This window comes from Rhinatrema bivittatum, chromosome 4, assembly GCF_901001135.1.
Source record: "Rhinatrema bivittatum chromosome 4, aRhiBiv1.1, whole genome shotgun sequence".
Taxonomy (NCBI): domain Eukaryota; kingdom Metazoa; phylum Chordata; class Amphibia; order Gymnophiona; family Rhinatrematidae; genus Rhinatrema; species Rhinatrema bivittatum.
Window position 1 is genome coordinate 46,837,996 of NC_042618.1, and position 72,089 is coordinate 46,910,084.

At 43.2% G+C, this 72,089-nt stretch overlaps 1 protein-coding gene across 1 annotated transcript; it reads left to right on the top strand.

The window, feature by feature from the left end:
* Positions 1-4,360: 4,360 nt before the first annotated feature.
* PLD4 (phospholipase D family member 4) lies at positions 4,361-41,204 on the top strand. Its single transcript, XM_029598081.1, has 10 exons — positions 4,361-4,471; positions 21,527-21,741; positions 22,408-22,591; positions 26,998-27,118; positions 28,611-28,738; positions 31,227-31,427; positions 33,363-33,502; positions 35,947-36,112; positions 37,554-37,650; positions 40,730-41,204. Exons 1-10 carry the CDS (start codon positions 4,454-4,456, stop codon positions 40,945-40,947), a joined length of 1,488 nt encoding a protein of 495 aa, XP_029453941.1. The 5' UTR covers positions 4,361-4,453; the 3' UTR covers positions 40,948-41,204.
* Positions 41,205-72,089: the final 30,885 nt, after the last annotated feature.

Here is a 72,089-nt window from a genome sequence, read left to right on the forward strand (position 1 = left end):
TTGTCCACTCTTGCCACATGAGATGCTGCTATCCCTGTCAGATACTGCTCTGCCCAGACATACAGTTCCTGGATTTCCAGAGTCACAAAGCAAATTTTTTGTCCCACTCTGACGATTGCATTATCTGAAAAAACTTGCACTGTCCTTCCATGAACCTGCAGAAGGAAAGAAAGCAATGCCCTACGAATAGCCCTTGCTTCTAAACGATTGATAAATCAGGATGTTTCCATTTCTAACCATAGACCTTGAGGCGTCCGCCCTTAACAAATAGTCCTCCAACCTTTGAGGCTGGTATCCATGGTCACCACCACCCACTCCGGATTTTCCAGATCCAGCCTTTTCTCCAAATTGGAGAAAAGGCTGGATCTGGAACTCCCCTGAAGTGGCCACCCTGAGAGACTGGATCTGGAACTCCCCTGAAGTGGCAAAGGAAGATGAAACTCCTCAGACAGCAGATTCCAATGGGACAAAAGCACCCTCTGGAGAGGTCACATGTGAGCAAATGCCCATGGAACCAATTCTAGCATAGACGTCCTAGGACTTGCAAATAATCCCAGGCCCTGGGCACCAAAAGCTGCAGTAAATGAATCACCTGCACCTGTAACTTCACCACCCTCTCTGAGGTAAGGAACACCTTGCCAATACAGGCATTGAATCGCGCTCCCAGGTACAACAACGACTGGGACAGCAATAGATAGCTCTTTGCTAGGTTCACTACTCAACCCAGAAACTGCAAAGTCTCTATGACCCACCAAATTGACTGACGACACTTCAATTCTGACTTTGCCCGGATGAGCCAGTCGTCCAAGTAAGTGTGGACTAGAATCCCTTTCTTTCTCAGTGCCATAGCCACCACTGCCATCACCTTTGCTAACCCAAAAGGAAGAGCCCGAAACTAGAAATGCTGTCCTAGCACCATGAACCATAGAAATGTCCGATTCTCTGAGCATATGAGAATGTGCAGATAGGCCTCCATTAAATGCAAGTATGCCTGAAACTCCTCTTTGAGGGCTGCTGCTATCACTGTCAGCAACATCTCCATACAAAAATGTGGAACTTGTAGTGCCGCATTGTCTTTCTGGAGATCTAGAATGGGTTGAAAAGTGCCCTCCTTCTTGGTAACTACGAAGTATATTGAAGTGTTCCCTTCATGGGAACTCCAAAGTATATTGAAAACCTTCCTTGGCCCTGTTCATTCGGCAGTACTGGCACAATCGCATCAAGACTTTGCAGCTGTTGCAACGTATCCTGAACCGCCTCTCGTTTGACATGGGATTTGCAATGGGACACCTTGAAGGCTTCTCTGATCAGTCGAGAAAATTCTAAAGTGTAGCTATCTCTTAATCCCTCTAGGACCATTTGATATGATCTTGGTCCATTCTTCATAAAAGAGGGTTAGCCTCCCTCCAACGGCTTCCATGGAAGAGTTGCCCAGCCTGATTTCATTGTGAGGATTTACCTCCTCTGGCCCTCTAACCAGAATTATCCCAAGGGGATCCACGGGTGCTCGAAAGGACTGCTGCCTTCCCAAGCCCTGTTTCTACATGAAGCTGAAGAATTCTTGCCAGTGTGAAATCTCATATCCTGGGAGCAGGTTGGGAAAGTCTTCTTGCCGCTTTTCTTATTCTCTGGCAGCTTATTCCCCTTCAATTCCCCCAAATGCTTCATCACCTGCTCCAGATCTTCCCCAGGCAACAATTTTCCTTTAAAAGGGAGCTTCCACAGCTGCGACTTGGACCGGACATCCACCGACCAATTATGCAACTACAGGAGTCTCCATGCTGCTATTGTTGAGACCATGCTCCTGGTGGACAACCCAACCAAATCATACAGTGCATCCACCACATAGGCCATCCCAACTTCCAAATGAGCTGTCTGCTTGGAATTGCAACAGAGGTAGTATTCCTTCCCCTGTGCCTTCTGCACCCAGTGCAAACAGGTCCTTTGCACAAGGCTACCACAGATTGCTGCCTGAAGGCTCAAGGCTGAGACCTCCAACATTCTTTTCAACTGAATCTCCAGCTTTTGGTCCTGGGCATCCTTCAGTTTGGCTGACCCTGCCATGGGGATGGTTGTCTTCTTGGTCACTGCTGAAACCGAAGTATCCACCTTAAGAGCATCAAAAGCTCCAAGATCGCTTCTGACAAAGGATATAACCTCGCCATTGCCCTGCCTACCTTGAGGCCTGTCTTGTAATATCCCATTCCCGGCTCACCAGCTTCTTCACCTTCTTAGACAATGGAAAAGCCTTTGGCGGTCCACGTAGCCCATACAGGATGGGATCCACCCCTTCATTATTAGTCTCTTCCTGGGTGACTTTAATCCCCAGCTCTTCCAGAACATGAGAAATAAAAGGTTGCAACTCCTCCTTCCAGAATAAATGGACAACCCTAAGGTCATCACCTTCCATGATTGGGACCTCCTCCAATTTAGATAAGTCCTTGTTCACATCTGGATTGACATCCATGGAGCTGTCCCCAGGATCATTGCCAGGATCACCTCCCTGATCCTCCTGCGGTTTGTCAGAACCCTCTGAATCTATAGAGGTCTCCTCCTCATCTCCCGAAGGGCGTCTAAGACCCAGGTGGCGGAGAAGACCCCCTCCAACCCATGTGGAGCTACCTTAGACCTCTTAGAGGGGTGTTGTGACATCTGGGTTGGGGGTTGTTTATCCCCTGCTCCCTTCTTGGCCAGGTAAGCCTTGTGGAGAAGCAGAATGAGTTTTGTTGAGAAGTCATCAAAATTATTGGACCCCTCGTACATTACATCCTTGGCAGGCTCCTCTCCATTTCCTTGGTCCTCCAAAGTGGTTCGGCCCATTGGCGATAGCGGGAAAGGGAAGTCCCTGGACTCCCTGGAAGTCGTCTGCTTTTGTGTCGCGCCCTCAGCCTCCCAGGAAGCCTCTCTAATGGGCCCTGCTGGCCGGGTGACTTGACTGCTGCATGCTGCTTCTGCAGAGCTTCCCTCCCCCCCGGGGGCACAGTCCGAGGACAGTGTGACCTTATTTAGATGTGTCCTGCGCTCCAAGGCTGGTGCCAAGTCTTCAGCTCACGTGCTGTGATCGCTCCCTACTGCGATTGAATTCAAGTCTGCCACAAGTGCAAGCCACATCCTCAGAGCTGACATGGAGCCCTGGTGCTGCTGATGAAACCCCGGAACTTCCTCTCATCCCAGAGCTTCATCCCTCCAGCACACCACCCGATCGCCCCCAGGAACCAGGACCCCTGGTTTTCAATCCCTCTGGATGCTACAAGCCGAGCCAGACTAGGGATCACCAATCCCCCCCCCCCTTCCCCCGCTCACTCGGCTCTACTTGAGGATGGCCCACGAAGGAACCTAACACCTCAGGGAGCACATCTTCTACATTTCCTGACTCTCTCTTTTTTAGACTGCAGGTTTGCACATCTACCATCTGCTGGAGTCAGAGAAATACTGAGGGACTGTAAGTGGCACTCTCAGTTATGTAGCAGTGCCTGAAAAGTTTTTATTCTCTGTTTCCAGCTGCTGGCAGGGAAGCAAAACTCACTTGTTTGGCCTGATCTGGAGTATGAAGAGGAACTGGGGATTTCCCCCCCTAGTTTAATATACCCACCATCCCACTGTTTCTAAGCTGGTCATTGCAGCAACAGAGCTGTGGTCGGGAGTCATGTACCAAGGCACTTTCTGGAACCCTATGTTTTGAGTTCTAATCCAGCCACAAGGTATTACCCTTAATGATGACCATGACTTTTTCACCACCCGGGGCTGCAAACACTACCTCTACTGTATCTCCAATCCCAGCCAACTTGGGGTATGGAAGAACGGGCTCAGATTGAATAGAGTACCTTCTGCATGGCAGTGCCACATGCTTATACACTGGGCTGGCCAGCAAGGATCTTGTTATAGAAACTTCAAACTGAACTTTAGTACTTAGTTCTAAACTGAAGAGCTGCCCAGTCGGTTAGTGATGTAGTCACAACTTTTGTCTTCCAGATATTGGCACCTTCTGTTTATTACTCAACAATTTGACAAACATAGAAAGTTGTTGGGTTTTTTTATTAGCAATTTTTATTGCTGTTAATCAAAAACATTAATTAACAGTATCGTTAATGTACAGAGAATTAAACAGCATATTACAATTATAGGGTATAATGCCCCTCCCTCCCTCCTCATGGTTTTCTCTTGTCAAGATGGAGTGATGGTTGATTTGTACCTCCTTAAATAGATGCATTTTTTAAACTAACGTAAAAAAGAACAATGGGACTGAGCACTCCTACACCACACTTCTGGTTTTAGAGTGCATGTTTCTGAAGACAGGCAGTAAAGGGGAACTGACCTAAAACAGAAAGTGACTCCGGAACAGCAAAAACAAAAAGCCCAACCACTCTTCCCGTGGTGCCGCTGCAGCTGTGAGGGGGAGAGTTCTGCTTGCAGCCACGCGGAAGCTCGGAGAAGGCCGCCCTGCCGAAGCAGCATGCAGCCTCCCAGGCCGGTGAGTTCTACCCATAATGCCAGCATCCTGTATGCTGGTCCGGATAGCAGGCTTGATACCTGGCTAAGGCACACGGAAAGAGCAGGAACCTGAGCAGCCACCTAGCACAGTTTCAGCAGTGGGCACCTACCGCATGTGTTCAGTGACTGGCAACAGTTCAGCGTGCATGAGGGAAAAATGTAGAAGGCTGCCTATAGAAATTCACATAAACTTTCTATTTAAAAAAAAAGGTTGGGCTGGCCTCAGTGCTCGGGCTGCAACAATTGTTTTGCAGAGGGATCTGGTTCCAGTTTCCTATGGGACAACATCATCTGTGGTTTTGATGTCCTAGGGATGAATTGGAGGTGTGTATATGTCTAGGAGGGAGTGAGCTGGGTGGGTGTATGAATGTGCGCTCTTTTCCTCACACTTTCTGCTTTGCCCACACCTTTCTTCTCCCCCCAGATATTTAGAAGGAATGGGTTGTTTGCATGTGTTATGGGGTTGGTGTGAGTCCATGGTGTGTGTGCATGATGGGGAGTGGCTGGGCATATGGGATGTGCGTGTCGGGGAGTGATTGGGCAGGCGGTGTGTGTGTGTGTGTGTGTGTGTGTGTGTGGGGGGGGTAATTGAGAGGGAGGTGGGGGTGCATGTGTGTGTGGTGGGGTGAAAGTGGGTGCATGGGTGTGGTGTAAGGGTATCTGTATGTGCCTGTGGGGTGAGTGGGTGTGCGGTATGTGGCATGCATGCATGGGTGGGATGAAATGGGGTGTGCATGTCTGAGGTGGGGTTCATGTGTGTGCATTGTGCACGTGTGTGGGTGCGTGAGTGTGTGGGGCTGGTGGTGGGATATGTGTAGGGTGTGTGTGTGCATATATGGAGTGGGGTGCATTTGTCTTCTCCCTTTCCATCCTTTCCCCAATATCTCCTGTGCCCTCTTGACTCTCGTTTTCTCCAGCCCCTGTGACACTATCTCTCTCCCTCCATCCACCTATGCCCTCCTCTGTCTCTCTCAACCAGCCTGTGCACCTCCCTCTTTCTCCCTCCTCCATTTCGTGCCCTCCTATTTTTTTCTTATCCCTTCCTTTTTGCCTCCTCTGAGGCATTCCTGAGATGTGCAGGAGAGAGGGGGAGATTAAACTGTGGCCCCCACCCCGCTCTCTCCACCTTGGATCACAGCAGAGAGTGGGGGGTGAAGTAAAAGCTGCAGAGCAGCTGCTCAAACAAAGGCACAGGGGCGATATCCTACCCCCATTCCTCACAGCTTCCAGTCACAGCATGGGGAGAGGAGACAGGGCAGGGCTGAACTGCCCACCATTCTGCCTTACTCTCCTCCCCCGTCCATTTATAGGAAGTATTGTGGGGTTCAGGGGGAAAGGAGCTGCCTGCCGCCACCATAATCAAAGTTACATACCTCTGCCTGGAGTTCTCCATGGACAGCAGCACAAAACAGCCACACATGCTGGGTGTCATCACCGGCAGTGGACCAACAAACTCCCTTAGCTCCTAAAACTCTAGAAGATTCTTAGGAGCGTGCACAGTAGCATCTAGCGACCGTTACCATTCGAGTATCCTCAGTCTGTTTAAAGCTGCAAAGAATACACTTAGAAGTTTGATGAAAAACAGAGAAATTATATATCAACCATTGGGAGAAAGGGAGGGAATGTGTGGCTGTTTGGTGCTGTTGCTTCACGGAGAGCTCCAGTCGCAGGTATGCAACTTTGATTTCTCCGTGGATGCGCCAAAACAGCCCCACATGTTGAGACTGAAAAGCTCAGTCCTTAACTACGGAGGATGGTTGATATTTAATTTAATCAGTTGTGCTGCGTAAAACAGCTGTACCCAGATTAGTATTAGAATCTGAGTAAGAGGAAATGTAATAATGAGAAAGAAAAGTACTAAAAGATGACCAAGTAGCCGCTCTGCAAATTTCAGAGGAACTGACTCCATTCCAATATGCCAGAGTAGTAGCTTTTGCTCTAACATGTGTGCTGTAACTTGAGATGTGAGACAAGTAGACTGAAATTGGTAACAAAAAGTAATACATCTAGTTATCCATTTGGATAAAGTTTGTTTGGAAACTGGTTTTCCCATAGTCAACGGTGCATAAGAAAGAACTTTTCCTTATTGATTTTGTTCTTTTTTGATAAATCAATAAAGATCTTCTACAATCCAATGCAAGCAGAGATTGTTCTCTTTTAGTTTTGTGGGAGGCAGATAGAAAATTAAAAGCTTGATTGTTTGATTAACATGAAAATTCAAAATAACCTTGGGTTGAAATTGGAAAAATTTGAGTAAACGGAAGATCTATTTATTTATTTATTTAAAAACTTTTCTATACCATCATTTAGTAATACACCCTCACAACAGTTTACACATAGGCACGTAAATAAGTTTGGTTTATAAATTATCTAGAAGGTGCCAATAAATTTTTCGGTTACATTCTCAATAATATAGACTATATGGAAAGTGAATTGATATTTCCAATTATGTGATTAATTGGATAATCATATACGTTTTATACTGTCCTTCCCTTAAATTAATACTCAATTATGAGAAAAAAAATAAAGTAAGCAAATACATGATTAGGTGACTTCAGCTGTGTGTAGGTGTTCTTTGCTTGTTCATTTGTGTTACTTACTCACCAACCTCACTGTGAAAAGCTTTTTTGAAGAGCCATGTTTTTAAACTTTTTTTGAAAAGTTTTAAATCTTTCATTAATCTTAAATTGAGTGGCATTGTGTTCCACAATATTGGACCTGCTAAGGATAGTGCTCTCCCTCTGACTTGGGTCAGTTTTGCTGTTTTGACCGAGGGTATGATGATATGTGACTAATGCTTGTAAATCATTGATTCGTCTTGCTGACATGATGGCTATTAAAAATAATACTTTCCAGGTGAAATGCTGTAGACTAATCTCTTCAATAGTTTTAAATGGAGACTTTCTTACAGAAGATAGAACTATAGAAAGATTCCATTGTGGAGTAGGTCTCTTTAGTGGAGGCTTGAGTTTATAAAGTCCTTTCATAAACCTTAAGATATCCAGTTGTAATGCCAACATTAAGAAGTACATGAAATGCTGATATATCACTTAATTTTTTTTTTTACTGAATTTGTTTTTAAAATCAGAGTTTGACAAATGTAAAAGATAAGACATTACATGCACCACTTCTTCTGTAAATGGGTCACATGAAATGTTCGACACCAACTAGAAAAACAATTTCATTTAAACCCATAAGCCTTCCCAATACTTGGTTTTCTTGAGGCTTGTATTATTCGTTTTATCTCTTCAGGATAACTCAATGTTCGATCCTTCATGCAGTCAGGTTGAGAGATCTCAGATTGGGATGCAACAACGTTCCTTGCTACTGTGTGATTAGGTTCGGTATTAACGGCAATGTCACAATATTTTTCTTTGCTAGTACTTGCAACGATGAGAACCATACTTGGCGAAGCCATGCCGGTGCTATGAGAATAGTGTTAGCCCTGTCCTGTTGTAACCTGAGAATTACCCTAGGTATTAGAGGGTATTAGAGGAATTGATGGAAAAGCATAGAGAAAAAGGTGTTTCTAGTCTATCAGAAATGATCCCATGATAGTGCTCTTTCTCTGTGGATCCTGGAACAAAATATCCCTAATTTGTTGTTTTGTGGTGATGCGAATAGGTCTATGGTCAGTTTGCCCCATCTGAATAGACTTTGGAGAACCTCCTCATTTAATTCCCACTCATGCTGTTTGAATTGATGACTGAGATTGTCCGGAACATAGACTGCTGTCAACGATATATGGTTTCGATGACTATGTTCCATAATTTCACCACTTGTGCACATAGTTTGATGGAACCTGTTTCCCCTTGTTTGTTCACATAGTACATTGCCACTTGATTGTTTTGACTTACACTGTTTTCTCCCGCAATATGTGAATGAAAATTTGTATTGCTAACAATTCCAGAAGGTTTATGTGCAACTTCTTTTCTGGTTGAGACCATTGGTTTTGGATGCTTACCCCTTTTATATGGGCTCCCCAACCGTGCAAAGAAGCATCTGTTGTTAGAAACTCCATCTGTGGAGTTGATCTGAAGGGTTTTCCTGGGCTAAGATTTTTTGTTACCAACCACCAAGTTAGATCCTTCTTCAGAAATGGAGTTACTTGAACAAGGCATGATAGGTTCTGTTTGCTCTGATTCCAAGGTGAACATAATGTCCATTGTGCTATTTTGATATGTAGCCTCACATAAGAACATAAGAAAATGCCATACTGGGTCAGACCAAGGGTCCATCAAGCCCAGCATCCTGTTTCCAACAGTGGCCAATCCAGGCCATAAGGACCTAGCAAGTACCCAAGGTACTGTTGAATTGCTGCTGACATGTGTCCTATCATTTTCATGAAATTCCTTGCTGAAACCTGTTCCCTTTGAGTGATAAACTGTACTGTTGCTTGTAGTGAAATCATTCTGTTGGTAAAAAATTGCTTTGTGAAACTGTGTCTAGTATTGTGCCTATGAATTCCAGTCTTTGAGATGAGATGAGATGAGATGAGAGATGGATTTTTCCAATTTATTAACCAACCAAGAGACTGTAGGAGACTGATTACAGAAGACAGATCTGAGAGAGCACCATTGTATGAAGAACTGGGAATTGGCAAGTCATCTAGTTATGGAAAAATGGTAATCCCTGCTTCTGCAAGAACTACTACCAGGCATTTTGTAAACATTCTTGGAGCTGTAGATAGACCGAATGGGAGAACTTTGAATTGGTAGTTTTTGTTTTGAAACTGGAAACACAAGAACTTTCTGTGATCGTACCTTATGGGGATATGCACGTAAATATCTTTTAGGTCTATCGAGGTCAACCAATCCTATTTGTTTATGAAAGGAAGTATCATGCCTAGGGAGCTCATCTCGAATTTTTCTTTCGATGTAAACCTGTTTAGATTCCACAAGTCTAGCATTGGTCGTATCTCTCCAGCTTTCTTCAGAACAAGGAAATAATGGGAATAAAATCCTTTTATGCTGATCTGAAAGAGGAACCTGTTGTATTGCTTCTTTGTGAAGAAGATCTTAAACTTCCGCCTTTAGTAGGTGAGAATGATGCTCTGAGAAAGTTACTTGTGGAGGTGCTTTCTGAACAGAAGTATGAAATTTTAGAAAATTAAAATCAATCTGGAATTCCATGCCTCCTGATCTGTGGCAAGAACAGTGTACCCAGAAATAAATAAAAAAAAAAAACTAAAAACCTGGCTCTACAAACAAGCATTTGCCTAATTCCACCTCTTCGCAGTTTACCCTCCCTCCTCCCGCTGCCTTTCATTAATCTATTATGTATCTACTCCCCCCCCCTTAGCCCTTCTGCGCACCCTGCGCGTTATCAGCCCTCCTTTCTTCCTATGCATTCTCCCCCCCCCCCCCCCCCCCCAGCACCCTGGAACTGCTCATGCTGATCTTGATTCTAATGTTGCTATTATAACTCCCTGTTATATCTATCTATATCGTTAATATACTTTATTACTCTTGCTATTGAATTACCGTTACTCCTATATTAGTTACTACTCCTTAGTTTCATGTATTTCTCTTTCCTTGTTAAAATACAGTTCCATGTACACCAACATGATGTACATACGAATGCCGGTATATAAAAACCTTTACATATATAAACAAACAAACAAATAAATAAATAAACAAATAGAATATCCCTTTTGTAGAATAGAGAGTACCCAAGATTCTCTTGTAATCTGTCTCCATTTGTTGATAAAATGTGTTAAATCTCTCCCCCCCCCCCCCCCACCCACTGGAATTTGTACAGTTAGATTGTCAAAAAGATTGTGATATCTTCCCTAAATTCTGGGAAGTTGGTCTTTGAACGGATTTTCCTCTACCTCTTCCCCTTGTGGAAGAGGAATTATGAGATTGTTGCATTGCTGAATGAGAATAAGATTGCTGTCAGTAAGGATAAGAGTACTGGTATCTCTTTTTGGTGTAGAAATTATAGTTTTTCCCTCTGTAAGAGTTTGTAGATCTTCTTGATTGAAAAGGATCAAATGATGATGTTATGGGCTGTAATGCTGTACAGTTGTCCTTCATTTTTAATACAGCCTCCTGCACCTTTTGATCAAATAAGTTATCACCAGTACATGCAGCATCAGCAAGTCTATCAAACAAACCTTTTCTAATGTTGTTTGATGGTTTTAACCAGGTAATATGTCTAGGAGCAATGGAAGTAGTGGATGTTCTGCAAGCAGAATCAAAAGTATCATATGCTGCTCGCGTTAGGTGACCTGTAGCTTCCTCAAGCAAAGTTATGTGATTCAACAGGATTTGCCTGTCTTCTTTGAGTAAATGCTGGAAATCGCTTTTTATACCTTGCATTATATTGAAAATATATTACAACATTTGAAGTTGGTGAGCAGACATTCTTGCTGTCAGCATTAAAGATTGAAATGTCTTCTCTCCTATATTATCTAGTATTCTCATATCTTTTGAAGGGGGAACTGCTGCAAAAGCTTTTGATTTCTTATGTTTTTTAAGAGCGGATTCAACCACAACTGAATCATGTGGAAGTTGTGTCTTCTGATGACCAGGACTGTCATGTATTTTGCATTTTTAATCTGCTGACTTAGCTACTGCTGGAATTGTATAAGATGTTGCCAACAATTTTTCTTTGTACATTTTCTAAAGTTTTATGGATAGGCACTGCTCTGGCTTTTGACTTTGGTTGAATGCTTTTAAGTATTCCTGGTAATTCTTCCTGTGCTGGTTCTTGAGGTTGAGATGGAAAAGGAACTTTTACTGCCATCTTATCTACAAAATTTGGGTTTGAAACATCTGGTGGTGGAGGATCTGGTTTGTCTGATGCAGTGGCGTAGCCAGAATTGATTTTTTGGGTGGGCACAAGGTTAACATGGGTGGGCTGTAGGCATGCAGGTCTACTAGTTGTTTTTTTTCTGATAAATAATGCCAAATTATGCAGCATAGCATTCACATCTACGCCTAAGTATGAGGTTTACTTAATGATACAAACATAATTCACGGTGATTTGTGGTACTTTAGCCTTCTTATTATTACGATTTTATACACGGCTTCTACCTGTCCATAAATTTTGAGAGAGCGGTTGTGTTGCTTATATTTAAATTGCTAACATCTCAAAATATAGATATATATTTTTACCTTTGTTGTCTGATCTTTGTATTTTTCTAATCAGTTGGTCCTGGTCTCTTTTTCCCATTTTCCCTTATAGCTCATTTCCTAATTCCTTTTCAGTGTCTTTCTTCTATTACTGTCTTCTTCCCTTCCACACACACACACACACACACATACACACACACGCTTTCTCTCACAGACTCCCTCTCACACACTCAAGCTGTCACTCTCATATGCTCTCTCCCCCCCCCCCCCCCCCACAAGCTCACATTCAGGTTCTCACTTTCTCACCCCTCCCCAGGCTTATATTCTTATGCACACACAAACGCACATCCAGGCACCCATTCTCACCCACACACATAAACCCAGACTCCTATTCTCACCCACAAACCCATGCTCCCAGTCTCACCCACACATATTCAAGCTCCCATTCTCATCCATACATATACACATTTAAGGTACTATTCTCACCCACACATACACACATTCAAGCACCCATTCTTATCCACATATTCAAGCTTCCATTCTCACCCACCCACACAAACCCAGGCTCTCATTCTCACCCATATATACACACATTCAAGCTCCCATTCTCACCCACCCACAAACCCAGGCTCCCATTCTCAACCACACATACACACATTCGAGCTCCCATTCACCCACATATTCAAGCTTCCATTCTCACCCACATACACACCCAGGCTCCAGTTTTCACCCACACACACTCCCATTCTCATCCACACATACACATTCAAGCACGTGCACAGCTTCCGCTTTCTCCCCCAGAGCAGGAAGATCAGCTGTCTCTCCTGCTGCCACCGGCCTCCTGCTATCTTCGGGCGTCGGGCGGTATGGCCCGCCGAACTTCCTGTCGGGGGGGGGGGGGGGGAGCGGAAGCGCAGCGCACAACGTCCACTTCCTCCCTCCCCCCCAAGCAGGAAGATCGGCGGGCAGTACGGCCCGACGCCCGAAGATAGCAGGAGGCCGGTGGCAGCAGGAGAGGCAGCTGATCTTCCTGCTTTGGGGGAGAAAGTGGAAGCTGTGCGCGGCGCTTCCGCTCCCCCAAACAGGAAGTTCGGCGGGCCGTTTGGTCCGAAGATAGCAGGAGAACGGGTGGCAGCAGGAGAGGCAGCTAATCTTCCTGCATTGGGGGGAGGAAGCGGAAGCTGCGTGCGGCGCTTCCGCTCCCCCCCCCCGAACAGGAAGACCGGTTGGCCATAGGGCCGCAGCAGCGCTTCCCCACGTGTGCCGTGATGGCGCGCGAGGCGTGGGTTCTCTTATTCGCTGTCGCGGGGATGGGATCCCGCGACAGCCTTGCAGTTCCGGTGCCAGTTGGGTGGGCCTGGGTCTAAGTTGGGTGGGCACCTGCCCACCCAGGCCCACCCGTGGCTACGCCACTGGTCTGATGGTGATGAGTCGAGTGGAATATTTATATCAAATTCTGAAGTGCTATTTTGCTCTGTGTCCTGGTTATTTGATAAAGTAGTATCTAGAACTTTCTTATTGGAAGATGTATCCGGTGTAGGTATATTTTTGTTTGTGTGGATCTAAAAGATCTACATCCTTAAACTGAGTTCTTAGAAATTTATACCATAACTCCTGTATAAATTTTTTGGAAGAGGAAGATTTTCCTGAAAAGGGATTGCCTTATCCGGTTCCATAATTGACCTTTTAGGAGATGGAGATGAAGTTCTTCTCTTTACACCTTGTTTAGGAGAATTTTGTACAGTTATTACTGAAATTATAGAAGAAACTGACTCTTGGTCAGAATGATTATTAGAATCTGAATAAGAACTTTCAGAATATAAAATAAAATCTTCTACATTATGACCTGTATCTGTAGGTGCCATAGGTGGTGGTATAGAACTTGTCTGCCTTAAGGAATTTTTGTTATCCTTCTTTCCAGTTTTGTATGAAGACCTTCTTTTATGATGGTGTTTTTTGGTATGTTTTCGTATTGAATGTCTATGGACTTTATTCCTTAAATATGGAGTCATAAAAAGCTTTTTGATTAATTCTGTACTTTGTATATGGCATGATGAAGGAGCCATACAGTCACTGTAAGGTGAGGGTTGCATACCATGATGATGCGATTATAGCGCCAAATAGCTTGTACTTGGAACTGGTGATTTACTTAATGTAAGATCTTTAAACCTTCGATGCGGCAAATCTCACCCTTGTTATCAGCGTGGGATCGATGTGCTATGTTCTTGGCACAGAGGGAGCATTGTGCATTCACGGCGTGGAGAAGGTGTTTGGCATAATGAAATTGTTTCCCATTCCCGGCGCAGTGATAGCGTCTGGCGCAGTGTTTGTGTTCGGCGCTCACGGCACGGTGACAGCATTCGGTGCAGGGATTTTGTTTGGTGCTCCCGTGTAATGAAGATGTCCACTGCTTTTGGCATGGCAACGGTGTTTGGCAGTCTCGGTGCTGTGACTGTGTTCAGCGTTCTCGGCGCTGCAATGGTGACAGTTGCTCCTGGTGCGATCGCGCTCGACGCTCCTGACACGACAATGGTACCTCATTATTTGGGCATATTGATGATGCCTGGTGATCCTGGCTCATTGACTGTGTCCCCATAATCTCTGCTCGAAGACGAAGCCCAGTTATCAGTGCACAGTGAAGGCACCTGAGGATCCAGGTGCATTGATGGAGGTTTATTATTATTATTTTTAATGACCTCTAAGCCTTCACAACAGTTATTTGTAGGAAACTTAATGCCCTCCCCTTCTTCAGTAGAAGAATCTGTTAAATTCTCTATATGCTTTGAGGCTTTTATAGACTTAGTTGCTTTCTTTTTCGTAGCCTTCGGAGACTCAGAATCCTGGGAGATGCTATCCTCCTTTTTTTTTTAAAGGAAGATATCTATTCTTCCCTAACTCCATTTGGAGCTTATAATAGCTATACTTTAATGCCCTGGGAGACATTCTCTCACTCAGACCACAATTGGTTGGATCATGCTCCGTTTCTAAACGACGAATACAGAAGGAGTACAGATCTAATGCACTCTTGCGTTTAGGACATTTCTGGCATAATTTAAAGGGAGCCTTACCTTTAGTCTCCATCTTTCAACAACACTTTTCCCCTTTTAATTTTTTTTTTAGTTAACAAGATGTAGGGAGTTCAACGAAGTATCCATTATTGGCCAGCGGAAAATGTTGATTAAGGATAATCGAATGGTAACGGTCACTAGATGCTTCTGCGGGCACTCCTAAGATTCTTCTAGAGTTTTAGGAGCTAAGAGAGTTCATTGGTCCGCCATTGATGATGTCACCCAGCATGTGGGGCTGTTTTGGCGCAATCATGAGAACTAACAGGCCCCGTACTGCGCTGCAAAGTCTCACTCGCCATTCAGTCCTGCCCACTGCTCCGGGAGAGGTCATTACATCGTGCATGCGCTGATGTGACACTATGATTACCTGGGGCACCTAATATTCTTATCATACACTACCTCATTAAAATGATTAAAAGTATACATACGATACTCAGTTTTGGCCTTTCTGTCTGATAATCTCTGCCCCTGCTCTACTGTAGATGACATGCTTAGGTGATACTGAACCTTCAGCTATGGCTTGCATCAGCCAGGGTTGCCGCAATATTGGCAGGTGTCTTTTGTCTCTTGCCGGAGCATGCCACCAGGGCCATAAGCCCAAGCCCCATTGGAGGCCTGAATCTGAGACTCTTGCACCTCAGCACTGTAGCCGTACCATGGTGTTACCCTTTTACCTTGTTTTATATGTTCCAGATTGAAAAAAAAAATGGATAGACACCTCAGCAGTTTCAAAAGCTGAAGATGACAGATCATGAAAAGGAGACCAGCATAGTAGGCAGATAAAACCTATTTTACAGCAAGAATACAAATAACTACACCATTTGTTACACAACACAAATGATCTTTGTTTAGCAGAAGCAAAAGCTGGAAGCCAATGATGCCAAGAACTGGATGATTAGCTCAGGTGCCAAGGGCTCTGTCTGGACTGTTTTGGGCCTGTGCCTATAGCAATGGGGGGCAAACATGGGTTGCGCCCTGATTCTGGTGCCAAATAGCCCAAGACCTGTGAACGCTTGCATTGTACCTTCATTATTCTTAGGTCTTCTGTTTTTGGGGGTTTATAAATTGTGAATTAAGATGTTTCATTAGGGATATGCAGACCCAAGATCTTCATTTTGATTTTTTTTTTTTTGTTTGTTTCAGGGTGGGGTTTTTCTTTTTTTGGTTTTCAGTTTGTTTTTTCAATCAGTTCATTTGCCAAACCAAAAATACCCCACTAAAAACCAAAACAAAGCACATAAATGGTAACAGGCCTCCGGGAGACCCTCTAATCCCCCCTTTCCTGTCCTAACAGAAGCCTTGGTCTTTGGGCTGGGCCCAGCTGGTGCTTTCCTGGGCCCCTCCCATCCTCTTCACTCCTGCCTTAAAATAGCTCGGGGACCAGTCTGCCTGGTTGGGCTGAATCAGGCCCCTCTCCTTCCCTTCCCTTTCCTCAGCTGGGCTGTGCGCCAGAGATATCCCTGGCCCCCCTTTTACCCCTTCTGGTGGCTGTAAAGGGCAGGAGCAATGCCCACTCACTCTTGACACGGTCTCTTAACAAAATGATCATTGGTGGCACCAAAGTGACATTGCTTTAGCATGGTCTCATATGCAGCCACTGCTGCATGCTGTGCAGCCTAGAGAGGACCCAGTAGGACCGAGCTCCAAGGCAGAGGCTGACCCTACTGCCTTCTGCTCATTCCGGTCCTATGGGCTGACTCTGCTGCTTCCTGCTCCTCCCCCCTTTATTTATTTATTTTATTTAGCTCAGGCCTTTGCATTGTAGCTCAAGGCAAGTTATTATTCAGGTACTGTACGTGTTTCCCTGTCCCCAGAAGGCTCACAATTTAAGTTTGTATCTGAGGCAATGGAGGGTGAAATGACTTGCCCAAGGCCACAAAGAGAAGCAGTGGGATTTGAAGCCTGACTTCCCTGGATCTCAGCCTGCTGCTCTAACCATTAGCCTACTCCTCCACTATTTTTGGCGCTAGGCTAGTCCTCCATTCCTTTTGGCACGCAAGCTAGTGCTGCTTCCTCTTGCTCCTTCTGGCACAGTCAACTTCCTGCCCAAACCGCACCATTTCCTCTTCTGGGCCTGCACAGCTAGGAAGAAAGGAATGTCATCACCGTATCGTCCACAGGATTGTGCCACTCTAGGCAGCCACCTCGCCCTGTTAACAAGAACAAAAATGGGAGAAAATCGGTGGAAATAAATGTAATCCCGCCCCAGTTTGCAGGTCCAGCACAGGTGAGGTCATAAAGTTATTTATACTCTTTGGGGCAGGGACCCTTGCTAGCTCTTCTGTCTCCCTTGCTTCCCAGGGTGTGGATTCTTTGACTAGGGTTAGAAAGGAGTCCTCTCAAGATCAAGTGCTGAGTTCCCTAGGTTAGGAGAATTTCCTCTGTATACTGTGTGCCCCAAAGAAAACACCAGGACCACCGGATTAGTGTCCAAAATTAATATTTTACTGTAAAGTTGGTTTGGTGTCACAATAAATATGATTTCCAGCTCTTTCTCTCACTTAGGGGCAGATTTTCAAAGGGGTACGCACGTAAGATACGCGCATACCCCCCGAAAACCTGTCCCAAGCTCCCCCTGTGCGCGCTGAGCCTATGTTGCATAGGCTGCCGGCGCGTGCAAAGCCCCGGGATGCATGTAAGCCCCAGGGCTTTCCTGTGGGGCGTGTTGGGGGCGTGTCGCGGCTGGCACGTCACCGGGGCGGGAACGTGGGCGTGGTTCCGGCCCGGGGGAGTGGCCACGGCCTCTGGACCAGCCCCCGGACCGGAACATGGCGCGCCTGCAGCCGGCCCGGCACGCGCAAGTTACGCCTGCCTCGGGCAGGCGTAACTTTTCCAACAAAGGTAGGGGTGGGTTTAGATAGGGCTGGGGGGTGGGTTAGGTAGGGGAAGGGAGGGGAAGGTGCGGGGAGGGGTGGAAGGAAAGTTCCCTCTGAGGTCGCTCCGATTTCGGAGAGGCCGCTCCGATTTCGGAGCGGCCTCGGAGGGAATGGAGGCAGGCTGCGCGGCTCGGCGCGCACAGGCTGTCGATTTTGTGCAGCCTTGTGCGTGCGCCGACCCCAGATTTTAAAAGATACGCGCGGCTACGCGCGTATCTATTAAAATCCGACGTACTTTTGTTTGCGCCGGTCGCGTGAACAAAAGTACGCGCGGGCGCAGTTTTTTAAAATCTACCCCTTAGTGTACAATTCTCGTCGCTTGTATCTGTGCAAGAGTCTTTGGTAAGGCCGGGAATCTGTCTTGGCACAGAGAGTTCATGACTCTAGCCTCTCCCGGATGGCAAAAAACAGTCTCTGCACAGAGAGTACGTCTCTATTTCCCCAGGGTGTGCGAAGACTCTGAGTTGGTGTCCTCCCTTTTGAACTGATATTTACTCACAGTTAGTTGTCCTTTCTCTGAATGATGGATCCCGGTAGGAGGGATCCCGGATGGAACTGCAGGTCCACCAATGGGTAGGAAGAGGGGCAGAAAATCACTGCCTCCCAGGTCTTGAAAATAACTTCTTTGTTCCCCAAAACAGAGAACACCGGCAGTCCTCTGCAACAGGTCACCACCTCTTCAGGGGCAGGTCTTCCATAAACCTGGGTGTCTTCAGCTCAGGGTTCCCCAGTCTCTGAGCCTCGGAAAGGCCCAGGCCTTCAGCAAGGCTCCTACTAATCAAAAGTCCAAAACTCCAAATCAGTCCCAAGCAACCACTCTGCACCTCGTGTGGAGAGAACCGCAGTGGAGCCTTGACCTGTCCTGGAGGGGTCTCAGAGAGATTTCCAAGGCCCAAAATGTAACTCAGGATAAGCCTCCAACCTTCCTCTCTAACTTCCAACTTAGACTGCCCCCAGAACAATATGCAGAGCTCTGCTATAAAAGCTCCTGCAAGGGGATATCTATTACAGCCCTGACATGGGAGGACTGCCAAATTAATGGATCCTCCCCCTAATTATATTTCTCTAACTACACTAACAGGTCTATTCCCAGGGCTTTATGGTAACCCGGAAAGGTGCCCAGGTTACAAATACAATATTTTTCTGGGTTAATATGAGAATTTATTTTGGTGCACAGAAGTCAGGACAGCAGATCTGGATCTTAGAGCAGGGATTCCCAAACTTTTCATGGCCACATAACTTTCAAAATCATTGACAGGGCTAGATGGAAATTTTAATGACCTCTTCATACAGCTTCTCCCCTTTTCCCTCTCAGTTCTTCACCTCTTTCAGCGGCTCTGCTTTCCACTTCTCCCCTTTCTTCTCAGTATTTCCACCTTCAGCGTTCCCCTTCCCTCCTTCCTCCTCATCCAGTATCTTGCCGCTTCCTTCCCTCTCCCCTCCAATATCTCACTTTTCTCATCACCCCTTCTCTCTTCCTCTCAGGTCACAGTTCCCTGTGCCTCCTCCAGTGGCTTCAGTGGCAGCTTTGGCCTTCCTTCCTAATGACAACCCTGGGACTCCCTCCAGCGCAGCTCCAGTGACTACTCTGGTATCCAGAGGTGACCTCTTCCTTTGTCTGGTAGTGTGGGCATGCAGTAATGGCTACAGCAGGCATATGCATGCTGCTTCCACACTTTTCTTTTCTTTTTTTTGTTTTTTTACTGGATGTAGCATTCAGATCCAGTTCCCATGCATGCCCCACTATCGACCTTCTAAAAGGAAGAGATGCTGGAAAACATCACAGGCCTGTAGCTATATTTAAACTGATTTTCACCTTTGCAAAAACCTAGGAATTTGTGAAAATAGTTTTAAACTAAAAACGAAGGACCCTATCCACGTGGGGCTAAAACTGAAGAACCTTAAGCATGTGGCACACGGGTGTTAGTTACCATCTGTGTAAACACTTTTTAATGCATGTAAATAAACCAAGACAAATCATTTGAACATAAAAAACAAAACAAAACAAATTGAGGTTGGATAAGAAAAACACCTGCCTCAGTGCTGTATTTTCTTGGTGTGAAAAAACAATAAAAATCGTTTGAACATAAGCATGTTAAACATGGGTGATAGCACAAATGCCCTTTAGTACGTAAACCCCTAAGTTTAAAAAGAAACAGACAGATTTTCAAAAAATGGAAGCAGCATAAAATTGGAAAGAGGGGACAGGGTGGCTGCCAGATGGAATTAGAAACATAAAAACAATGAAGTGAAAGTGCCAGGAATGCATAAAGGGGAAGTCAAATGCTTAAGTGGTGTGAGGCACTAGGGAATCGAAGCAGAAAACTGTTTTTTTTTTTAGTATACAAACCAGTTCTTGATGTGATCTTGGCAAAGTACTGTAAGATCTTACCCATCATTTATATAGCATCAATGTTCACAAAATCCCCTACTTTAATAAAGGCATCCTTCATCCATCTTTCCTATTTTGCGGTTTCCTTCCAAAGTATTTTACTTTTGGCAGTCTAACACGGCACTGCTTCTCTCAGAACAAGTCACGTGGCTGCAACATCTTTGCCCCGTAGAGCTTAAATAAAAGGGAGCAATATAGAACAGAGAAGTGATTTAAGGAAGCTTGAAGAGTGGTCGATTTCAATACCAAAAAAAAAAAAAAAAAAAATGCAGTTGTGCAATCTGGGAACAGAAATTCACGGTAGCAGCAGCTCATGATAAGAGGGTGAGACACTTATGTCCACGATGCAGGAAAGAGACCTTAGGGTGATTATATCTGATGATTTCAAGGTAGGGAAGCAGTGCAACAAGGTGGTGTGCTGCTAGTAGAAAAGAGGAGATGATAATGATGTTGTACAGGTCATCAGTAAGACCTCACCTGGCGTATTGTGTCCAGTTCTGGAAGCAGTTCATTGAAGGGCTACCAAAAAATGATGCAGCATCTGCCTCAGAAATCCTATAACATGAGATTTAGAAAACTAAACACGTATACCCTAGAGGAGGAACAGGCAAAAGAGGTGTGACAGAGAATGGTATTAGTGAGAACCAAAAAGCAAACCTGTTTTAAGGCAAAGGATGTTCTAGATCAAGGAGTCATGATATGAGGACAAATGTCAAAAATATTTTTTTCACAGAAAGGGTGGTGGAAGAGTGATATAGTAACATAGTAATGACAGCAAAAAAGGACCAGATGGCTCATCCAGTCTTCCCAGCAAGTTTCTTAAGGTAGTATCTGCTGTTCCATGCAGGATCCCCCCCATGTTTCTCTTAAACATAGTAACTGCCACTCCATGCAGTCAGTTACCCCAAAACCTTATGATAAGGGTAGTAATATTTAGAATCAAACACAAGCAATGTCAAATCCATAAATTACTGCTAGTAATATTTTTTACTCGGTGAGGAGCCTTCTTGATAATTGACATTCTTTGCTTGGGACTTGGCCATAGAAGCTGTCCTGTGAAACGCCTTCCTGGGATGGCTGTGAACACTAAATTATTAGCAGAATGTAAGAAGGCATGGGAAAAGCATAGATTTGTTAAAAGTGGAGAGAACAGAAGATATGATCTAGTGGCATGTATTTAAGTGTTCATAGAATCATACTTTCCTGATTCATCAACAGGTGTTGGGGCTGTCAGAATATTAATATGAAATATTAGAAGTTCTAGCAGTAACACAAACATCCATGTAGCCAGGCTGTCTGATAGGCTGCAATGGAAGAATCCTTGACAGTCCACTACACCAGCTGCTTGACCACTACTTAAAGAACCCTAAGATCATCAGAAATTGACCTGAGAAAAGAGTTACATGTATTTTTGAGGTCTATAACTAAAGCTCAGGAGCCAGACCACAAAAGATAGGTTATATCCTCACCTACTAAGGATGTTTTGCTATCTTTATATGCAAAACTACTCCTGATTCAAGATCCAGTAATGGAGCAAGTTGAAAACAGAGGTTTATTTCAAAGTATGCTGGGGGTTATTTTCAGTTGGTGTTGACGTATAAACTGTTATCTATTTTCTAGTTTCATAGCTTGGGCGTCCTGCTAATGATGTGCTGTACTGTCATGATGGCCATTTATATCCTAAAACCATTACTGATAACTTTTACAAATAACCCTGTGCCACTTGGGCTGGATGAAGCATTGATCAATAATTATACATATGGAGAAAATGACACTGTCCTTAGGAAGAACCAGCCTGAGAGAGAGCATGCTCTGACTTGTGATGACCCCTGTAGGTAAGTTAAATCCATTAGTGTGTATCTTGAGAATATTTAATCTGTTAGGAAGTATTTTGTTTATTTATTTAAAATTATTTATTAATCGCTATACAAGATTCTGTAAATCACCAGTAGAGTAAATGACTGAAAAAAAATGCAAATATTGCCAAAAAAATGGTTTTGTGTAATACTTAGCAAAGGCTGATGAAAGTCGACCAACTTTTTCAATTGTGCGAATATCTATCCAAGCAATGATGCGCTCTGGATGGTAATTACTACCAGTCAGCATCTTGCTCAGTGCTGCTAACTTTTCCTCTTGATTTCCAAAAATTATAATATATACTACTTGTTCACCATCTTGGACTTCTCTCTTGTCCTATCTCTCTCAAATAGGGATTTATATGTGTGTCTGGGCAAAGCTTAAACTTTCGAGTGCGCCTGATGTCCTTTGTCGTTAGCAGGGTGTTTGCTCACACTGAATGTCTTCTCCAGAGGAGCGGTCACTTTTACAGGTTAACTCTTGATGGCTTTTTTCTATTAAAACCAGATGTCATGTCTAGGAATTGTGGCCCCCAGGTTCCAGATTGCCTGAAGTAAAATTGAGAATTTGATTTAGTTTTTAAGGCAGTATACCCAGTTCAGATTTGTGAAAGTCTGTGTCATGATGTCTAATATCTGTTACAGCTTTGTGCTTGTGGAAAGTATTCCTATTGACATGGCTTATGGAAATAATATCACAATTGGAAAACCTTTGAATGAAGCATGGCTGGATCTCCTCAGCATGGCAAAGGAGAATATTAGCATGGCTTCTTTCTATTGGTCCCTGACTGGAGTTGATTTAGGAGTAAATGACTCGTCTTCTGCTCTGGTAAGTATAATTTCACGAGGAGGCCACAAATAAGGAAGGCTGAAGGTCAGGCAGGTAAACTGGTCCCATGCTCTCGGAACTGTACTGACTCAGCGTAAATTAAGGCTCCTCAAGAATCTTTAGGCACAGAGCTGTATCTCTTCTCCACTGCTACACACACACAGGGCTTAATTTGTGGGGAACAGCCTGGAATGGAGTGCAGCCACCACTTTGTAGACTTAAGAGGCAGAGCAGCAGGGGTACTCAGCTCCAGCAGCTACCATCTAGGCAGACTGAAGGGAAGAAGAGATGAGGGAGGAAGAGCCAGAAGCAGACAAAGTAGAGAGCAGCCACTCTGCTCACTAATCCAGCCCTGCCCTCTTATTCTGCAGGGAAGAATAGGGGGGGGGGGATGGCAGTGTTCCTGAATCAGACCCTGTAAAGGACAGAAGCACAAAGGAGGTGAATTAAGCACAAGTTTGAATCTTGTCGGCGGCCATGCCAACCACTAACACTTCAACCCCGACCTTGATGACTGGCGCTACACTTAGAAGTTTCAAACTTGTGTTACTCAACCCTTTTTTTGTGCACGATACCCAAGGATTAATTTCTGGATACCCAAGGATTAATTTCTGAAAGAATGACCCAGGCGTCTTGCCACTTTTTTCCCAAGACTTTTTTCCCCGAGACCCAATGTAGCAAAACAGAGTTGGTGATGTAAATCTGTTGTATTTGCCCCGCAGCAATGGTGCACCAAGGGTGTGTTCACACATATGTGTGTGTGAGTGTATTTGGGAAGGGGGGGGAGCGGCAGTTCACACCTAACCTGGCCCTCCTACCCAACCCCTGTGACACAGATTAAGCCCTGGCATCACATCTTCCGGTGGTTCCTGAGCTATGGCTGCTAGCTAGTGGAAGGGTATCCCAGCGGTGTACAAAACTCTGTGTCCTACTTCTTATGCAGTTCCTCTAAGCACAAAGTTGCTAAGTCAGGTGGCAAAGGATGTTTAGCTTCTCCTCCCCTGCTGTCCTCATCTCCAGCCCAAGCATCTACGAAAATGCAACACAGGGTGGTTGGAAGATGTGGTTTCCTGTGAGTCTGTCACGTCTCTCAGCAAGAAGTCTGCAGCAGCCCCATGATTTTAATTGAATTCCTCTGCACATTTCCTGCAGGTTTCCATAAGAATGGTCCATCCAATAAGAACATAAGAAATTGTCATACTGGGTCAGACCAAGGGCCAACAGTGGCCAATTCAGGCTACAAGTACCTAGCAAGTACCCAAAAACTAAGTATATCCCACGCTACTGATGCTAGTACTAGCAATGGCTATTTTCTAAGTCAACTTGATTAATAGCAGATAATGGACTTCTCCAAGAACTTATCCAAACGTTTTTTAAACACAGCTACACTAACTGTACTAATCATATCCCCTGACAACAAATTCCAGAGTTTAATTGTGCGTTGAGTGAAAAAGAATTTTCTCCCATTAGTTTTAAATGTGCTACATGCTAACTTCATAGAGTGCATAAGAACATATGAACATGCCATACTGGGTCAGACCAAGGGTCCATCAAGCCCAGCATCCTGTTTCCAACAGTGGCCAATCCAGGCCAAAAGAACCTGGCAAGTACCCAAAAACTAAGTCTATTCCATGCTACTGTTGCTTGTAATAGCAGCAGCTATTTTCTAAGTCAACTTAATTAATAGCAGGTAATGGACTTCTCCTCCAAGAACTTATCCAATCATTTTTTAAACACAGCTACACTAACTGCACTAAACACATCCTCTGGCAACAAATTCCAGAGTTTAATTGTGCGTTGAGTGAAAAAGAACTTTCTCCGATTCGTTTTAAATGTGCCCCATGCTAACTTCATGGGATGCCCCCTAGTCTTTCTATTATCCAAAAGAGTAAATAACTGATTCACATTAACCCATTCTAGACCTCTCATGATTTTAAAGACCTCTATCATATCCCCCCTCAGCCGTCTCTTCTCCAAGCTGAACAGCCCTAATCTCTTTAGTCTTTCCTCTTAGGGGAGCTGTTCCATCCCCTTTATTATTTGATTGCCCTTCTCTGGGACCCTTTAGATTTCCGTCAACCAACATAGATAGTGCAGAGTGAGCCTAGCGTGTCCCCTTCAGCCCATGTTGAGGAGCTGTGAGGCTCCATTCTGAAGTGCCTTAACCTGTTGGTCAGATGAAGCAGTAAAATCCTACATCGTGCGCTGTAATGCTTTACCCTTGAGAAGTATTCTAGCAACTTCCAGAAACAAAAGGAAAATCTAACCCCTACTGCATTTGAAATTCCAGGCCTGGGCTGGGGGGGGGGGGGGGGGAGGACAACTTTCCCACTTCTTCATTGGAACACCGACCGCACGCACTTCTGTACCCGCGCACTTCATGCCGATTTTTCAAAGGGAAAGTGCATGGGTACTTTCACAACTGCCGCTAGTATGAAGGGCATGCGGGTCGCTTGTATCTGCTTTTTGTGTTGGCAGAATTTTGCTTGAAAATTACTGATGAAGCTTTGAAAATGGAATTTACACATGGACATTTCCTCTCGTGTCTTAAACAGGCCCTACGCCCTGGGAATGCCTCCTCTCAGCATGGCTAAAAGTCTGCATATTGTCAAAAATTGAGGGTGGGCAATTTTCAAAAAGCTGATTTACACTGGCAAAATGCAGTTTACCTGTGGAAATTGTTTGGAAATTGCCTTCCCCATGAAATTGGGGTTGAATTTGACTCTCTAATATTCTTCCATTCCGTCCTTCACGACTATCAGGAGATCATCCACGACACATATATATTTGCTGTGTGTCCTGAAGTCAGACTGGTAAGAGACTAGACGTGTTATTACGTTGATCCTTTAATCCTTTACCCATTCCCATAAAAGATAATTGGACAACATTTTTAGATAAACATTATTTTTCTTGAGAAGAGATCAGTCCTCCTATTATCCTAGCTAAGTCCGTATATTCTTTTCTTGTATGGAGATGCTACTGTTATGGACTTACAGCAGGGCCCAGCTGCCCCAATTTGCTTTTATAAGCCATGAAGACCATGGGTGTAGTCCATGGCTAGTTAACAAGCACTCATAAAGGTCTATTTGGATCTCTCTAATATACTACTGTTCTATTAGGTTAGATGACACATTTCACACTCTGGGGTAGATTTTCAAACAAGGCGCGTTGGCGTACTTTTGTTGGCGCTCCAGGCGCAAACAAAAGTACGCGGGATTTTAGTAGATACGCGCGGAGCCGCGCGTATCCACTAAAATCCTGGATCGGCGCGCGCAAGGCTATGAATTCTGTATAGCCGGCGCGCGCCGAGCCGCGCTGCCTACCCCCGTTCCCTCCAAGGCCGCTCCAAAATCGGAGCGGCCTTGGAGGGAATCCTCTAACGCCCTCCCCTCATCTTCCCCTCCCTTCCTCTATCTAACCCACCCACCCGGCCCTGTCTACACCCCCCCCCTTACCTTTCTCCGGGGATTTACGCCTCCCGGAGGGAGAAGTAAATCCCCGCGCGCCAGCGGGCCTCCTGCGCGCCGGGCTGCGACCTGGGGGCAGGTACGGAGGGCGCGGCCACGCCCCCGGACCCGCCCCCAAAACGCTGCCGACACGCCCCCAAAACGCCGCGACGACCGGGCCCGCCCCCGACACACCCCCGACACGCCCCCCTCGGAGAACCCCGGGACTTACGCGAGTCCTGGGGCTCTGCGCGCGCCGGTAGGCCTATGTAAAATAGGCTCACCGGCGCGCAGGGCCCTGCTCGCCTAAATCCGCCCGGTTTTGGGCGGATTTAGGCGAGCAGGGCTCTGAAAATCCGCCCCTCTGATTTTATGCTTAAGGTTAGAGAACAGAGAGATTTTTTATCTAATGAGGAATTGTTATAAAATTGTCTTATTACTGCAGCTATGGTTCCATTCTCTCCATAGGGCACTCTACATTTACTACACTGCAGATAGTTTGATAGAGAATGATACTTCAGTGTGTCTGTGACAGATGCAAATCCACCTTCCTTTGAATGCTGTAAGATTTTTTTTACATGCCCATTACTACCCAATAAGAGCAGGGTCAATTTCATGCTTTTGTTACTTTTATTTTCCATGCAACCTCTGGCTAACCCTTCCATTAAGCAGAGTCTAGTACAGAACAAAGTGAACTGCAGCCACACCCAGTCTGAAAATGTCTTTTAGGGAGTGGGGTATTAATGAAAGCAGACAGCCATCTAAGCTATAATACGTGTGGTCCACCAAGATACAATGGGGCCTTTCTCTGGATAATTTCCTGAAACCCAAACAGATCCAAAAATCTTTGGTCTAATCTAATGGGCATGGAGAGGTAAGTTTATCAGGATAATATGAAGCATATATTTGTCAATTGTCTCCACTTTTCATCGTATAATTAGAATAAAAGATATGTTACAGGGAGAAGATATTCTGAAGGAGCTTGAAACCTTACTTATGAAAAATGTCTCGCTGTATGTTGCAACAAGCCAACCGTCGCTGGCTTCCAATTCTACAGACCTTGAGGTTTTGAAAAATAAAGGTACTTTCAATATTTCAAAGCATGGCTCTGTTTTTGTTTATGTTATAGGAGCTTCTTTTATTTAGTAAATATGTAAAATTTGGGATGACAATGAATCCTCCATAAACATTGAGAGGGTGGGGGAAGGTAGACTGGATAGCTTCTTGATGTTCCTTCTAGTCTTATATTTCTTTGATCGTACACAAATTTGATTATTTATTTTTTTCAAGGTCATATCATTGCTTTAAAAGTGGCAAACTTAGCATGGAATACCAGAGCAGGTTTGCTCCTGTACTGATGCTGGTGGATACAATCAGAATTTGCACAGGATGAGGATATATTTTAACTGCAGATATAATTTATATTTTTTTGGCTCGGCAGTTTCCTCTTGCTTTTTTGGGCTTCCAGCTCAAACAGAATCAACGTCTACTGGGCTATGGTGCTGTGGGTCTTCATTTTAACTACTCAGGGCTTCCCCTCCCCCTATTGTATAACAAATGCCATAACCGTGACGATCTTTGTCCAGGAGCCACAGACCACTGCTCCTTCCGGAACATGGTCCATGTGCCCTCTTAGAATGGTAACTAGTGTGGCCAATGTGTGATGGGTCAGACTCTCTCCACTAAGAGCTGTGAATGTTGATTCCACAGCATCTCCAGTCCTAAATGGCCCACACAGCAAAAACCTGGCCCATGAATCAAACCTAGGAACATAATGATGTGCCATGTTGGATCAGACCAAAAGCCCACCAAGTCAAGTATCCAGTCTCCGACTGTGGCAAATCTTAAAAAGTATATCCACTTTCCTGTTGGTCACTCCCAGGGATGAAGGGTGGGTTTCTCAGAGTCGCCTGGCTAATAACCGTTTATACACTTTTCTCTCAGAAACTTGTCCAAACCTTTTTCAAATTCAACTATGCTAAGGGCCTTCACCAAATCCTCCAGCAACAAATCCCACAGTTTGTGTGTTGAGTGAGAAAAACATGTCTTACAATTTGTTTTAAATCTGCTATCTGCTAGTTTTAAGGAGTGTCCCCTAGTCCTAGTTTTATTTGAAAGTGTAAACAACTGTTTCTCCACATGTCACCACCACTGAACCACTAATACGGCCCCCTATCTAATACTTTAATTAAGCTGACCCATTCAGAAATCCAATGGCAATATTTTTTTAAATAGAAAAACAGGCAAGTAAACAAAGCGCCATGAGTTCATTATAATCTGAGTTGATTGCAATGCATGTCCTCTTAATCTGGCATGTCCTCTTAATCTGGCTAGAAGTGCACGCATTATGGAAGCCCGCACATAATTTTTAGCCGGCAAGAGGATGGTAAATGACCATTTTTTTCTGGGTAAATAGCTTTGAAAACTGTCCTTCCTGTTTGTTAAAGGAAACGATTACTTACCAGTACGAAAATCTGTTTCCTCCAGAATTATTTTTCAGTTAGACGGTGGTTTGTGCAAAAATGTTGATTTGGTGTTGTCCGAGCCAGTGATCATGATAATATCTTTTCAAGGGGCCCAGATTAGAAGAGTAGATTTTGGACGTTTGATGCAAGGTGTTTTACATACGAAATTCTGGATTGTGGATATGAAGCACATATACATCGGGAGTGCTAACATGGATTGGAGGTCACTTACTCAGGTAGACTTTGAAAGACAACAGTACTGCTTTGTTTTCTGGGCTCATATAAATTATAATGCTTCCATTGCTTTTTTCCAAATTATTTCCCCTACAAATAAAGACAGTAACTTTTAAACCGGTGTACGGGTACACGTGTGTTACGAGCGCGCGCGGGCGCGGTCGTCTCGGGCGGGTGGTGAGCCCTTGGGCCACGGCAGGACCCCAGGAGGAGCCCAAGGCCACACCGTGGGAGGTGAGCTGAGCAGGCATGGTGAGCCAGGCAGGCAGGAACAGAAACAGGGAGTCCGGCCCTCAGCCGGACCTGCATGCCCATGGTAGCCAACACGGGGAAGTTGACTAGTGAACGGTCCTCCGACTGTTCCCGGCCCTTTCGGACCCGCCGCAGGGAACGGCAATGGGCAGCAGGCCGGACAGAGGCGAGGGCAGACAGAGTCCTTAAACTGAAGACATCAGACGGGGCAGAAGCAGACTGAAGCAAGACGGAGACATCAGGGCAAGGGCTGAAGCGAGACACTAGAAGGATCCAGGCGAGTAGGAACTCCGATGCTGGGATACTCACATCCGAAGCCCCCTCGGCTGGCAGAGGAAGACATCAGGGTACGGGCTGAAGCAGACACTGTAGACAAGGCTGGACGGGAACATTGCACTGTCCATCAGGGCGCCCTACTCAGCCCACCCGTGGGACTGAGTCACGGACCACCCTGTCCCAGACGCGCCCTACACAGCCCTGGGAGGCTGGTCGCGGACCACGCTGAGAAGGAGGGCGCGGGGAAGACCCAGGCGAACAGGACTCCGATGCTGGGAAACTCACATCCGAAGCCCTTACGGCTGGCAGGCACAGGAACAAACATCTAGGCAGGGTCAGAGACAGACATCAAGGCAGAGACACTGGACATCAGGAACATCAAGCAGAGACAGGACAAGGCGCCATCAAACATGGAGGACCTGGATCGGCTAGGTTACAGGCGACTGTAATGCTCAGATCCAAGGCAAAGACACAGTGAACAGAAAGTCCTTAAATACTGGAGGTAGAAGGCAACTCCCTGGGAGGAGCTTGCCAGGACCGCCCACCGCTGGTCCTATAACTAGGGTAGAGAGCTGCGGGCCAGCCCCTAGGGAAGGGCGTCGCCCAACAGGAAGTCCAAACACTGAGGCATGCAAGCCACAGGCACAGCTAGGCCTCTCAGGCCCTGGAGCAAGTCCTGGATGATGCGCAGGCGAGGCCCTGGCGTCAGAGCGGCCTCTGGAGGAAGGTAAGAGACCTCCTGCAGCGCAGCAGCAGGGGGGATCGCAACACGTGTGCACTGTTCATTGGCCTGTGCCCAGTGACGCAGCTATTTTATAATATATGTGCACATTCTAAATAGCTGGCTGTGTGCATATGTGAGCTGAATTTTAAGTGGGCACGCGCCTGTGCTCGCAAATCCCGCTTCTACCGTGTAAGTGGGGGGATTTTAAAAGGGACGCGTGCCGACATATTTGACAGTTCTACCAGTTTGTTCCCAGTTCTCCCAATTAACAGGTTCTCCAACCTCCCTGGTTTGATAGCCTGTGCACCCCCTCAGTTACCCCAGACCCTTTAAACCTCTCCGAAATGGCTTTTTTTTTTTTTTTTACTTACACGCCATCCATTGCAGAAGTAAAGTTACGTGGCAGGGGGGCCTTGGCACGCGCAGGATTGCATAAGCATTAACTCGCAAATTTCTGGTTAAAGTCCCGAGATGCCCATGTTCTGCCCACGCTCCGCCCAGACCACACCCCCCCGCCTGTTTTTGAGAAGTTCTGCGACGTGCACACAGCGCCTTTATGTGGTATCCGGGTGGCTTTTAAAATCCGCGCGCGCAAGCCCAGCATATTCGCTCGTCCCTTATTTCATGTGTGTCGAGATTTAAAAATTCACCTTTAAGATTCAAATCCCAAATCTCCTTTCTCATTGTCACAAGAGGTTCCTTCCATTTGGTGGCCTCCTGTAAAGTAAGGAAGGAAGGAATGTGCTTCCTGCCTCTCTCACGAACACACATTGTAATTTTCAAATATGTTACGTAATTCCATCTTTGTATGGCTCTTCACTCATTTTTCATAAAGACATGAATAAGTACGTAGGTCTATAATAAATTCCTTCTATAACAATATTTTCTCTCTATATAGCAAGCCAATCAGTAAGAGGATAACTTTAAAACAAGGGTGCGCAGCCCATATATGTGCATGCTCATGCATTTTATAAGAAGCATAAATGCGCATGCACTATATAAAATACGCTTAGATCTACCCAACAACATGTTCGTGGATCTAAAAGATACACAGTGTGTATTTTTAACATAGCCGGAGAAGTTATGACCTATCCAGCTAGGTGGCGCTGTTTAAGATTTATCCGGCTAATAATTTAATTCTTATTGTTTTTCATAATTTGTCATGGCAGGCATAAGGTGATTAAAGAAATCTCCATGAAACTGCTTCTGCGTTATGACATGTCTTGATATCTCCTCAGGTGAAAGAACTCGGAGCTGTAATATATAACTGCAGCTGCTTGGCCAAAGATTTATGGAAAACATTTAAAACATACTGGGATCTTGGTTTCCCGAATGCCACTATCCCAAAACCTTGGCCAAACAGCTATTCCACTGATATCAACATACGTCAACCGCTGGAACTGAAATTTGATGGAACGTTTTCAAAAGTCTACTTTTCTGTAAGTAAATTTAAAATTATTAGTAATTTTTACATGCAAATCATAATGATTGATACACTGGCAACCCAAATCAGGAGGATCAGAGGCATTTGAGCCTATGAAAAAAAAAAAAAATCTCTTAGCACATTTGGTCATAAGAATCCAAGTTGGCCAGAATCTGTCTGGCCATAGAAGCGCAGCGCAACATTTAGAATGCCAGTACTATATGACAAAAAGTAAAATCGGACAAACTCAGAGGGCATGATTCACACCTTGTGAATCCGTTTTTCAGAGCACAGCTTGACATTCTAAACTTTTAAATCAGCTTGGTTTGGGATTTCCAGATGTTTAAAGTCCTCTGTGCAAAACAAAGAATATTTCGATTTCAATGCATGAAGACCAATGTTTCTTTAAAATATATTTCAAAATTGTTTCCCTTCTACGTACTAAAAGTCTTGGTTTGCGAGCCCTATCTTTGATAATTATCTTGAGCTTTAACTTGGGAGCTCTTTTCCTTGGTAATCGACAATAAGGCACAAGGGCCCCTAACTGGTTATAGGAGAAGTGTACCAGTGGTTAGAGCAGCGTTTTATGATTTAGGAAATGTTCAAGACATCCCTCTCCCACTGCCTCTCTGCATAAACTTTGACCAAGTCACTTTATCTCTCTATTCTTCCAGAATCCTGTTGAAAACATGATGGTTGTTTTAATCTGTTTTTCTTGGACCTAGATTTATCACATGAATAGTGCCCGAAATAAAAAAAAAAAAAAAAAAAGGGGCCACAAGGTGCTATCAAGCTAGGATAAGAGTACATTGTAGAAATCTTCTTTGTGTTCCTTTCCTCATTACAAATCACATCAAATGTTCACTGATGTGTACTGTGCTGTTCGTACATCTGCCTGTGCATGTAAAATTGGCTCCCAAACCCTAGACCAACACCAAAACCTCACCTCGAGTTACTAGTTGACCCTCTTACAGTGGTATAAATAGATGACAAATGTGTGTGACTCCCCAGAGGCTCTCTTTCTCTCTCTCTGTCTTTCCACTCCCACTCCCTCTTTCTCTCCCAGAAACAGCATTTGCGATAAATATCACAAATCCCCTTTTGGGCATATCGCACAGCTTAACGCCAGGGAAAAAGGTGTAGTTATTTCCGTCGGATGAAAATATCTTACGATATTTTCTCATCTGTCAGGAATCGGGGGGTCCCCAAAAGCGATAGAAAAACCCCATGAAATTTTCATGGGGTTCTCTTATCGCTTTGGGGGGGGGGCAGGAAGAAAGGGCACACAAAAACAACCCCCAAACACACCCCAACCCTTTAAATCTCATTATTTAGAATCCCTCACCCTCCCGACCCCCCTAAAACTTTTCTAAAGTACCTGGTGGTCCAGCGGGGGTCCCAGGAGGATCTCCTGCTCTTGGGCTGTCAGCTGCCACTAATCAAAATGGCACCGATGGCCCTTTGCCCTTACCATGTGACAGGGGCTATTGGTGCCATTGGCCGGCCCCTGTCACATGCTAGGAGCAATGGATGGCCCGCGCCATTTTTAAAGATGGTGCCGGCCGCCCACTCCTCATGCAGTGTGGGAATTAGGATTATCCTCTCTGATCTAGTAATATCTAATTTTCTCTCTGTAAAATTATCACCTCAGGATGATGATGCTTGACATTTGCTTTTGTATTGACTCTCATTGGGAAACTAAACTCTTTTTAAAATGTTGGGTTTGCATGTGTTTATTCTCCTCTAAGGTATCTGTTTCCTCCTTGTCATAGATTAGGCCCATTCTTGGTATCTGAGCTAGGAGAGAGACTTGAAAAAGCTGGATGACTTGAGAGATGATGCTATCCAGGGTCTTCATGTCCTGGAGAAAATAGTATATAAGTAACAGAAAGTATTTAATAAATGTAATCATTCATGCGATCCATGCTCACTGCTTCTCTGTTTCTTCCAGGCTTCTCCATCCCAGTTCTGTCCCAAAGGCCGTACTCATGATCTCAGCGCTATCATTAGTGTTATAGATGATGCAGAAAAATATCTGTATGTGTCTATCATGGAATATTTCCCTACATCCCGCTTTAAACATCCTGCAAAGTAAGAATCTAATTCTGTCAATTTAAATATGTAAATTTATCCTTATTTATATATATGTATATTTTTTTTTTACAGAAGAACAAATATAGAACATTTTTTTATATCAAACGTGACTGATGGTTTATTTTCAAACCATATTTACTGTATTTATTTTATTTATATTCCTTACATAACAACATTGCTAAAGAAAAGAGAGCAAATAATATATTAATGGAAAAAAAGGAACAGAGAGGTCCTTTCCTGTGCATCACTTTTATTTCATGCTTTTATTTAGCTCATACCTTTTCACTGGTTGCTCAAGGCAAGTTGCATGCATGTATTTCCCTGTCCCCAGAAGGCTTACAAGCTAAGGGCCTGATTTACTAAAGGCTTTTCTTCTGTTCTCTGGCTTGGAGGGTAACGTGACTTGCCCAAGGTTACAAGAAGCATTACTGGGATTTGAACCCTGGACTCACCTGGTTCTCAGCTCTAACCATTAGGCTATTCCTCCATTTGGATTTAATGGGTTATCATTCACTGAATGTTTTTAGATATAATCATTTTTGTCATATTTCTTGCCACATTTATTGCACATATTTTAAACAATAGGCTTGTCAAGACAAGATGTGAGTATATGGATGCACCCTCGCAGCTTCCCCTATATATGACTGTCTCTAGAACTGTGCTTAACACAAGAGACAGCATCCCTGTTTCATGAGATCGCTGAAGTTATTCCTAGCACTTGTTTAGAAAATGTATATTTTACTGTTTTTAAGAGAATTGGTTTCTTTCTGATACCTTTGGAATCACATATTCAGCATACATATTGAGCTGGGATATCATTCTAGATGAAATATGGTTATATAGCTTTGCCTTGTACAAGATGATGAGCATCGTCAATTTTTTTTATTGTCCCAAGACACATTAGTAATATACAGCTTTTAATGAAAAAGTGTGGCATTATCTTAGTGACTAGAAATGAAAAACCATGAAATAAAACATTTATTTATTTATTTTATTTAAGGGTTTTTATATACCGAGGCACGTCTGCAGACATCACCTCGGTTCACAAAGTAACATAACTTAGCAACAAGCTTTACAATAAACATATAAAAACATATAAGATGCAAGACAAGCACCATAAAAGTAGTCCTTACAACCTGCTGGTGTTCAAACAAGTACCATGGTCTTGCACAATACATTTTAGAATCATTGTCATAATGAACATAAGTATGCAATACCCCAAACGGGAATAAAAAAATATATAAAATACTTTTATTAATACTACTTAGTATTTTATATATTTTTGAAAATATTTAGTTTAAATTAGATTTCTTTTTGGTATTTTGCATATACATGAATTATAAGGAATTTGTATGTACTGTACCTTCATATGGTTATTTATACATAAAGAACATAAGAATTTGCCTTATTGAGTCAGACTGAGGGTCCATCAAGTCCAGCTCCTGTTTCTAACAGTAGCCAATCCAGGTTATAAGCACTAGCAAGTACTCAAATATTAAATAAATCCCATGCTACCAATGCCAGTAATAAGCAGCGGCTATTTCCTAAGTCAACTTGACTAATAGCATTTTATGGACTTCCCTCCAAGAACTTGTTCAAACGTTTTTTAAACCCAGGTAAGCTAATTGCCTTAAACACATCCTCTGGCAAGAAATTCCAGAGCTTAATTATGTGTTGAATGAAAATTGTTTTCTCTGATTTGTTTTAAATGTGCTTCTTGCTAACTTCATGGCATGCCCCCTAATCCCTGTATTATCTGAAAGAGTAAACAACCGATTTACATTAACCTGTCTAGTCTTCTCATGATTTTATAGACCTCCATCAATTCCCACCCCCCCCCCCCCCTCCCAGCTGCCTCTTCTCCAAGCTGAGCAGCCCTGGATAGTAGATAGGAAACAAGTAATGAACTGGTAGAAAGAAAGATATTGGCTTATATTAAGTAATGTTAATGATAAAGGAGACCAACAAATGTCTAGTATAATTTATCTTTTAGTCAGAATAGAGATGACCGTCTCAGAGGTCAATGGTGAAAAAGAACATAAGATGTTCCGTGCTGGGTCAGGCCAAAGATTCATCAAGCCCAGCATTCTATCTGCCAGTGTCCATCCGAGTAGCTAGGATTGGACCCGGAAAATCCCAAAGAGCAGATCTAGTCCCTGTCGCTTACTCCCAGAGTTAAGTGGTGGCTTTCCAAGTCTACCTGGCTCACAGTGAATGCCTGTTGGAGACCTTCAGACCAGAGAACCTCTGGATGTTTATAACAGTTTTCTTTTGCTGTTTATCCTTCACCAACTGCACTGCAGGAGACCTTTCAAAGGACCTGCCCACCTTTTCTTTAAACTTTCATCACACCCTGTCCCTGATTAGAAACAAGATTTCTTTAACAAAATAAATTCTTCCTGCAGAGCTGGAAAAAAAGAGTCTCATTTTCTCCCATGTAGATACTGGCCAGTGATCGATAATGCTTTGCGAAGAGCAGCCTTTGCTCGAAATGTATGGATACAGCTTCTGATCAGTTGCTGGATGCACTCGGACCCATCGATGTTCCCCTACCTGAAATCACTGCGTGCGCTCAATGATCCACAAGCCAACATCACAGTAGATGTGGTAAGGAAACCTTTGTGTCAGTATCCTATACAGGCTACCCACTTATTTTTACCCAGCTTACTAATGACTTAGGAAACTTTTGACATAAATTAATGCTCGTTAAAGAGGTGCCTCCACCAGCTACTAAGGCCCCCTCCCCCCCCCGAGTCTATCTGCTTAAGGTACTGCTTCATAGCAGCTCCAGCGACCTACCTCCACAGCAAACTGGAGCCCAGCCCTGGGAGTCATGCTGCAGCTAGCTCCAGAAGCATTTAGGGCTCAGTGACCAGCGATGCTCCAAGTTTTTTTGTGAGCTGTGTGTGCACAAAAATAAAAATTCTCGTGTGCACCAAAGTGTACATATTTGCGCGCACTGGGGTACATTTTCAAAAACAGCGCGCGCGTGTACTTTTGTTCACGCACCACGCACGAACAAAAGTACGCTGGATTTTATAAGATACGCGTGTAGCTTATAAAATCCTGGGTCGGCGCGCGCAAGGGGGTGCACATTTGGGCAACCTGTATGCGCCGAGCCTGGCGCACACTGCCTGTTCCCTCCACCTCCCCTCACCTTCCCCTCACTTCCCCTACTTAACCCACCCCCCCGGCCCTATCTAACCCCCCCGACCTTTGTCAGCAGATTTACGCCTACCTGAGGTAGGCGTAAATCTGCGCGCGCCAGCGGGCTGCTGGCGCGCCATCACCCGACCTGGGGGCTGGTCCGGAGGCCTCGGCCACGCCCCTGGGTCGGTGCCACGCCCCCGGACCCGCCCAAACCGCCCCCTGACCCCTGGACATACCCCCGGACACGCCCCCTCCCGCCCCTTGTACGAAGCCCCAGGACTTACGAACATCCCGGGGCTATGCGTGCGCCGGTGGCCTCTGCAAAATAGGCGCACGCATAGGCGCACGCCCTGCGCGCGTAAATCCGGCCGGATTTACGCGTGCAGGGCTTTTAAAATCCGGCCCACTGTTCTTTGAAACACCCTTCTATTTTCCTTTTCTTATGCATGTTATGTTTTACTGTGTGCACTCATTTAACAAACCATTAAATAAATTTTCAAAGGGATTCCGCACGCAAAAATGGCCTATATGCACATAAGCAGATGCGTTCGGCAAGGGGAAATATTCAGCACTCAGTTTTTGTGTGTGTTTGTCCAAAGTTCCATTCACAAAAGCTTTTGAATATCAGCCTTTCTCTCTTTATATATAATAAATATATATCATGATTGCAATATTTATGCCAAAATAAACACCTACGCCTATGCACTCTTTCATGTGAAATTTACCAGTGAAAACTTGAAGCATTTTAAAGCAGAAACCATCTTAGGATAGCATTTTTCCAAAGAGAGCATTTCAATTTTTTGATTAGATACTAATGCAGCCTGAAATCTTTTCCAAGTATATATATGTAACTGTAAGTCATAATCTTCATTTACAATTACCTTTTTTTTTTTTGCAGAAAATCTTCATTGTTCCAGTTGGGAATCATACAAACATTCCTTATTGTAGAGTGAATCATAGTAAATACATGCTGACTGATAAGGCAGTGTACATTGGTAAGTGTCCTAGTGAACTGAGAGGTGCAGGTCAGGATGTAAGCCTATTCTGTTTCTTTGATGGATTTCCTCTTGATTTACTTTTGATCTCATATGGCAGCGTAGAGTTCTAGAAGCTGGGTTGTTCCTGGAGAAAATCAGAGTCTTTGTAGGTTGTGACACCTTTTAAAGGACCGACAAAAAAGATGATGTAGTAACATGAACTTTGAAGACCCGAGATCCCATCTTCACATCTGATAATGTCTCAAAAGCTCATGCTGGTCCTTCAAAGCCGCCAATGACCTCATATGAGAAAGGAGTGGGAGAGTGTATAATCTATAGTAATATTGGCAAATCCCATTCAGTTTAACTTTACTCGTACAGCGTCTGTTTTATGACATTCTAATGAATTGTTTTTCAGATGTGCAATAATTGATTATGAATGTATCAATATCATTAGCATGTCAGCAGTACTTGAGCACAAAATTGCTAGAAAATGATTAGGGAGAATAATCACTGAATGTACATACGACCAGATTTAAGTTTTTGTCAAAAGTACAACAAACCAAATTTCCAATAGTGCAAAATTCATTCCTATGGTACTTTCTTCACAAGTTTTGCTTGCCCAAGTTTTTTTGGCCTAGCAATTCCTCCTGTATCTTTATGTTTCCAGCTTAAATGGAACCCATCTGTACTGGTTTATGGCACCAACTGGCCCTCATTTACAACTACTCAGGGCTTTTCCCCTATTTTATAACATAGCCCAGCCACTGCAGTGATAGCCCTTCTAAGCAGGAAACAAGAACGAAATCTAAGTGTGATTTTCTCTGATGATCTTAAAGTAGCCAAATGGATGTATAGGGTGACAGCGAAAGAAAGATGCTTGGATGTATAGCAGTGTTTCCCAACCCTCTCCTGTTGGGTTTTCAGTATTGCTACAATGAATATGCATGAGATTGATTTGCATACACTGGGTCTCCAATGTATGCAAATCTATCTCATGCGTATTCATTATGGATATCCTGAAAACCCGACTGATTAGGTGTGCCTCCAGGAAAAGGTTGGGGAACACTGCTGCAAAGGGAGACGAATGGTCAGCCCAAAAAAAGATACGATATTGCCCCTGTTTAAGATGCGGGTGAACCCTCATTTGGAATCCTGTGCACAGTTCTGGAGACAGCACCTTCCAAAAGATAAACACTAGATCAAACAGGCCTGGAGGATGGCTACTGAAATGGTCAATGGTTTGCATTCTAAAACATATGGGGACAGACTTAGAAGATCGAAACCTGCATACCCTAGAGCAGTGGTTCCCAACCTGGAGTCCGCGAGACTATCCCAGGGGTCCACCGTAAAGGACGCACGAAAGTTAAGCTGTTGCTTACCTGCAATTCGTCAAACTGTTGCCACAGGCTAGAAGAATGAGAGCGGGGCCTTCTGCCGCCCTGGGAACTTCTCCCTACATTGCTGTAGGCCAGGAGGAGCAACAGACAGGGGCTATTTTTACCTTCATGAAAAGGCCCGTTGAAAATGACTCTTCCCTGCCACCGAGGGTAAAGTTACCTATGCTGTAAACAGCACGCAGACTTCTACCTGTGAGGAAAAGGAGCAGGGCTAGGCTGGGGGAGGAAAGTACCTGCAGGGATTTGATTCTGAAATCCTCCTGCCTGCTTTCATGCATGACCTTTGCCCCTGCTTCCAAGCGGATGACAAGTGCACAGCTACGAAAGTGCTGGCTTTCCCCCCGTGGGCCCGAGTTTTGAAAAGGAAACTCCACAGGCACTTTCACGTTGGAGTACTAGATTGCAGGTCTGCAGGTAGTGGTGCAGAGTTTCTGCCAGGTCACAGTGAATTACCAACCTGCAGCGTTTCTGAACTTTGCTTATTTTTTCCCAGGGCAGCTGGAGTGAGGGATGGAGGTCACTACTGACTTCAACTTTCAGTTATGAGGGCAATTTTTAAATAGCTTTGGAAATTGCCTTCCCTGTATATTCAGTTTAGGTCAGTAAGCATTATTTAATATTAAGTTCTATACATTATGGATGATTCTGGCGGGCATATCATTTCTTTCTTTTGTTGTCATGCAAAAATTAAAGAGAAGTGCGTTAGGGGTCCATGAAAATGTTTGTAGTCAAAAAGGGGTCCACATTTCCTGAAAGGTTGGGAACCCCCCTGCCCTAGAGGAAAGGTGAGCTGGGGGAGTTAGAAGCATTTAAATACCTCCAAGGTTTCCATGCACAAGAGGTGAGCCTCTTTCAGCAGAAAGGGGGCTCTGGAAAGAAGGGTCATGGGAAGAGAGTGAATGAATGAATGAATGAATGAATGAATGAATAAATAAATAAATAAATAAATAAATAAATAAATAATTAATCTAAGGAAATATTTCCTTACAAAGAGGGTAGTGGCTGCATGGAACAGCCTTCCAATGGAAGTGGTTGAGATAAGGACAGCATCTGAATTCAAGAAAGCATGGGTCAAGCACAGGGAATGTATGAGGGACTGTAGTGCTGAGCAGTTGGTGTGGATGGGTCTTTTTTCTGCCATCGTGTTTCTATAGTTTGTCAAGAGCCACAGATCATAACTCCCTCCAGAAGCCAGCATGCATTTACATTAAGTCCAGCAAGTAGGTGTCGACACTGACAATGGCTGAGAGCTCTCCCTGCCGGGGACTGTGAGCGCTGCCTCTGCAGTATCCCCTAGTCGAAGGTGGTCTGGGGAGCAGAAACTGGGCCTAAGTATTGAGCCTGGGTCTTCAGCATGGCAGTGCCCAATAGTACCACTGAATCGGCCCTTGCACTATTTTTTTTTCTGTGGAACTTTTTCCCCTCGCAGATGTTACTGAAAATTAAATCCTTGAGCAAAAGATATATTTCAAAACTGACTTTATACGCAATGGCCTGCAGACTTTATATGCACTGGTTTGCCTTCTTTTTGGCCAAAATATAGATCTGGTCTATTACCACTAAATATGTAATAGCATTACTGTCTATTAGATAAGGTTTCTACAGAGTTCACACTTTATTTCCCCACACTGCAATGATATCATACAGCTAAGAACTCCCTGTACGTTCTCGCTGACTCTCAGGTTTATGTCTTCTAGGAACATCCAATTGGTCTGAGGACTATTTTACCTCCACATCAGGGGTAGGACTGGTTATCAGCCAAACTGCACCATGCTCTCAGTCACAGAACCGGACCATACAAGAACAATTAAAAGGTGTTTTCCAGAGAGACTGGAATTCTAAGTACTCAATAAATATTGATGAACTGAAGGATCAACAAGGCTGCAAGTCCAGTACAAAAGAGCAATGGTACTGACAACCATCAGTTGCCGGAACATACTGCTAGAATTAAAATGTTGTTAATATCGACTGCTTACATCTGTTTTATTGTCCCTTGATGAAGAATTTTGAGAGTTCACTCTTACCTAGGTAGAAAGCTTTTAAATCAACAGCCATTCAAATGCATGAAGTCCACATAACTTTTTTTTAAGTATCTGACTAATAAATGGTCTACCGCTCACTTCAAGGCAGAGAAAATAAATACGACTGAAAATGGAAGGTGGTAAACTTGAATGGCTGTGTAATGAAACTTTTCTTTTGGAAGTGTGCTTCTTAAAATGATATACTATTACAACACTCTACTTATGTATGGAGATACTTTTGTAAATTCTGCTTGGGATTATACAGATAGTATCTTCTCCCATTTCACTAATATATGATGTACTAAGCTTCCCATGACACTTTAGCATTGCTCGATGTTAAATGCAAATTTACAACATTTTTTTTAATAATAAAATATAACTAGGCGGCATTTCATTATAACCAAGTAAAAAACTGGCTGCAGGATGCTGAAGTAAACACTTCCCAGCACATGCAAACCACTATCTTGTAGTACTATATACCTACTTCTTAGAGCATAGTTATTTTCTCCATGGGTTAGGTTAGTGTCCTTCATGAACTCTTTCTTCCTCTGTGGCACATAGGTCCTATCAAGGGATCCTCATGCTGATGGTAATTTTCAAAGCGGCACACAGGCGCAAACGTCCACGCGTTCGTCGGCCCACAGCCAGGGTCGCAGCCATTTTATAACAAACACATGCATTATGTGCGCATGTTATAAAGTAGCAAGGCCGCGTGCCCATGTACGCTCAATTTTAAGTGGGCACGCTCGTGTGCGCGTAAATCCTGGTTCTATTGTGCAATTGGAGGGATTTTAAAATGCACGCACATATGCTGACGCCATTGTCCATTTTACCAGTTCGTTCCCAGTTCACTCAGTTAAGGGATAGGACTTACACCCCCCTCCCCCTAGTTTAATAGCCCTCTTTTCCCTCTGTTAGACCCGACCCTTAAAACCACACTGATCTGTCTAGTTTTTTTTTTTTTTATTACTTACATGTCATCCATAGCAGAAATAAAGTTAGACGGCAGGGGACCCCAGCGTGCACCAGTGCGCGTTAAGTATTTACGTGCTCATCTCTTGGCCAGGCCCCGACATGCCCACGCCCCACCCTTTTTGGAAACTTTCCATTTGTGCGTATAGCGGCTTGTTTGCCCGTATCCGGGCAGCTTGTAAAATCCGCTTGGCACACGCCAGCCCCACGTATTTGCACATCTCCTAATTGATGTGCGCGCCAGGCTTCTAAAATTCACCTGGCTCTAAGCAGCTTCTTGATTAGTTCCAGCAGGGGGTCAGAGGGTAATGGGGTGTTCTGGACCTAAAAGTGGTGCTGAAAGTAAAGAAATAACTTTTATTTAAAAAAGTTAATTTCTCATTCACAGCCTTTGATGGGAGGGGGCCATTGTCATTGCACAAAGGTGACACCTAGTGGCTGGATGTAGGGCTCATTGCAGGGTTCTGGAAGGAGCACTGCTGTATGGCCTCTAGTTGGGGATTCTCAAAGCAATGAGTGGACTAAACATGTCAGGAAGGGGGAATATAAAATAAATGAAACGATCTCCAGGTACTTGCAAAGGAAGGCTGATGTTAACAGATCCCAGTCCTGGTTCCAACTGACCTGGAAGATCAAAGGAGCAACAGGAAATTGCCAAGTCAAAAAAAATGTATTTCTTTTATGAAAACTGTAAATGATTGTATTCTGTCCTAGAATAGCTGGACTTGGCTGAAGCTGCTGCTGAGTTGGGTCCTGGAGGGTTCTGCGGGTTGCTCGTGGACCGCTTCACGGAGCTGCGCAGGGACGGGTTGCTCAGGTCCCTGTGCCGTGGTTACAGCATATTAAAGGCGTTATTCCGCTACCAATAATTTGTTTTTGGCTAAGTATTGGTCAATGTCGAGGGTCTTTTTCAGGTTTTATGTTTCATGCATGGTGCTGAGACACAGGCTGTGCTGGAGTTTCACCTGGAAAGCAGTATATCCATGTTTTGAAATGAAGAAAGAAAGAAGGTTGAAACTGCCGTAAAATAGTGATCTATTTCACAATTAGTGCAGACACTGTAAGCATGTGCACTATAAAACCATTATAGAATAAATATTTGCTTTATCTAGAAAAAATAACAATGAAAAAAAAGCTTCATTTTTAAATTAACATCAGGAAAAACAATTTCTTGTCGACTAGGGGGAAAAAAACGGATTAATTTAAAACCAGATATTCGGAGGAGTCCCAGTGACTTAGGTATGCATTATGAGATATCATGTAATACTTTTTAAAATTGCACCCAGAAGAAATACATGCCCTGAATGAGCATTGATTTTAGGCGCTGACAGCATTTTGTAATTTTCTCCACTAGATGTCACCCACACATTCTGTGCTAGGAAGAAAGACGCTCAAGCAACGAGAGATCCTTGAGGGAGGCCAAGAATAAGTGTCTTTTGTCCCTGGGTTATTTTTTTGCTACAGGGAACTTTCAGACTTACTGGCTTTACATTACCTTACTTTTATTAGATCTAGCTCCCGCCTTTCCAATGATAACTCAAGGGGAGTAACAACAGGAACCAAACTATGACAAACAACTAGTACAATTCTTCGTCAGCCTGGGGGAAGGAAGAGTGGATCACTTTGATATGTTTTAAGTGGAGTATTTCAGCGAAAGAGTAGTCTGAGTTTTTTTTAGTTTGCTTATCAAGTATTTTCGTCTTGAATCTCTTGAACAATACCTTCCCTTGTACAAAGCACAACTGCGGTGCATTCTCCTACAGTAATTCAATCTTTTTTTTTTTCCAGATCTTTACAATTCTTTGTGAAAATGTATTCATGAGCTGCGCATGCAGTCATGCTTTATGAAGCAAAGATGCAAACCTTAACATTAGATGCTAAATCATTACCAATGCAATGAACAGATGCCCCTAAAACTATAAGAGCTTGTCTCAGCTTGATTCTTGCAAACTTTTCTGTTAATGTAGCCTCTGATTCAATGGTCCTTGCTTTGTAGCTTAGGTCTGGAGACCTCCTTTTGTGTTCTCTCAGGTCGGTTTTAAAAGCATTGCTTGCACAAAAATGCCCACATACTCGCCTATGCGGGCCACGTATGAGCAACGCAGATTTTTAAAAGCCGCAAAATACGCATGTATGAACCCCTGCACTAGAGAGGAATAAGGGGCCAAGACTTACACATGCACCTCCATGTTTTAAAATCAAAAACTGCAGTGCATGTGTGCTAGATATCTGCGTAACTTTACTGCTGCTCCTGATGAGGACCAAGTCTGGAGATCTCAAGTTTTAGGCCTCATAGGGCAGGGTGAGGGGTCCGGGTCAGCTGGACAGAGTGCAGGATAAAGAATCAGAGGGGTCTAAAAGACCTCACTATTAACTGGATAAACTGGTGGACTAATTGGAAAATTAGAAATGTGCCTTACATGAGCATGTTTTAAAATACACTGGCATACGTGCAAAAAAGCCAAGATGGGGCTATTGAAGACACGCGCGTGCTAGCTGTGCTCGAGTAACCCCTTAAAATTAGGAGCATTCTTCCGTCCGGTTGGTGTATTTTACAACAGGTGGGATAGATTTTTAAACCTAAGCGTGTTCATGTGCGTGTGCTTCCCGACGCACACACATGGATGCGCCAATTTTATAACATGCGTGTGCCAGTGCGCGCATGTTATAAAATCGTTGGGCTGCGAGCACATGTGCACTGGATTTTGTAATCCGCGCACAAGGGGGGTAGACTTTGGCAATTTCGTGAGGCATCGCATCTCGGCTTTCCCCAGTTCCCTCCCAGTCCACTCCAATTTAAGGAACGGACTGGGAGGGAACTTCCTTAACCCCTACCCTAACCTCCCTTCCCCTTCCCCTCTCCTCTCCAACCCCTAAATCGTACTTGACTGTGCCAGGACAGCAATGAATGGCGATGTCCTGGCCCACCCCACCCTTCGCCATCCCTTGTGCATGTAACAGGGATTAAATGCGTGGCCGGGCCCCTTCTAAAATGCGCGCAGTGCGTGCAAGGCCCGGCCATGAGCATAACCCCCGGATTTTACATGCGTGCGTGATTAAAAATCAGGCCGTATGTGCATGTGCGCTCAAATAAAAATTCCAGCACCGATATTTGCGCGTATGGGTGCACACGCGCTCTTTTTAAGATTACCATCTCAGAATATATCTGGGCATGCCCAGTTCTGAGCCAGAGAGCAGAGGAGCAGCAGTGCAGAGGGAAGTTCCTTTAACAGAATGGAAAGCAGACAGCTGTGAAGGGTCCAAGTCCATCCACATCTACTTTCCTCTTGTCTTCTCTCCTTCCAGTCCGCCTTGGTCTGCTTGCCCGGATGTCCCTTCCAGAAAGCACACTCACAGCCTTGGGTGTTAACAGAATCGGCCTTTATTCCAGCCTTTCTTTGGGCTGGGACATTCAGGTTCAATTAGCAGAAGAGAAATAAAAACAAAATCTAACTCCATCTGGGTTCTAGCTCCACTCTTAATTCCCTTCTCCAGCCTTGCCTGATTCTCCTCTGACAAATGAAAGCCCAGCCGACTGGCCTAGCAAATACCTAGCCCAGTGTAGCTTTCTTCCTCCAGGCTCCTGGGCTGCCCCCTCCCTTCCTCTCTGGGCCTGCTTTTCAAAGTCTTCCCCTAGGTGGCGCTGGAGTCCTGTGCTCTCCCAGAACTCCACCCAGGGTCTCCCTAGGCCTGCTCTCAGGCTTTTCTTTCCCTTTGCTAAGTTTATTGTCTTGCTTTCTCCCTGGACCTGGCTTTTGCTTCCTTGCTGCATTTACCTGTTTTTCTCCGTGATGAAAATTTCCGGCACATGGCATAAACTGCACCCCAGTACAACAGCACAGAACAAATGAACCACCATGTAGCCTCCTAGCTGGTATTCTCCTGTTCCAAGAGAGATTCATACAGTACAGCAAAGAGGACTCTCCCTGCAGTGAGGTTTGTTCCTGGATCAGATCCTAGACCTGTGAGTACTTCCATTTTCCCACCTGAGCTAGTGAGGGAAGCTGTAACAGGTTAACCCCAAGCTGACAGCTGGGGGCAAAGAGAAGTTTTGACTGCTGAACAGGAATGCTGGCTCAAGGGGGACAGGGACTCGGAGCAATGCTAAAAATTCTTTATTTTTCCAGTGGGAAGAATGAAAGACCGGTACAGTCTATTTCTAAGAAGTAAGTTCTTGAGTTTGTAATCCCATAGTAGGCACTGCCACACACTGTTGTCCAGAAATGTATTCACTAAGGGGTAGATTTTTAAAGAAGCGTGTGCACGTCCATGTGCGCGCCCTTCCCAGCGCACACACATGGATGCGCCGACGCAAGCATGTTGTAAATCTGGGGGCTGCGTGCGCGCGCGCAGGGGGAGGGGGTGGGTAAATTATGCAATCTCCGCACGGTGACGCATCCCGGCCTTCCCCAGTTCTCTCCCAGTCCGCTCCACTTAAGGAGCGGACTGGGAGAGAACTACCCAACCCCCTACCCTAACCTCCCTTCCCTTTCCCCTTCCCCTCTCCCCAAGTCCCACCTTTTTCCTTTTTTGTCTTCAGACTTACTTCAGGGCCCAACCTGAAGTAAGTTGCGCGTGTGCCGGCACAGGGGTGCATGGTGCTGTCCCGGCCTGCCCTGCCCTTCAAGGAGGTGCGGTTACGCGCGTGGCCGGGCCCCTTTGAAAATGTACGCGGCGCGCGCGCGCAAGGCCGGGTCACGCGCGTAACCCCCGTTTTTAATGCTCGCAAGTTTTTGAAAATCTACCCTAAACCGTTTCTTGTAAAATACTGAACCTTCGGGTCAGTTTTATCATGTAAATCAAGTCAGCTCTATTGGGAGCCGTGACCAGAAGCACGGTCCGACCTAGGCGTCATTCGCTGCCGCAGAGAGGATTGGTCCATCCTTCGCAGTCTGCGCTGTTCCACCCATGGCCCTCTGCACCACCTGACAGAGCCCACAACAGATCTGGGGAAAAGGCCCTCCCCTCCCCCTGCTCATTCAGTTGCATCCCCATTTATCTGCCGTAAGGAAGGGCTTTCTTTACTGGAAAGGTCTGAACTGGCCAACTGGATGGTTGAAGGGAGAAAGAAGCCTCTTCAAGAGGACCACACTGTGCCAAGTTTTATTTATTTTATTTGAAAATATGTATTTTTCACCTGTCTTGACTATGCCAGACGAATTACAGAAATATTAACATAAAATACAAACATAATCAGTTAAAACAATATACATAAATCAACTGTTTACACAATGTCAGTTAATTAGGAAGTGCTTCTCCTAACAAGAAACTTTTCACCTTCTTTCTAAAAATCTTAAAACCTTGCAGCTCTCTAATCTCAGCTGGAATAGCAATCAACAAACAAGGACCAACCACAGACAATGCGTACTTCCGGTCTCTTGAAGATGAGCAAGTTTATTACTTAGGTAGCTCTAACAATTTTGAATTTGTTTAACTCAAACTGGAGCCAGGTGACCAAGTGGGGTAAAGGAGTTGATTGCTGCAGTCACTGTGGCTCTGCAAATACATGAAAACTAACTAATAGCAGACTGAACCGTGAGATGTCTTCTTATAGTACTCGCTGGTATATCTGAGAGCAGGCACGGCTTCCACTGCAATAGTGCTGCCCCCCCACCCTGAAACAACAGTGCATCTACCACCCAACTGCAGAGACGACTCGAGTATTTCCACTACCCTGATCTGCTTCATGTAGGACTTTCATCTTCCTCTTGCCTTCTGAAATATTGCAGGCAGGTTGTTATGTGTAGCTTATCTTGCACGATTTATCACATTCAGGCACAAAAATCAATAAACCTCCTCTCTGTCTGGCACGCTGCATTGTTCAGAACGATATTAAATTAAAGGACCCTCATACTACAGGGCTCTGTGTGACCCTTATAGTGACGCCTGTAGTGTTAAATTCTGCCCAGATATAATCACATGTCCAGTACGTAACTACAACCTTTTGGGTTTTGTTTTTTTTAAATTTTTGTTTATTATTGCGCAAGACTGCTGATTAAGCATTTAAGATCTGCACAAAGTATCATACATTTAAATTACATTCAGTATTTTAGAAGTGATTTACATTTAATGCATTTTATTTTTATAGCGGATTCCATCTTAACAACTCTCAATTTAGCAATATTTCCCTCTCCAGCCCAGAGTGCCAGCATGTTCCTTCCTTCAGAAGAAATCCCTGCTACACGAACATCCTGCTTCAAAATGATCATTTGGTCTCAAAGGAGCAAAAAGTCAGTGGATTCACTGCGAACGTGTGCAATTGATTAGCAGTGTTTAAACAAGCTAAATTTAGGCATAAGAAGTTACATCTTATTTTATTAAAGAAAAAAAAAAAGCCACCATCTAGCACGATTCCATTTATTGGTGCAAAACACAGGTACAGACAGTGTCTAGTTTTTATTTCATGGATGTAAGATGGGTCCCCGTTATAGAAACGGATCATTTTTTAGGGAATGCATGGGCCGAGCTCAGCATTTCAGCCCAGCTTACTCAAATGATGGCAAGGTTGAACTGCTCTCCCATAGGTTCATATCACTAATATTTAGTGAAATAATAATTATAAACTATGAAAATAACCTTTCCAGAGAAAGTGATGGGGGGGGAGGGGTCTTCCATGCACACCGAATTCTGCTTTTCCTCCCTGGCAGTGCTCCAGCCCCCTTCTATTTGTGCCCCTAGAAAAATTTCCTGATAGGCTCAGCAGGGGATGAGAGGAAAAGTGGCCGATGAGAACACAGGACTAATCTCCCCCTCCCAATTACTGGGAGTAGCCTTGTGGTAGGAGCAGCAGGCTATGAACTAGAGAAGCCAAGGTTCAAATCTCATTGCTGTTCCTTGTGACCTTGGGCAAGTCACTTTAGCTTCCATTGCCTCAGGTACAAACTTAGGGCTTGCTTTTCTGCCATTCTGCATCTATGGGGAAAATGCTTAATAAATAAGGCCTCTAGATTGTAATCCTTCTGGGGATAGGGAAATATCTACAGTACCTGAAAGCAATCTGCTCTGAAGTGCCAAAAAGCAGAATGTAAATCAAATAAAAATACATTTTCTTCTGTTCAGGAATATGCAACTATATAGTAATGATATGTATCTCTGGGGGATCACTTCCTCTTAGCCAGCTTTCATGCTTAGCTACGATGATGAACTGCTTTAAAATACTATAAGGGCCTATGCAATAGAACTTGCGCAGAAGAAATTTCAGCGTGAGCTTGCAAAAGAAAATGAATGTGCACGTTAAAAAAAAACCACTTAAAGGTAAATTTTCAAAAGTTGCGCATGTAAAAATGAACAGCTCTGCATGTAAAACACATTTATACCTGTGTATATAAGCTATTTTAGAAACCTCTACATAACACACGTAAATCGGGGTCCATGAGTAAATCTGCGCATGTGAAAAAAAAAAATAAATAAAGGGCTGGGGCATTCCGGGGTGGAGCCAAGATTTATGTAAGTTGATATTTTATAAGCAATTTACGCATGTAAACGTGGCAACTGTTTATTCCTCATCTGAAGTAAGCAATTGTAAACATCTTAAAAGTGAAATACTGACTGGCTAGGGAGTCTGGGAGAAATGGGGGCACTTAAGCCTGAAGAGCCAAGAGGGTCTCGATGACCTGCGGGTAGACTCCTGGTAATTTCATTCCCGCGTGCAGGTTGGAAAATCTCCCGACTCATGCGTTTAAAAGCTGACTTACTGGTGATAAATGCATCTAGATAACAGGGTCATTTATCAAATCGTGTTAAGGCGGTTTTCGCATGTGATTTTTGCATGCGAAAACCGCCTTAACGCATGGTGCAATGCAGATTTTTTAAAGGGAGGGATTGGGGAGGAGTCGGGGGTGGGATTTCCGTAAGAGTGGGCTGACTTCGAATTTTGCAAACCCATAACGCAGGATATCGCACAGTTTTAACGCCAAAAATAACTACACCTTTTTCAATTGTGTTAAGCTGTGCGATATCATGCGTTATGCCCATAACGCAATTTGCAAATTCCATTTTGGGCATTTTTAGGCTGGGGAAGGGCCTGAGATGTGGGAGGAGAGTGGGGGAAGGACCTGAGATGGAGGGAGGGGAGAGGGAGAGGAGAGAGAGAGAGCCAGAGAGTGCGCCTCTGGGGATGGCATCATAGTAAGCAGCTATTTATGCTACTATAGTAGTAACTCGAGGTGAGGTTTAGGTAGTGGTGTAGGGGTTAGGGGCCAATTTTACATGGAGAGTGAGACATATGAACAGAACAGTGCTCTCTTGTGAAGATTTGATGTCCTTTGTACAATGTTCTCTCAACCTAGCTTGATGTTACCCACGTAGAGAGTCCATCAAGCTAGGTTGAGAGAACATTGTACAAATGTCATACGTTGTGTGTTTCCTCACTCCGAAGGACATCAGATCTTCACAAGAGTGTACTGTTCTGTTGGTACATCTCACTCTGCATGTAAAAGTGGCCCCTATCCCCTATACTACTACCTAAACCTCACCTCGAGTTACTAGGTGGGCCTCCTATAGTAGCATAAATAGCTAACTACTACAAGGGCCTTGTAGATAGTCAGCCTCTCTCTCCCTCCACCTCCACGTATACAGTGCATTTACACATGTAAAACCCAGTTTTAAGTAGCAGCAAAGCTACTACTTAGCCAGATAAATCTTAAAACTTTACTTATCCAGCTAAGTTAGATAGGTGGATAAGTCTAAAATGAGCTACTTAGCCAGCTATCTCATTTAGCTGGATAAGTAGTGCTTTTTTGACTTATTTGGATTTACTGATACTTAGCCACATAAATCGATACTTATCCAGATAAATGCCACTATTTAGCCAGATAACTCAGAATTTATCCAGATAAGTGCAAAAATGTATTTGTGCATTTTTTTACATGTGAGCAAATGTTCCTTGGTATATTTACACATATTTTATAACCTATGTACATCATGTATGCGCAGATTATAAAATACTGGAGCAGATTTGCGTGCACCCATATATATGTGTATATGAACATGCACACACATTTTAAAGTTATCCTATGAGTGATGTAAAAAGATTTAGTAGGTTCATGGTAAAAAATGTCCCTAATATTGTGCTCATAGTATGCTCATGCAAGGACACCTAAAAATGCATTGACTAAATAACATGAGCACGTTACTGAGAGTATGTCAAATAGTATGAGCATGCTAAACTGAGCATATTAAGTTCTCCTTCCTCCTAACCCTTTCTGCTGCGTCCAAAGGGTGTCCAACTAGATGTCAGTGTAAAGGAAAGAAGTGGAAGAGCTAATAGTGGGAGGTAAAAGGAGAACTGAGAGTTCCAAGAGAGGAGAAAAGTAGCAATGAATGAGTGTTTAGAACCATCTGTGTCTGTAAGGATTTTCAAAGAGCAGTGTCAGAGGAGGAGGGAAGAGATGGGAGTATTTCAGGGAGGAACCTGGCTGCCCTGATTCAGAAGGTCACTGGCATCTGACCATTCCCCTCCTATATAACTACCCTGTAGTGCAGACACTGTGCCGGCTACATCACACAGCCTGCTACTGCTTCTAAGCTTACAGACATGAGCTCTGCACTCAAACCAAAAAAAACTGGCCAGCTCAGAAAATCTTTTAAGGCTCAGACTGTTCTTCAGCCTTAAATGTCTGACTGCCTACAGTGGTATCCTATTGCTTGTGTAAGGAAAGGTTGATTTATTTTTGAAGGGCTCAAGGACATCTCCTCCGTCATCTCCTTGTCTCCGCCATTCTCGCCCTGTGATGACAATTGTTGGTGGGTTGCCCCAGGAATGAGTGGCTTGACGTCTGTAAAGGCAAATCCAGGCAGAATGCAGTGATGACAGAAAACTTCGTGCCTTCCTCCTGTTCCAATCATCTTCCCTTTGAGTTGAGACCTCAGTGCTGGTGGCCAGTGAGGCATGGGTAATGGGGGAGTAGCTCCTGATCCAAGGCATAGAGGTTAATCCAGGAAGAGTCCAAGAGGCTGGAGAACACCAGGAAAATGAATGGAGTCAAACAGGAATGCTGGAGGCAAGATCAGGAAGCAACAAAGTCTTCTGAGCGCATGTAACCAGAGCACAGCCAGAGTAAGAGGCCCATGAAGTAGGGCCAAGCTCTGGCAACTTGACTCAAGTATAAATACACAAGGCAGGAAACAAGTTGGCCCCTGGGGAGAAGTAAGGGGCACAGAAGTGGGGCAACTGAATAGATAGTCCAAATGGTTCACAGCATCACCTACAGGCTGGGAGTGCATTTGGCAATGGATCCTCACACTCCATCTCTTCTATGTCTTCCATGTCTTGCTGATAAGATACCCTGTGAAAACTTTTTTTTTTCACTTTGGAGCGGGTAGGTGAAAGACTGCAGGGCCCATTGGCTAGTCACCTACACCTTGGAAGAGACCACCTGGATGGAAGACTCTCTGCTTCTGTCACTAGCCAGTGGATGGGACTTGGCTCCCATAAACACGAGTTCAGGATGAAGTCTCTAGTGACTGCGATGCTCAAATGCAGACTAACCCCAGCAATGACAGCCATGATCCTGAAAATCAGTCCAATACCTTGGAGCTTGCCTCTGTGCTCTGTACATTGTGAGTTGTGGAACATTCTTGAAAAGCCCTTGTGATGTATAACTGTTTTGTTTAAGAATACATATGTGTGGTATAAATGTATGTATATGTATAAGAATTCCTCTAAAGTATGTGTTACTTGTGTTTTGTTTTGGCATAGAGAAGTGCATCCATGGGTAAAGTTGTACAGTGTCATCTCCTGTTCATGGCCTTCATTTTTCAGGCCCTCTGTTTCCATTAAGCTGAGCCCTCGCAAGAGCATGCTCAGTTTAGTGAGCTCATGCTATTTAGCTTCCCCGCAGTAAGTAAAATGCTCACATTCGTAAATTTGAGGCAGGTATTAAATAGCATTCGATTAGCAAGCATTTGGTAAATAGCATGGGGATGGAGCATACCACATTATTTACCAAGCACATATTAAACCCTCATTTACATATGACATTCATTTGCATGCACACACACAGATTTTTGCCTGCTCATGGTAACGTCTTCTTAACGTGCACGGTAAGGTCCTTCCTTCAGAATACACTATTTTTAGAGAGCACAGGAGGTCCTTAATGTGCACACTGAAGTTTATTGCATAAGCCCATAATGATATTTTGCGCTCTATACTGTTCTTTGTATTACAGAGCTCAGTGCATTATAGATCTAAGGAGACACAATTAATATGTAAGGATGGGAATCACATGTTTTGATTAATGATAACCGTAAAAAAGCATGCCAATGACAAGAGCATTTTCTAGAAAAAAAACAAAAACTAAACATTCAGAATTTGCCGATCATTTCAAATCTGATCATGCATGGTAACAATAATTACCCTTGAGTCAGGAATTTCCTGTTTGTTAACATCTTGTCAGAATAAGAGCTCATCTCTGACTGGGCATTACCAGGAAACAGTCTTCCCCTATTGGTCCTCATCGCTCATGTACATTCCATCTGCAGTGCAAGCCAAGGCCGCCCGATAAGCAAAGCCACATTTGACATGAAAGCATGATTACCCAAATACATTTATGAGAAAACCACTCACCAAAAAAATATACAGCTTCGCCACAAAATATGCCTCTGCCATGAAATGAAAGAAATCAATTCCATGAACTAAATTCCTGTTTTATTATTTTCGCATGTGATAAATAACTTACGATGTCTGACGCTGTATTGCTCACTGAAGAGTCTGTAACTTACTTCACATAGCAGAGAACGACTGCACGGCCATCGAGTCTGCCCAATTTGCTTCCTGACGCAATGCCACAGACCCCAGGTGATCTCTAACTTTCCCTTTGATTCTGTAGCAGCTAGGGATCCTTTGGGCTTTCTCGAATTCTGTTTTGTCTCCACTGAGAGGCCGCTACCTTTTCCTGTTTACCTAAAATTACTCAGTCTGTAAGTTTTAACTCTTGAGCATTAAATAAAAGCATTTATTTGCCATGATGCTTGAATATTAACTTAACTCAAGCATAATCATGAAACTCTGTTATGTCCATTTGTTCTGCACTATAATGATCATAAAATATATATTTTTTACTTAATTGGCTAAAGAAAATATATATATATATAATTTTTTTTTTTTTACAAGCAAGGAATATTAGAACAGAAGTGCATAAAAAAAATAAAATCTAAATCAATCAATATGTTTTCATCTTTTCTCTTATCCCAACATATTTTCAGTAGCATATTCTTAACTTGTATACTTTCATTGGTCATGCCAAGTACAAGTCACTAATAGATGTGGACAACTTGAATCTTTACAGTTTTGGAAACCATTTCTGGGTCCAGCAGAGGAAATAGACAAGGATGATGGTGTGCATGACCTAGGGTCATTTCAAAACCTTATGTACAGGATCATCTTATGCTAATTCTTGCATTGGATATATTTTTATTTCAAAGGACCATATGTGGCCCGTAAGCAAGATATTCTAAGCATTTTCACACAGATACAAAATTATACCTCTGCATCCATGTGTTTTTACAGCTCATTCCTCCGTTTGGCATTATTTTATTTTGTTGTCTGTATAAACAGTTTATTTCCAGTGATGCTTCAATCACTTAGTTGCATCCATCCTTCCTACTGTATTACAGTTGTATTTTTCTCGAGGATCTTCACTATCAAAAATAAAATACTGTATCTTTATCATGGGCAATAGCCTAGCTATTTTAGCTTTCCTTAAACCATTAACCTTCTGGTCCCATTCCATTTCCAGTTACAAGCATGTTACAACCCGTGCAACACTTTTTAAGTCTGTGCACTCCAGGCAATTTAATCACTTTCAGAATTTCTAGAACTCATATTCATCCATCACTATTTATTTGTTTGCTGGTTTAAAATCACTTTCTGAAATATCCTTTTCCTCTTTTTCTAACAAGATTAATTCAGTTCTTGCAGAAGATGTCACCATCACACTGGATGTTTTTAGTTCACCCTCTTGTGTTACATTTTCTTCACTTTTCACTGCTTCCACTTTTATTGAAGCAGATGCGTTTGAAGGTGGTGCTCCTATATGTATTTCCACTTGCTTTTTCACTTCTTCAGGGTCAGCAGCCTTTCCCTTTTTTGAAGGAGATGAGAAACCAATTTTTGGAAATCTAAACCATCCTGTCTTTTCCTTTTGCTTAGAACGATCAATATCTGATCGCCCAGCTGGCTGGGCTTCTCCTGGAATAGATTTTTGAATGCTGACATTACACTCTTTGTTGGTATTATCAACAGATGAAGAGAAATCAACCTCTGGAACCCAGAAATTGAATCTGCCAGGTGATTTACTATCATGTATATCTTCCTGGTCCTTTAGAAGATGTTCTTCAGTATCACAGCTTTCAGATGGAAGATATACTAGTGTCTGACTTGGCTGCAGACTATGGCAACTACCTGTATGTTCTGTGGAAGACTTAATTTCAAATGTAAACAGTTTCAACTTTGGTATGCTGACATTGGAAGACATTTTTTCACTAGCTTCAGCTACATGTAACGTCGACTCTTCTAATAATTCATAAGAAGAGTTGTCAGTCTTTTCCAATGCTAGCCTCACATTTTCATCAGTCATATTTGGTTGATTTTCTTTACTTTCTGACCTATCAGTTGTATGCTCTTTCTCAAAATCTTGTCCAATTGCAATATCTACATTAATATATGGCTCAGGAACTTTTACCTTCAAAAGTGAAAATCCAAATTTAGGAGTTCTAGTTTGAACTAAAATATGAGATCCTTTCACAATCTGAGTGGAATAACTCTCACCAGGTATTACAGAAGTTACTGGACATTCTGTATGCATTCCAGGAGCAGGAGACAAAACTCCATCATCTTTCAGGATAAATTTTAACTTTGATTTCGGTTTGGAATCAGAGCTGTGAATTAACGAATCTGAATCTGACTGTGATGCTAACATTTTTGAAATTTTAAACTTACTATTCTCTGATATTGGTTCTTCTTTAATTTCAGGGACTCCAGAAGATGAAATACCAATATCTATGTCTGGTTCCTTGCTTTTGACTTCTACAAGTTTCATGTCAACATCACCTTCAACTGTTGTTTCACAACTTTTGGCGTCCACCTCGCTTGATTGTGTATCAAGTTCACCACTAGTACCCTTTCTGGAGTTCAGTCCAAAAGAAGACAATTTCATTTTTGGCATTTTGAAGGAATCCTCTTCCTCTTCGGGTTCAATCTCTGCAGGAGTTGTATCACTTTCAACTATTAATTTCATGGTCTCTTCTTCATGTGCCTCCATTTGTGCCTCTGGTTTCAGAACTGAAGTATCTAGAGTAGGGAAGCTTATGTCAACATTTGATGCTTTGATGCCAGGCTTAGAGAACGTTGTCAGAGAGGGCATTTGGATTTCCCACTCAGTAGATACACTTTCTGTTTCAGGGGCTATGGCTTTCATATCAAGTGCTGAAGGCTCATCCGTAACGTCTTTAATATCCATACCTGCTCTCATTGTAGTAAGATGAATGCCAGTTTCAGATTTCATTATGGAATTAGTGGCATCAGTCTTTTTTACTTCAGAAGGCATAACACCAAACTTGGGCACTTGAAATTTGTGAAATGCAATTCTGCCTTCAGGTCCCCCAAGTCTGATGTCCTTTGTTTCTAGCAAGATATCAGCTGGTGGTTGTGCCATACCAATTGGTGGCAGCTTTTCCTCCGTGGATAGTTCGGCAAGGGTTACCTTGGTTTCTCTGACAGGTAGGCTAACTATTGCACTGATATCTTGATTTCCTGCTTTAGTGATATCAAATTTAAAAGAAGAGATAACTTCTAAGGTAACATCCGTCTTTTCTTTGCTATGCTGGACCTCAGTTTTGGAAAATTCCAGCTTCGGTAAATCTTCCGTTGACATCTGCACTTCCACTAAGCCAACCTCTTTCTTCTCTTCATCAGGAATACCTGGCATTTCTGAAACTGGAATCTCCACTTTAACATCCACAGCTTTCATTGCCGTTCCAGGTTCTGTCAGTAATGCTCCTTCTACATGTGGCTCACCTACAAAGTCTTTCTCTGGAACCTTCCCCATTGGCTGAGATTTTCTAAATTTTGGCATTTTTAGTTTAAACTTTGTAGTACTGCTTTTTTCTTCTTTTATATCTGCTTCTCCAGAGCATGGAATACCAATATCCTTGCTTTCGACTTCGGGAAGTTTGATTTCAACATCACCTTCAAGTGTGGTTTTACATATTTTGGCCTCTACTTCACTTGATTGTTTATGAAATTGGCCAGCAGTAACCCTTCTGGAGAATGGACCAAAAGAAGACAATTTCATTTTCGGCATTTCAAAGGAATCCTCTGCTTTTTCAATCTCAATAGGAATTATTTCACCTTCAACTATTAATTTATTGGTCACTTTTTTATGCTCTTCCATCTGTACCTCTGGTTTGAGGCTTGAAATATTTTTAGTAGGGAGCGTTACGTCAGCTTTTGGTGCTTTGCTGTCAGGCTTAGAGAACATTGGGAATTTCAGAGAGGGCATTTTGAATTTCCACCCAGGACTTTCACTTTCTCTTTCATGGCCTACTGCTTTCACATCAAGCACTGAAGGCTCATCAGGAGCATCTTTAGATTCGTTATCTGCTGTCACTGTAGTCAGAGAAATGTCAGTTTCAGACTTTATGGAAACAGCTACATCAGTCTTTTTTACTTCAGGAGGTATAACACCAAACTTGGGTGTTTTAAATTGGGGAAATGCAATTGAGCCTTCAGGTGCTGCAAGTCTGGTGTCCTTTGTTTCTAGCAAAATCTCAGCTGGCTGCTGTTCCATACTTAATTGTGGCTGCTTTGCTTCCACAGATAGTTGGGCATCGGAAACCTGGAGTTCTCTGAAAGGTAGGCTGACTATTATATTATCTTGAGTTCCTACTGTAGGGACATCACATTTAGAAGAGATGACTTCTGGCAAGCTAACATCCATCTTTTCTTTGGTATGCTTGATCTCAGTTTTGGGAAATTCCAGCTTGGCTAAATCATCTGTTGACATCAGCACTTCTACTAAGCCAACCTCTTTCTTCTCTTTATCAAGAATAGCTGGCATTTCTGAAGCTGGAATCTCCACTTTAACATCCACAGCTTTCACTGCCACTTCAGGTTCTGTCAGTAATGCTCCTCTTTCTACATATGGCTCACCTATAATATCTTTCTCTGGACCCTTCCCCGTTGGCTGGGATTTTCTAAATGTTGGCATTTTTAGCTTCAAATGTTTTGCTTTGCTTTTTTCTTCTTTAATTTCTGCATCTCCAGAGGATGGAATACCAATATCCTTGCTTTCGACTTCTGGAAGTTTGATTTTAACATCACCTTCAACTGTTGTTTCACAAATTTTGGCCTCCACCTCGCTTGATTGTGTATCAAGTTCACCACTAGTACCCTTTCTGGAGATTGTTCCAAAAGAAGACAATTTCATTTTTGGCATTTTGAAGGAATCCTCTTCCTCTTTGGGTTCAATCTCTGCAGGAGTTGTATCACTTTCAACTATTAATTTCTTGGTCTCTTCTTCATGTGCCTGCATTTGTGCCTCTGGTTTCAGAATTGAAGTATCTAGAGTAGGGATGCTTATGTCAACATTTGGTGCATTGATGCCAGGCTTAGAGAACGTTGGAAGTTTCAGAGAGGGCATTTGGATTTCCCACTCAGTAGATACACTTTCTGTTTCAGGGGCTATGGCTTTCATATCAAGTGCTGAAGGCTCATCCGTAACGTCTTTAATATCTATACCTGCTCTCATTGTAGTAAGATGAATACCAGTTTCAGATTTCATTATGGAATTAGTGGCATCAGTCTTTTTTACTTCAGAAGGCATAACACCAAACTTGGGCACTTGAAATTTGTGAAATTCAATTCTGCCTTCAGGTCCCCCAAGTCTGATGTCCTTTGTTTCTAGCAAGATATCAGCTGGTGATTGTGCCATACCAATTGGTGGCAGCTTTTCCTCCGTGCATAGTTCAGCAAGGGATACCTTGGTATCTCTGACAGGTAGGCTAACTATTGCACTGATATCTTGATCTCCTACTTTAGGGATATCAAATTTAGAAGAAGAGATAACTTCTAAGGTAACATCCGTCTTTCCTTTGTTATGCTGGGCCTCAGTTTTGGAAAATTCCAGCTTCGGTAAATCTTCCGTTGACATCTGCACTTCTACTAAGCCAACCTCTTTCTTCTCTTCATCAGGAACAGCTGGCATTTCTGAAACTGGAATCTCCACTTTAACATCCACAGCTTTCATTGCCGTTCCAGGTTCTGTCAGTAATGCTCCTTCTACATGTGGCTCACCTACAAAGTCTTTCTCTGGAACCTTCCCCATTGGCTGAGATTTTCTAAATTTTGGCATTTTTAGTTTAAACTTTGTAGTACTGCTTTTTTCTTCTTTTATATCTGCTTCTCCAGAGCATGGAATACCAATATCCTTGCTTTCGACTTCTGGAAGTTTGATTTCAACATCATCTTCAAGTGTGGTTTTACATATTTTGGCCTCTACTTCACTTGATTGTTTATGAAATTGGCCAGCAGTAACCCTTCTGGAGAATGGACCAAAAGAAGACAATTTCATTTTCGGCATTTCAAAGGAATCCTCTGCTTTTTCAGTTTCAATCTCGGTAGGAATTATTTCACCTTCAACTATTAATTTATTGGTCACTTTTTTATGCTCTTCCATCTGTACCTCTGGTTTGAGGCTTGAAATATTTTTAGTAGGGAGTGTTACGTCAGCTTTTGGTGCTTTGCTGTCAGGCTTAGAGAACATTGGGAATTTCAGAAAGGGCATTTTGAATTTCCACCCAGGGCTTTCACTTTCTCTTTCATGGCCTACTGCTTTCACATCAAGCACTGAAGGCTCATGAGGAGCATCTTTAGATTCATTATCTGCTGTCACTGTAGTCAGAGAAATGTCAGTTTCAGACTTTATGGAAACAGCGGCATCAGTCGTTTTTACTTCAGGAGGTATAACACCAAACTTGGGTGTTTTAAATTGGGGAAATGCAATTGAGCCTTCAGGTGCTGCAAGTCTGGTGTCCTTTGTTTCTAGCAAAATCTCAGCTGGCTGCTGTTCCATACTTAATTGTGGCTGCTTTGCTTCCACAGATAGTTGGGCATCATGAACCCGGAGTTCACTGAAAGGTAGGCTAACTATTATATTATCTTGAGTTCCTACTGTAGGGACATCAAATTTAGCAGAAGAAGTGATTTCTGGCAAGCTAACATCCATCTTTTCTTTGGTATGTTTCATCTCAGTTTTGGGAAATTGCAGCTTGGATAAGTCATCTGTTGACATCAGCACTTCTACTAAGCCAGCCTCTTTCTTCTCTTCATCAAGAATAGCTAGCATTTCTGAAGCGGGAATCTCCACTTTAACATCCACAGCTTTCACTGCCACTTCAGGTTCTGTCAGTAATGCTCCTCTTTCTACATATGGCTCACCTATAATATCTTTCTCTGGACCCTTCCCCGTTGGCTGGGATTTTCTAAATGTTGGCATTTTTAGCTTCAAATGTTTTGCTTTGCTTTTTTCTTCTTTTATTTCTGCATCTCCAGAGGATGGAATACCAATATCTTTGCTTTCGACTTCTGGAAGCTTGATTTCAACATCACCTTCAAGTGTGGTTTTACATATTTTGGCCTCTACTTCACTTGATTGTGTAGGAAATTGGCCAGCAGTAACCCTTCTGGAGAATGGACCAAAAGAAGACAATTTCATTTTCGGCATTTCAAAGGAATCCTCTGCCTTTTCAGTTTCAATCTCTGTAGGAATTATTTCACCTTCAGCTATTAATTTATTGGTCACTTTTTTATGCTCTTCCTTCTGTACCTCTGGTTTGAGGCTTGAAATATTTGTAGTAGGGAGCGTTATGTCAGCTTTTGGTGCTTTGCTGTCAGGCGTAGAGAACATTAGAAATTTCAGAGAGGGCATTTTGAATTTCCACCCAGGGCTTTCACTTTCTCTTTCATGGCCTACTGCTTTAACATCAAGCACTGAAGGCTCATCAGGAGCATCTTTAGATTCATTGTCTGCTGCCACTGTAGACAGAGAAATGTCAGTTTCAGACTTTATGGAAACAGCGGCATCAGTCTTTTTTACTTCAGGAGGTATAACACCAAACTTGGGTATTTTAAGTTGGGGTAATGCAATTGTGCCTTCGGGTGCTGCAAGTTCTCTAACAGGTAGGCTAACTATTGCACTGATATCTTGACCTCCTGCTTTAGGGATATCAAATTTAGAAGAAGAGATAACTTCTAAGGTAACATCCTTCTTTTCTTTGCTATGCTGGACCTCAGTTTTGGAAAATTCCAGCTTCGGTAAATCTTCCGTTGACATTTGCACTTCTACTAAGCCAACCTCTTTCTTCTCTTCATCAGGAATAGCTGGCATTTCTGAAACTGGAATCTCCACTTTAACATCCACAGCTTTCACTGCCACTTCAGGTTCTGTCAGTAATGCTCCTCTTTCTACATATGGCTCACCTATAATATCTTTCTCTGGACCCTTCCCCGTTGGCAGGGATTTTCTAAATGTTGGCATTTTTAGCTTCAAATGTTTTGCTTTGCTTTTATCTTCTTTTACTTCTGCATCTCCAGAGGATGGAATACCAATATCTTTGCTTTCGACTTCTGGAAGCTTGATTTCAACATCACCTTCAAGTGTGGTTTTACATATTTTGGCCTCTACTTCACTTGATTGTTTATGAAATTGGCCAGCAGTAACCCTTCTGGAGAATGGACCAAAAGAAGACAATTTCATTTTCGGCATTTCAAAGGAATCCTCTGCCATTTTGGTTTCAATCTCTTTAGGAATTATTTCACCTTCAACTATTAATTTATTGGTCACTTTTTTATGCTCTTCCATCTGTACCTCTGGTTTGAGGCTTGAAATATTTTTAGTAGGGAGCGGTATGTCAGCTTTTGGTGCTTTGCTGTCAGGCTTAGAGAACATTGGGAATTTCAGAGAGGGCATTTTGAATTTCCACCCAGGGCTTTCACTTTCTCTTTCATGGCTTCCTGCTTTCACATCAAGCACTGAAGGCTCATCAGGAGCATCTTTAGATTCATTGTCTGCTGTCACTGTAGTCAGAGAAATGTCAGTTTCAGACTTTATGGAAACAGCGGCATCAGTCTTTTTTACTTCAGGAGGTATAACACCAAACTTGGGTATTTTAAGTTGGGGAAATGCAATTGTGCCTTCGGGTGCTGCAAGTCTGGTGTCCTTTGCTTCTAGCAAAATCTCAGCTGGCTGCTGTTCCATACTTATTTGTGGCTGCTTTGCTTCCACAGATAGTTGGGCATCGGAAACCTGGAGTTCTCTGAAAGGTAGGCTGACTATTACACTATCTTGAGTTCCTACTGTAGGGACATCAAATTTAGAAGAGATGACTTCTGGCAAGCTAACATCCATCTTTTCTTTGGTATGCTTGATCTCAGTTTTGGGAAATTCCAGCTTGGCTAAATCATCTGTTGACATCAGCACTTCTACTAAGCCAGTCTCTTTCTTCTCTTCATCAAGAATAGCTGGCATTTCTGAAGCTGGAATCTCCACTTTAACATCAACAGCTTTCACTGCCATGTCAGGTTCTGACAGCAATGCTCCTCCATCTACATGTGGCTCACCTATAATGTCTTTCTCTGGACCCTTCCCCATTGGCTGAGATTTTCTAAATGTTGGCATTTTTAGTTTAAACTTTGTTGATTTACTTTTTTCTTCTTTTATTTCTGCATCTCCAGCAGATGGAATACCAATATCCTTACTTTCGACTTCTGGAAGATTGATTTCAACAGCACCTTCAACTGTGGTTTCACATATTTTGGCCTCCACTTTGCTTAGTTCTGTATCAAGTTGGCCACGAGTACCCTTTTTGGAGATTGGACCAAAAGAAGGCAATTTCATTGTCGGCATTTTGTAGGAACTCTCTGCCTTTTTGGTTTCAATTTCTGCATAGGTTATTTCACCTTCAACTGCTAATGTCTTGGTCTCTGCTTCATTCTCCTTCATCTGTACCTCTGGTTTTAGAATTGAAATATCTACAGTAGGGAGAGTTATTTCAAGTTTTGGTGCTTTCATGTCAGGCTTAGAGAACATTGGGAGTTTCAGAGCGGGTATTTTTCTGCCAGTGGATTCCCTTTCTCTGTCAGCGTCTTTGTCTTTTAAATCAATTGCTGAAGTCTCAATGTTAACCTCGGCAACTTCCATCTCTGTTGTCACTGCAGGTAAGGTGACATCAGTGTCCACTTTGGCTATGGGAGAAGCAGTATCGCTTCCCTTTTCTTGATGTGGCAATGCGCCAAACTTGGGCAATCGAGATTTGGGAAGTACAATTGGGGCTTCTGAACCTGAAACTTTTACTTCCTTTGTTTCTAGAGATATTTGAGCTGATGAGTTTTCAGTGTCAATTGCTAGCTCCTTCACTTCAGTGGACACTTGTGCATCTGGGCCCTTGATATCTTTTATAGTCCGACTTTCCACGGCAATAATATCTTCCAGCTTCTCTTTCACTTCTTCTGACACTTCGTATTTGGGCACAATCGTGTCGACTTTTGGAAAGGGGACATCTGTATCCGATGTAGTTGACTTGATTTCCGTTGTTGAAATTTCTAACTTGGTTAATTCTGCTTTCGGCAAAGGTATGTGTACATCACTTGACACCACTTTTGCTGTATCAGCACTGAGAGCAGTTTCTACTGATGGTATCTCCATTTTGAAATCACCAACTTTCTTCTCTGTTTCTGGTTCAGTCAGTGATAGACGTCCCTCCACATCTGGCATAGACATATCTGATTCAGGAGCTTTTGCTCTGAATAGGGCGCTTCCAAAAGATGGCATTTTCATTTTAAACTTTTTGGGTTTGCTCTTTTTTCCTTTCATTTCTACCTTTTCAGATGATGTAACACTATCATCTCTGCCTGCTTTCTCACTTTCAGCTTGTGAAGGTTGTATTTCAGCCTCTCCTATGATTGAGGTTCCAGTTATAGTCGTGTCGACATGGCTTGCCTGATCATCAAATTGGCTGCCTGTCCCCTTTCTGGAGAATGCACCCAATGAAGGCAGTTTGACTTTTGGCATTTTAAATGAACTCTGGCCAACTTCTTTTTCAATCTCTGTGGGTTTCATTTCTCCGTCAACCTTTAATGGTTCTCTCTGTTCCTTGAGGTCTTCAGTGTCTACCTTTGGTTTTGAAATTGAAATGTCAATCGAAGGAAGACTAATGTCAACCTCTGGTGCTATCATGTCAGGTTTAGTGAACTTTGGCACTTTCACAGTGGGCATATGGATCTTCCACCCAGCAGATTCACTTTCTGTTTCAGGGGCTTTGGCTTTGACATCAGGTGATGAACTTTCATCCGTAATATCTTTAGCTTCCATCTCTGCTCTCATTTCAGTCAGAGAAATGTGGGGTTCAGATTTGACTATGGAAACAGCGGCATCAGTCTTTTTTACTTCAGGAGGTATAACACCAAACTTGGGTATTTTAAGTTGGGGAAATGCAATTGTGCCTTCGGGTGCTGCAAGTCTGGTGTCCTTTGCTTCTAGCAAAATCTCAGCTGGCTGCTGTTCCATACTTATTTGTGGCTGCTTTGCTTCCACAGATAGTTGGGCATCGGAAACCTGGAGTTCTCTGAAAGGTAGGCTGACTATTACACTATCTTGAGTTCCTACTGTAGGGACATCAAATTTAGAAGAGATGACTTCTGGCAAGCTAACATCCATCTTTTCTTTGGTATGCTTGATCTCAGTTTTGGGAAATTCCAGCTTGGCTAAATCATCTGTTGACATCAGCACTTCTACTAAGCCAGTCTCTTTCTTCTCTTCATCAAGAATAGCTGGCATTTCTGAAGCTGGAATCTCCACTTTAACATCAACAGCTTTCACTGCCATGTCAGGTTCTGTCAGTAATGCTCCTCCGTCTACATGTGGCTCACCTATAATGTCTTTCTCTGGACCCTTCCCCATTGGCTGAGATTTTCTAAATGTTGGCATTTTTAGTTTAAACTTTGTTGATTTACTTTTTTCTTCTTTTATTTCTGCATCTCCAGCAGATGGAATACCAATATCCTTACTTTCGACTTCTGGAAGTTTGGTTTCAACAGCACCTTCAACTGTGGTTTCACATATTTTGGCCTCCACTTTGCTTAGTTCTGTATCAAGTTGGCCACGAGTACCCTTTTTGGAGATTGGACCAAAAGAAGGCAATTTCATTGTCGGCATTTTGTAGGAACTCTCTGCCTTTTTGGTTTCAATTTCTGCAGAGGTTATTTCACCTTCAACTGCTAATGTCTTGGTCTCTGCTTCATTCTCCTTCATCTGTACCTCTGGTTTTAGAATTGAAATATCTACAGTAGGGAGAGTTATTTCAAGTTTTGGTGCTTTCATGTCAGGCTTAGAGAACATTGGGAGTTTCAGAGCGGGTATTTTCCTGCCAGTGGATTCCCTTTCTCTGTCAGCGTCTTTGTCTTTTAAATCAATTGCTGAAGTCTCAATGTTAACCTCGGCAACTTCCATCTCTGTTGTCACTGCAGGTAAGGTGACATCAGTGTCCACTTTGGCTATGGGAGAAGCAGTATCGCTTCCCTTTTCTTGATGTGGCAATGCGCCAAACTTGGGCAATCGAGATTTGGGAAGTACAATTGGGGCTTCTGAACCTGAAACTTTTACTTCCTTTGTTTCTAGAGATATTTGAGCTGATGAGTTTTCAGTGTCAATTGCTAGCTCCTTCACTTCAGTGGACACTTGTGCATCTGGGCCCTTGATATCTTTTATAGTCAGACTTTCCACGGCAATAATATCTTCCAGCTTCTCTTTCACTTCTTCTGACACTTCGTATTTGGGCACAATCGTGTCGACTTTTGGAAAGGGGACATCTGTATCCGATGTAGTTGACTTGATTTCCGTTGTTGAAATTTCTAACTTGGTTAATTCTGCTTTCGGCAAAGGTATGTGTACATCACTTGACACCACTTTTGCTGTATCAGCACTGAGAGCAGTTTCTACTGATGGTATCTCCATTTTGAAATCACCAACTTTCTTCTCTGTTTCTGGTTCAGTCAGTGATAGACGTCCCTCCACATCTGGCATAGACATATCTGATTCAGGAGCTTTTGCTCTGAATAGGGCGCTTCCAAAAGATGGCATTTTCATTTTAAACTTTTTGGGTTTGCTCTTTTTTCCTTTCATTTCTACCTTTTCAGATGATGTAACACTATCATCTCTGCCTGCTTTCTCACTTTCAGCTTGTGAAGGTTGTATTTCAGCCTCTCCTATGATTGAGGTTCCAGTTATAGTCGTGTCGACATGGCTTGCCTGATCATCAAATTGGCTGCCTGTCCCCTTTCTGGAGAATGCACCCAATGAAGGCAGTTTGACTTTTGGCATTTTAAATGAACTCTGGCCAACTTCTTTTTCAATCTCTGTGGGTTTCATTTCTCCGTCAACCTTTAATGGTTCTCTCTGTTCCTTGAGGTCTTCAGTGTCTACCTTTGGTTTTGAAATTGAAATGTCAATCGAAGGAAGACTAATGTCAACCTCTGGTGCTATCATGTCAGGTTTAGTGAACTTTGGCACTTTCACAGTGGGCATATGGATCTTCCACCCAGCAGATTCACTTTCTGTTTCAGGGGCTTTGGCTTTGACATCAGGTGATGAACTTTCATCCGTAATATCTTTAGCTTCCATCTCTGCTCTCATTTCAGTCAGAGAAATGTGGGGTTCAGATTTGACTATGGAAACAGCGGCATCAGTCTTTTTTACTTCAGGAGGTATAACACCAAACTTGGGTATTTTAAGTTGGGGAAATGCAATTGTGCCTTCGGGTGCTGCAAGTCTGGTGTCCTTTGCTTCTAGCAAAATCTCAGCTGGCTGCTGTTCCATACTTATTTGTGGCTGCTTTGCTTCCACAGATAGTTGGGCATCGGAAACCTGGAGTTCTCTGAAAGGTAGGCTGACTATTACACTATCTTGAGTTCCTACTGTAGGGACATCAAATTTAGAAGAGATGACTTCTGGCAAGCTAACATCCATCTTTTCTTTGGTATGCTTGATCTCAGTTTTGGGAAATTCCAGCTTGGCTAAATCATCTGTTGACATCAGCACTTCTACTAAGCCAGTCTCTTTCTTCTCTTCATCAAGAATAGCTGGCATTTCTGAAGCTGGAATCTCCACTTTAACATCAACAGCTTTCACTGCCATGTCAGGTTCTGTCAGCAATGCTCCTCCGTCTACATGTGGCTCACCTATAATGTCTTTCTCTGGACCCTTCCCCATTGGCTGAGATTTTCTAAATGTTGGCATTTTTAGTTTAAACTTTGTTGATTTACTTTTTTCTTCTTTTATTTCTGCATCTCCAGCAGATGGAATACCAATATCCTTACTTTCGACTTCTGGAAGTTTGGTTTCAACAGCACCTTCAACTGTGGTTTCACATATTTTGGCCTCCACTTTGCTTAGTTCTGTATCAAGTTGGCCACGAGTACCCTTTTTGGAGATTGGACCAAAAGAAGGCAATTTCATTGTCGGCATTTTGTAGGAACTCTCTGCCTTTTTGGTTTCAATTTCTGCATAGGTTATTTCACCTTCAACTGCTAATGTCTTGGTCTCTGCTTCATTCTCCTTCATCTGTACCTCTGGTTTTAGAATTGAAATATCTACAGTAGGGAGAGTTATTTCAAGTTTTGGTGCTTTCATGTCAGGCTTAGAGAACATTGGGAGTTTCAGAGCGGGTATTTTCCTGCCAGTGGATTCCCTTTCTCTGTCAGCGTCTTTGTCTTTTAAATCAATTGCTGAAGTCTCAATGTTAACCTCGGCAACTTCCATCTCTGTTGTCACTGCAGGTAAGGTGACATCAGTGTCCACTTTGGCTATGGGAGAAGCAGTATCGCTTCCCTTTTCTTGATGTGGCAATGCGCCAAACTTGGGCAATCGAGATTTGGGAAGTACAATTGGGGCTTCTGAACCTGAAACTTTTACTTCCTTTGTTTCTAGAGATATTTGAGCTGATGAGTTTTCAGTGTCAATTGCTAGCTCCTTCACTTCAGTGGACACTTGTGCATCTGGGCCCTTGATATCTTTTATAGTCAGACTTTCCACGGCAATAATATCTTCCAGCTTCTCTTTCACTTCTTCTGACACTTCGTATTTGGGCACAATCGTGTCGACTTTTGGAAAGGGGACATCTGTATCCGATGTAGTTGACTTGATTTCCGTTGTTGAAATTTCTAACTTGGTTAATTCTGCTTTCGGCAAAGGTATGTGTACATCACTTGACACCACTTTTGCTGTATCAGCACTGAGAGCAGTTTCTACTGATGGTATCTCCATTTTGAAATCACCAACTTTCTTCTCTGTTTCTGGTTCAGTCAGTGATAGACGTCCCTCCACATCTGGCATAGACATATCTGATTCAGGAGCTTTTGCTTTGAATAGGGCGCTTCCAAAAGATGGCATTTTCATTTTAAACTTTTTGGGTTTGCTCTTTTTTCCTTTCATTTCTACCTTTTCAGAAGATGTAACACTATCATCTCTGCCTGCTTTCTCACTTTCAGCTTGTGAAGGTTGTATTTCAGCCTCTCCTATGATTGAGATTCCAGTTATAGTCGTATCGACATGGCTTGCCTGATCATCAAATTGGCTGCCTGTCCCCTTTCTGGAGAATGCACCCAATGAAGGCAGTTTGACTTTTGGCATTTTAAATGAACTCTGGCCAACTTCTTTTTCAATCTCTGTGGGTTTCATTTCTCCGTCAACCTTTAATGGTTCTCTCTGTTCCTTGAGGTCTTCAGTGTCTACCTTTGGTTTTGAAATTGAAATGTCAATCGAAGGAAGACTAATGTCAACCTCTGGTGCTATCATGTCAGGTTTAGTGAACTTTGGCACTTTCACAGTGGGCATATGGATCTTCCACCCAGCAGATTCACTTTCTGTTTCAGGGGCTTTGGCTTTGACATCAGGTGATGAAGTTTCATCCGTAATATCTTTAGCTTCCATCTCTGCTCTCATTTCAGTCAGAGAAATGTGGGGTTCAGATTTGACTATGGAAACAGCGGCATCAGTCTTTTTTACTTCAGGAGGTATAACACCAAACTTGGGTATTTTAAGTTGGGGAAATGCAATTGTGCCTTCGGGTGCTGCAAGTCTGGTGTCCTTTGCTTCTAGCAAAATCTCAGCTGGCTGCTGTTCCATACTTATTTGTGGCTGCTTTGCTTCCACAGATAGTTGGGCATCGGAAACCTGGAGTTCTCTGAAAGGTAGGCTGACTATTACACTATCTTGAGTTCCTACTGTAGGGACATCAAATTTAGAAGAGATGACTTCTGGCAAGCTAACATCCATCTTTTCTTTGGTATGCTTGATCTCAGTTTTGGGAAATTCCAGCTTGGCTAAATCATCTGTTGACATCAGCACTTCTACTAAGCCAGTCTCTTTCTTCTCTTCATCAAGAATAGCTGGCATTTCTGAAGCTGGAATCTCCACTTTAACATCAACAGCTTTCACTGCCATGTCAGGTTCTGTCAGTAATGCTCCTCCGTCTACATGTGGCTCACCTATAATGTCTTTCTCTGGACCCTTCCCCATTGGCTGAGATTTTCTAAATGTTGGCATTTTTAGTTTAAACTTTGTTGATTTACTTTTTTCTTCTTTTATTTCTGCATCTCCAGCAGATGGAATACCAATATCCTTACTTTCGACTTCTGGAAGTTTGGTTTCAACAGCACCTTCAACTGTGGTTTCACATATTTTGGCCTCCACTTTGCTTAGTTCTGTATCAAGTTGGCCACGAGTACCCTTTTTGGAGATTGGACCAAAAGAAGGCAATTTCATTGTCGGCATTTTGTAGGAACTCTCTGCCTTTTTGGTTTCAATTTCTGCAGAGGTTATTTCACCTTCAACTGCTAATGTCTTGGTCTCTGCTTCATTCTCCTTCATCTGTACCTCTGGTTTTAGAATTGAAATATCTACAGTAGGGAGAGTTATTTCAAGTTTTGGTGCTTTCATGTCAGGCTTAGAGAACATTGGGAGTTTCAGAGCGGGTATTTTCCTGCCAGTGGATTCCCTTTCTCTGTCAGCGTCTTTGTCTTTTAAATCAATTGCTGAAGTCTCAATGTTAACCTCGGCAACTTCCATCTCTGTTGTCACTGCAGGTAAGGTGACATCAGTGTCCACTTTGGCTATGGGAGAAGCAGTATCGCTTCCCTTTTCTTGATGTGGCAATGCGCCAAACTTGGGCAATCGAGATTTGGGAAGTACAATTGGGGCTTCTGAACCTGAAACTTTTACTTCCTTTGTTTCTAGAGATATTTGAGCTGATGAGTTTTCAGTGTCAATTGCTAGCTCCTTCACTTCAGTGGACACTTGTGCATCTGGGCCCTTGATATCTTTTATAGTCAGACTTTCCACGGCAATAATATCTTCCAGCTTCTCTTTCACTTCTTCTGACACTTCGTATTTGGGCACAATCGTGTCGACTTTTGGAAAGGGGACATCTGTATCCGATGTAGTTGACTTGATTTCCGTTGTTGAAATTTCTAACTTGGTTAATTCTGCTTTCGGCAAAGGTATGTGTACATCACTTGACACCACTTTTGCTGTATCAGCACTGAGAGCAGTTTCTACTGATGGTATCTCCATTTTGAAATCACCAACTTTCTTCTCTGTTTCTGGTTCAGTCAGTGATAGACGTCCCTCCACATCTGGCATAGACATATCTGATTCAGGAGCTTTTGCTCTGAATAGGGCGCTTCCAAAAGATGGCATTTTCATTTTAGACTTTTTGGGTTTGCTCTTTTTTCCTTTCATTTCTACCTTTTCAGAAGATGTAACACTATCATCTCTGCCTGCTTTCTCACTTTCAGCTTGTGAAGGTTGTATTTCAGCCTCTCCTATGATTGAGGTTCCAGTTATAGTCGTGTCGACATGGCTTGCCTGATCATCAAATTGGCTGCCTGTCCCCTTTCTGGAGAATGCACCCAATGAAGGCAGTTTGACTTTTGGCATTTTAAATGAACTCTGGCCAACTTCTTTTTCAATCTCTGTGGGTTTCATTTCTCCGTCAACCTTTAATGGTTCTCTCTGTTCCTTGAGGTCTTCAGTGTCTACCTTTGGTTTTGAAATTGAAATGTCAATCGAAGGAAGACTAATGTCAACCTCTGGTGCTATCATGTCAGGTTTAGTGAACTTTGGCACTTTCACAGTGGGCATATGGATCTTCCACCCAGCAGATTCACTTTCTGTTTCAGGGGCTTTGGCTTTGACATCAGGTGATGAACTTTCATCCGTAATATCTTTAGCTTCCATCTCTGCTCTCATTTCAGTCAGAGAAATGTGGGGTTCAGATTTGACTATGGAAACAGCGGCATCAGTCTTTTTTACTTCAGGAGGTATAACACCAAACTTGGGTATTTTAAGTTGGGGAAATGCAATTGTGCCTTCGGGTGCTGCAAGTCTGGTGTCCTTTGCTTCTAGCAAAATCTCAGCTGGCTGCTGTTCCATACTTATTTGTGGCTGCTTTGCTTCCACAGATAGTTGGGCATCGGAAACCTGGAGTTCTCTGAAAGGTAGGCTGACTATTACACTATCTTGAGTTCCTACTGTAGGGACATCAAATTTAGAAGAGATGACTTCTGGCAAGCTAACATCCATCTTTTCTTTGGTATGCTTGATCTCAGTTTTGGGAAATTCCAGCTTGGCTAAATCATCTGTTGACATCAGCACTTCTACTAAGCCAGTCTCTTTCTTCTCTTCATCAAGAATAGCTGGCATTTCTGAAGCTGGAATCTCCACTTTAACATCAACAGCTTTCACTGCCATGTCAGGTTCTGTCAGTAATGCTCCTCCGTCTACATGTGGCTCACCTATAATGTCTTTCTCTGGACCCTTCCCCATTGGCTGAGATTTTCTAAATGTTGGCATTTTTAGTTTAAACTTTGTTGATTTACTTTTTTCTTCTTTTATTTCTGCATCTCCAGCAGATGGAATACCAATATCCTTACTTTCGACTTCTGGAAGTTTGGTTTCAACAGCACCTTCAACTGTGGTTTCACATATTTTGGCCTCCACTTTGCTTAGTTCTG

Excerpts from the sequence above, each read along its gene's own strand:
- PLD4 (XM_029598081.1), top strand. Across the intron at positions 21,742-22,407 it reads ACTTGTGATGACCCCTGTAG|CTTTGTGCTTGTGGAAAGTA; the intron begins GTAAGTTAAATC and ends TATCTGTTACAG. Across the intron at positions 36,113-37,553 it reads CCAACATCACAGTAGATGTG|AAAATCTTCATTGTTCCAGT; the intron begins GTAAGGAAACCT and ends TTTTTTTTGCAG.